At 46.2% G+C, this 72089-nt stretch overlaps 1 protein-coding gene and 1 long non-coding RNA gene across 4 annotated transcripts; both read left to right on the top strand.

The window, feature by feature from the left end:
- The first annotated feature begins 30539 nt into the window (after positions 1-30539).
- On the top strand, positions 30540-54008 carry LOC122554807 (uncharacterized). 3 transcript variants are annotated; one of them, XR_015755805.1, is made up of 5 exons: positions 33775-33922; positions 36353-36442; positions 36694-36872; positions 48907-49019; positions 53173-54008. It is a non-coding gene; the product is annotated as an uncharacterized LOC122554807 (long non-coding RNA). The 3 variants fall into 3 exon arrangements; XR_015755804.1 differs by lacking the exons at positions 33775-33922; positions 36694-36872 and adding an exon at positions 30540-30597; XR_015755806.1 differs by lacking the exon at positions 36694-36872.
- A 3030-nt stretch (positions 54009-57038) lies between these two features.
- Positions 57039-61145, top strand: LOC148134600 (uncharacterized). The gene is made up of 2 exons (XM_087985665.1): positions 57039-57755; positions 59375-61145. Exons 1-2 carry the CDS (start codon positions 57039-57041, stop codon positions 60722-60724), a joined length of 2067 nt encoding a protein of 688 aa, XP_087841791.1. The 3' UTR covers positions 60725-61145.
- Positions 61146-72089: the final 10944 nt, after the last annotated feature.

The following is a 72089-nucleotide window of genomic DNA, read 5'->3' as shown; positions in this document are numbered from 1 at the left end:
GAATACGCATCTCTCAGACACACTCTGGGATTCCCTATCTCTCACACACACTCTGGGATTGTCTAGGATTCTATCACACACAGTCTGGGATTCCCTATCTCTCTCACACACTCTGGGATTCCCTATGTCTCACACACACTCTGGGATTCCCTATCTCTCACACACATTCTGGGATTCCCACCCTCACACACACTCAGGATTCCCTATCTCTCACACACACTCTGGGATTGCCGATCGCTCACACACACTCTGGGATTCCGCATCTCTCACACACACTCTGGGATTCCCTATCTCTCACACACACTCTAGAATTCCCTCTCACACACACACTCTGGGATTCCCTATCTCTCACACTCACTCTGGGATTCCCTATCTCTCACACACACTCTGGAATTCCCTCTCACAAACACACTCTGGGATTCCCTCTCTCTCTCACACACTCTGTGATTCCGCATCTCTCACACACACTCTGGGATTCCCTATTTCTCACACACACTCTGGGATTCCTCATCTCTCACACACACTCTGGGATTCCCTAGCTCTCAAACACACTATGGAATTCCACATCTCTCGCACACAATCTGGGATTCCCTATCTGTCTCACACACACTCTGGATTGCCTCTCTCATACACACTCTGGGATTCCCTATCTCACACACACACTGGGATTCCCTATCTCTCACACACACTCTGGGATTCCCTCTCTCACACTCACTCTGGGATTCCCTATCTCTCACACACACTCTGGGATTCCCTATCTCTCACACTGGGATTCCCTATCTCTCACACACACTCTGGGATTCCCTATCTCTCACACACTCTGGTATTCCCTATCACTCACACACACTCTGGGACTCTCTGGGATTCTATCACACTCACTCTGAGATTCCCTCTCTCACACACTCTCTGGTATTCCCTATCTCTCGCACACACTCTGGGATTCCCTATCTCTCACACACTCTGGGATTCCCTATCTCTCTCACACACTCTGGGATTCCTCATCCCTTACACACACTCTGGGATTCCCTATCTCTCTCTCTCTCACTCGGGGATTCCCTATTTCTCTCACACACTCTGGGATTCCGCATCTCTCACACACACTCTGGGATTCCCTATCTGGCTCACACACACTCTGGGATTCCTCATCTCTCACACACACTCTGGGATTCCATATCTCTCTATCTCACTCTGGGATTCCCTATCACTCACACACACTCTGGGATTCCCTATCTCTCACACACACTCTGGGATACCCTCACTCTCACACACACTCTGGGATTCTGCATCTCTCACACGCACTCTAGAATTCCCTTCACACACACACTCTGGGATTCCCTATCTCTCAAACTCACTCTGGGATTCCCTATCGCTCACACACACTCTGGAATTCCCCCTCACAAACACATTCTGGGAATCCCTCTCTCTCACACACACTCTGGGGTTCCGCATCTCTCACACACACTCTGGGATTCCCTATCTCGCTCACACAATCTGGGATTCCTCATCTCTCACACACACTCTGGGATTCCCTGTCTCTCTCTCTCTCACTCTGGGATTCCTTATCTCTCACACACACTCTGGGATTCCATATCTCACACACACTATGGAATTCCACGTCTCTCACACACACTCTGGTATTCCCTATCACTCACACACACTCTGGGATTCCCTATCTCTCACACACACTCTGGGATTCTCTATCTCTCATACACTCTGGTATTCCCTATGTCTCACACACACTCTGGGTCTCTCTGGGATTCTATCACACACACTCTGGGATTCCCTCTCTCACACACACTCTGGTATTCCCTATCTCTCGCACACACTCTGGTATTCCCTATCTCTCGCACACACTCTGGGATTCCCTATCTCTCTCACACACACTGGGATTCTTCATCTCTCACACACACTGTGGGATTCCATGTCTCTCTCTCTTACTCTGGGATTCCTTATCTCTCACACACACTCTGGGATTCCCTCTCTCTCACACACACTCTGGGATTCCCTATCTCTCACACACTCTGGGATTCCCCATCTCTCACACACACTCTGTGATTCCATATCCCTCACACTCACTCTGGGATTGTCAGGTATTCTATCACACACACTATGGGATTCCCTATCTCTCACACACACTCTGGGATTCCCTATCACTGACACACTCCGGGATTCCCTATCTCTCACACACACTCTGGGATTCACTCTCGCTGACACACACTCTGGGATTTCCTATCTCTCACACACAAACTGGGATTCCCACTCTCACACACACTCTGGGAGTCCCTATCTCACACACACTCTGGGTTTCCCTATCTTTCTCACACACTCTGGGATTCCCTATCTCTCACACACACTCTGGGACTCTCTGGGATTCTATCACACACACTCTGGCATTCCCTCTCTCACACACACTCTGGTATTCCCTATCTCTCACCCACACTCTGGGATTCCCTATCTCTCTCACACACTCTGGGATTCCCTATCTCTCACACACACTCTGGGACTCTCTGGGATTCTATCACACACACTCTGGGATTCCCTCTCTCTCACACACACTATGGGATTCCCTATCTCTCACACACACTCTGAGATTCCCTATCTCTCACACTCACTCTGGGATTCCCTATCTCTCTCACACGCTCTGGGATTCCCTATGTGTCAGACACACTCTGGGATTCCCTATCTCTCACACACATTCTGGGATTCCCACCCTCACACACACTCAGGGATTCCCTATCTCTCACACACACTCTGGGTCTGCCGATCGCTCACACACACTCTGGGATTCCGCATCTCTCACACACACTCTGGGATTTCCTATCTCTCTCACACACACTAGAATTCCCTCTCACACACACACTCTGGGATTCCCTATCTCTCACACTCACTCTGGGATTCCCTATCTCTCACAAACACATTCTGGAAATCCCTCTCACAAACACACTCTGGGATTCCCTCTCTCTCTCACACACTCTGGGATTCCGCATCTCTCACACACACTCTGGGATTCCCTATCTCTCACACACACTCTGGGATTCCTCATCTCTCACACACACTCTGGGATTCCCTACCTCTCAAACACACTATGGAATTCCACATCTCTCGCACACACTCTGGGATTCCCTATCTGTCTCACACACACTCTGGATTCCCTCTCTCATACACACTCTGGGATTCCCTATCTCACACACACACTGGGATTCCATATCTCTCACACACACTCTGGGATTCCCTCTCTCACACACACTTTGGGATTCCCTATCTCACACACACACTTTGGGATTCCCTATCTCTCACACACACTCTAGAATTCCCTCTCACACACACACACTGGGATTCCTTATCTCTCACACTCACTCTGGGATTCCCTATCTCTCACACACATTCTGGAATTCCCTCTCACAAACACACTCTGGGATTCCCTATCTCTCACACACACTCTGGGATTCCTCATCTCTCACACACACTCTGGGATTCCCTACCTCTCAAACACACTATGGAATTCCACATCTCTCGCACACACTCTGGGATTCCCTATCTGGCTCACACACACTCTGGGATTCCCTATCTCTAACACACACTCTGGGATTCTCTATCTCTCATACACTCTGGTATTCCCTATCTCTCACACACACTCTGGGACTCTCTGGGATTCTATCACACACACTCTGGGATTCCCTCTCTCACACACACTCTGGTATTCCCTATCTCTCGCACACACTCTGGTATTCCCTATCTCTCGCACACACTCTGGGATTCCCTATCTCTCTCACACACACTGGGGTTCCTCATCTCTCACACACACTGTGGGATTCCATGTCTCTCTCTCTTACTCTGGGATTCCTTATCTCTCACACACACTCTGGGATTCCCTCTCTCTCACACACACTCTGGGAATCCCTATATCTCACACTCACTCTGGGATTCCCTATCGCTCACACACACTCTGGAATTCCCTCTCACAAACACATTCTGGAAATCCCTCTCTCTCACACACACTCTGGGGTTCCGCATCTCTCACACATACTCTGGGATTCCGCATCTCTCACACACACTCTGGGATTCCCTATCTCTCACACACACTCTGGGATTCCCTGTCTCTCTCTCACACACACTCTGGGATTCCCTACCTCTCAAACACACTATGGAATTCCACATCTCTCGCACACACTCTGGGATTCCCTATCTGTCTCACACACACTCTGGATTCCCTCTCTCATACACACTCTGGGATTCCCTATCTCACACACACACTGGGATTCCATATCTCTCACACACACTCTGGGATTCCCTCTCTCACACACACTTTGGGATTCCCTATCTCACACACACACTTTGGGATTCCCTATCTCTCACACACACTCTAGAATTCCCTCTCACACACACACTGGGATTCCTTATCTCTCACACTCACTCTGGGATTCCCTATCTCTCACACACATTCTGGAATTCCCTCTCACAAACACACGCTGGGATTCCCTCTGTCTCTCACACACTCTGGGATTCCGCATCTCTCACACACACTCTGGGATTCCCTATCTCTCACACACACTCTGGGATTCCTCATCTCTCACACACACTCTGGGATTCCCTACCTCTCAAACACACTATGGAATTCCACATCTCTCGCACACACTCTGGGATTCCCTATCTGGCTCACACACACTCTGGGATTCCCTATCTCTAACACACACTCTGGGATTCTCTATCTCTCATACACTCTGGTATTCCCTATGTCTCACACACACTCTGGGACTCTCTGGGATTCTATCACACACACTCTGGGATTCCCTCTCTCACACACACTCTGGTATTCCCTATCTCTCGCACACACTCTGGTATTCCCTATCTCTCGCACACACTCTGGGATTCCCTATCTCTCTCACACACTGGGATTCCTCATCTCTCACACACACTGTGGCATTCCATGTCTCTCTCTCCTACTCTGGGATTCCTTATCTCTCACACACACTCTGGGATTCCCTCTCTCTCACACACACTCTGGGATTCCCTATGTATCACACTCACTCTGGGATTCCCTATCGCTCACACACACTCTGGAATTCCCTCTCACAAACACACTCTGGGAATCCCTCTCTCTCACACACACTCTGGGGTTCCGCATCTCTCACACACACTCTGGGATTCCCTATCTCGCTCACACAATCTGGGATTCCTCATCTCTCACACACACTCTGGGATTCCCTGTCTCTCTCTCTCACTCTGGGATTCCTTATCTCTCACACACACTCTGGGATTCCATATCTCACACACACTATGGAATTCCACGTCTCTCACACACACTCTGGAATTCCCTATCTCTCTCACACACACTCTGGGATTTCCTATCTCTCACACACTCTGGTATTCCCTATCACTCACACACACTCTGGAATTCCCTATCTCTCACACACACTCTGGGATTCCCTATCTCTCACACACACTCTGGGATTCTCTATCTCTCATACACTCTGGTATTCCCTATGTCTCACACACACTCTGGGACTCTCTGGGATTCTATCACACACACTCTGGGATTCCCTCTCTCACACACACTCTGGTATTCCCTATCTCTCGCACACACTCTGGTATTCCCTATCTCTCGCACACACTCTGGGATTCCCTATCTCTCTCACACACACTGGGATTCCTCATCTCTCACACAGATTGTGGGATTCCATGTCTCTCTCTCTTAGTCTGGGATTCCTTATCTCTCACACACACTCTGGGATTCCCTCTCTCTCACACACACTCTGGGATTCCCTATCTCTCACACACACTCTGTGATTCCATATCCCTCACACTCACTCTGGGATTGTCAGGTATTCTATCACACACACTATGGGATTCCTCATCTCTCACACACACTCTGGGATTCCCACTCTCACACACACTCTGGGATTCCCTCTCTCACACATACTCTGGGATTCCCAATCTCTCACACACACTCTGGGATTCCCTATCACTGACACACTCCGGGATTCCCTATCTCTCACACACACTCTGGGATTCACTCTCGCTGACACACACTCTGGGATTTCCTATCTCTCACACACACACTGGGATTCCCACTCTCACACACACTCTGGGATTCCCTATCTCACACACACTCTGGGATTCCCAATCTCTCACACACACTTTGTGATTCGACCTCTCTCACACACACTCTGGAATTCCCTATCTCACACACACTCTGGGATTCGCTATCTCTCACACACACTCTGGGATTCCCTATCTCTCACACACACTCTGGGACTCTCTGGGATTCTATCACACACACTCTGGGATTCCCTCTCTCACACACACTCTGGTATTCCCTATCTCTCACACACACTCTGGGATTCCCTATCTCTCTCACACACTCTGGGTTTCCCTATCTCTCACGCACACTCTGGGACTCTCTGGGATTCTATCACACACACTCTGTCATTCCCTCCCTCACACACACTCTGGGATTCCCTATCTCTCACACACACTCTGTGATTCCCTATCTCTCACACACACTCTGGGATTGTCTAGGATTCTATCACACACACTCTGGGAATACGCATCTCTCAGACACACTCTGGGATTCCCTATCTCTCACACACACTCTGGGATTGTCTAGGATTCTATCACACACAGTCTGGGATTCCCTATCTCTCTCACACACTCTGGGATTCCCTATGTCTCACACACACTCTGGGATTCCCTATCTCTCACACACATTCTGGGATTCCCACCCTCACACACACTCAGGATTCCCTATCTCTCACACACACTCTGGGATTGCCGATCGCTCACACACACTCTGGGATTCCGCATCTCTCACACACACTCTGGGATTCCCTATCTCTCACACACACTCTAGAATTCCCTCTCACACACACACTCTGGGATTCCCTATCTCTCACACTCACTCTGGGATTCCCTATCTCTCACACACACTCTGGAATTCCCTCTCACAAACACACTCTGGGATTCCCTCTCTCTCTCACACACTCTGTGATTCCGCATCTCTCACACACACTCTGGGATTCCCTATTTCTCACACACACTCTGGGATTCCTCATCTCTCACACACACTCTGGGATTCCCTAGCTCTCAAACACACTATGGAATTCCACATCTCTCGCACACAATCTGGGATTCCCTATCTGTCTCACACACACTCTGGATTGCCTCTCTCATACACACTCTGGGATTCCCTATCTCACACACACACTGGGATTCCCTATCTCTCACACACACTCTGGGATTCCCTCTCTCACACTCACTCTGGGATTCCCTATCTCTCACACACACTCTGGGATTCCCTATCTCTCACACTGGGATTCCCTATCTCTCACACACACTCTGGGATTCCCTATCTCTCACACACTCTGGTATTCCCTATCACTCACACACACTCTGGGACTCTCTGGGATTCTATCACACTCACTCTGAGATTCCCTCTCTCACACACTCTCTGGTATTCCCTATCTCTCGCACACACTCTGGGATTCCCTATCTCTCACACACTCTGGGATTCCCTATCTCTCTCACACACTCTGGGATTCCTCATCCCTTACACACACTCTGGGATTCCCTATCTCTCTCTCTCTCACTCGGGGATTCCCTATTTCTCTCACACACTCTGGGATTCCGCATCTCTCACACACACTCTGGGATTCCCTATCTGGCTCACACACACTCTGGGATTCCTCATCTCTCACACACACTCTGGGATTCCATATCTCTCTATCTCACTCTGGGATTCCCTATCACTCACACACACTCTGGGATTCCCTATCTCTCACACACACTCTGGGATACCCTCACTCTCACACACACTCTGGGATTCTGCATCTCTCACACGCACTCTAGAATTCCCTTCACACACACACTCTGGGATTCCCTATCTCTCAAACTCACTCTGGGATTCCCTATCGCTCACACACACTCTGGAATTCCCCCTCACAAACACATTCTGGGAATCCCTCTCTCTCACACACACTCTGGGGTTCCGCATCTCTCACACACACTCTGGGATTCCCTATCTCGCTCACACAATCTGGGATTCCTCATCTCTCACACACACTCTGGGATTCCCTGTCTCTCTCTCTCTCACTCTGGGATTCCTTATCTCTCACACACACTCTGGGATTCCATATCTCACACACACTATGGAATTCCACGTCTCTCACACACACTCTGGTATTCCCTATCACTCACACACACTCTGGGATTCCCTATCTCTCACACACACTCTGGGATTCTCTATCTCTCATACACTCTGGTATTCCCTATGTCTCACACACACTCTGGGTCTCTCTGGGATTCTATCACACACACTCTGGGATTCCCTCTCTCACACACACTCTGGTATTCCCTATCTCTCGCACACACTCTGGTATTCCCTATCTCTCGCACACACTCTGGGATTCCCTATCTCTCTCACACACACTGGGATTCCTCATCTCTCACACACACTGTGGGATTCCATGTCTCTCTCTCTTACTCTGGGATTCCTTATCTCTCACACACACTCTGGGATTCCCTCTCTCTCACACACACTCTGGGATTCCCTATCTCTCACACACTCTGGGATTCCCCATCTCTCACACACACTCTGTGATTCCATATCCCTCACACTCACTCTGGGATTGTCAGGTATTCTATCACACACACTATGGGATTCCCTATCTCTCACACACACTCTGGGATTCCCACTCTCACACACACTCTGGGATTCCCTCTCTCACACACACTCTGGGATTCCCAATCTCTCACACACACTCTGGGATTCCCTATCACTGACACACTCCGGGATTCCCTATCTCTCACACACACTCTGGGATTCACTCTCGCTGACACACACTCTGTGATTTCCTATCTCTCACACACACACTGGGATTCCCACTCTCACACACACTCTGGGATTCCCTATCTCACACACACTCTGGGATTCCCAATCTCTCACACACACTTTGGGATTCGACCTCTCTCACACACACTCTGGAATTCCCTACCTCACACACACTCTGGGATTCGCTATCTCTCACACACACTCTGGGATTCCCTATATCTCTCACACACTCTGGGATTCCCTATCTCTCACACACACTCTGGGACTCTCTGGGATTCTATCACATACACTCTGGGATTCCCTCTCTCACACACACTCTGGTATTCCCTATCTCTCACACACACTCTGGGATTCCCTATCTCTCTCACTCACTCTGGGTTCCCTATCTCTCACACACACTCTGGGATTGTCTAGGATTCTATCACACACACTCTGGGAATCCGCATCTCTCACACACACTCTGGGATTCCCTATCTCTCACACACACTCTGAGATTCCCTATCTCTCACACACACTCTGGGATTGTCTAGGATTCTATCACACACAGTCTGGGATTCCCTATCTCTCTCACACACTCTTGGATTCCCTATGTCTCACACACACTCTGGGATTCCCTATCTCTCACACACATTCTGGGATTCCCACCCTCACACACACTCAGGATTCCCTATCTCTCACACACACTCTGGGATTGCCGATCGCTCACACACACTCTGGGATTCCGCATCTCTCACACACACTCTGGGATTCCCTATCTCTCACACACACTCTAGAATTCCCTCTCACACACACACTCTGGGATTCCCTATCTCTCACACTCACTCTGGGATTCCCTATCTCTCACACACACTATGGAATTCCCTCTCACAATCACACTCTGGGATTCCCTCTCTCTCTCACACACTCTGGGATTCCGCATCTCTCACACACACTCTGGGATTCCCTATTTCTCACACACACTCTGGGATTCCTCATCTCTCACACACACTCTGGGATTCCCTACCTCTCAAACACACTATGGAATTCCACATCTCTCGCACACACTCTGGGATTCCCTATCTGTCTCACACACACTCTGGATTCCCTCTCTCATACACACTCTGGGATTCCCTATCTCACACACACACTGGGATTCCCTATCTCTCACACACACTCTGGGATTCCCTCTCTCACACTCACTCTGGGATTCCCTATCTCTCACACACACTCTGGGATTCCCTATCTCTCACACACACTCTGGGATTCCCTGTGTCTCACACACACTCTGGGATTCCCGATCTCTCACACTCTCTGGTATTCCCTATCACTCACACATACTCTGGGATTCCCTATCTCTCAGACACACTCTGGGATTCCCTATCTCTCACACACACTCTGGGATTCCCTATCTCTCACACACACCCTGGGATTCCGTATCTCTCACACACATTCTGGGATTCCGTCTCTCTCACACACACTCTGGGATTCGCTTTCTCTCTCACTCGTGCTGGGATTCCCTATCACTCTCACACACTCTGGGATTGTCTAGGATTCCATCACACACACTCTGGGATTCCCTATCTCTCTCACACACACTCTGGGATTCCCACCCTCACACACACTCTGGGATTCCCTTTCTCTCACACACATTCTGGAATTACCTAACTCAGACACACTCTGGGATTCCCTCTCTCACACACTCTCTGGTATTCCCTATCTCTCGCACACACTCTGGGATTCCCTATCTCTCACACACTCTGGGATTCCCTATCTCTCTCACACACTCTGGGATTTCTCATCCCTCACACACACTCTGGGATTCCCTATCTCTCTCTCTCACTCGGGGATTCCCTATTTCTCTCACACACTCTGGGATTCCGCATCTCTCACACACACTCTGGGATTCTCTATCTCTCTCACACACTCTGGGATTCCTCATCTCTCACACACACTCTGGGATTCCATATCTCTCTATCTCACTCTGGGATTCCCTATCTCTCACACACACTCTGGGATTCCATCTCTCATACACACTATGGAATTCCGCATCTCTCACGCACACTGGGATTCCCTATCTCTCACACACACTCTGGGATTCCCTCTCTCACACACACTCTGGGATTCCCTATCTCTCACACACATTCTGGGATTCCCTCTCTCACACACACTCTGGGATTCCCTGTGTCTCACACACACTCTGGGATTGCCTATCTCTCACACACTCTGGGATTCCCTATCTCCCACACACACTCTGGGATTCCCTATCTCTCTCACACACTCTGGTATTCCCTATCTCTCACACACACTCTGGGACTCTCTGGGATTCTATCACACACACTCTGGGATTCCCTATCTCTCACACACACTCTGGTATTCCCTATCTCTCGCACACACTCTGGTATTCCCTATCTCTTGCACACACTCTGGGATTTCCTATCTATCTCACACACTCTGGGATTCCTCATCTCTCACAAACACTCTGGGATTCCCTATCTCTCACACACACTCTGGTATTCGCTATCTCTCAGACACACTCTGGTATTCCCTATCTCTTGCACACACTCTGGGATTCCCTATCTCTCACACACACTCTGGGATTCCCTCTCACTCACACACACTCTGGGATTCCCTCACTCTCACACACACTCTGGGATTCCCTCTCTCTCTGACTCTCTGGGATTCCCAATCTCTCACACACACTCTGGGATTCCATATCTCTCACACACACTCTGGGATTGTCTGGGATTCTATCACACACACTCTGGGATTCCCTATCTCTCCCACACACTCTGGGAATCCCTATCCCTCACACACACTTTGGGATTCCCTATCTCTCACACACACTCTGGGATTCCCTATCTCTCTCACGCACACTCTGGGATTTCCAATCTCTCACACACAATCTGGGATTCCCTCTCTCTCACACACTCTGGGATTCCCTATCTCTCACACACACTCTGGGATTCCCTATCTCTCACACACAGGGACGGGGTTGGGGGAAACGGGTTTGGGCGGGGACGGCGTTGCACGGGCTTGGGGGGACGGCGTTGGGGGGGGAGTGGCATTGCACAGGGTTGGGGAACGGGGTTGGGGGCGTTGCACGGGGCTTTGGGTGGCGATGGGGTTGGGGGATGGGTTTGGGCGGGAACAGCGTTGCACAGGGTTGGACGGTTACGGGGTTGGGGGGAACAGGGTTGGGGGGAATGGGGTTGCACAGGGTTGGGAGGATGGGTTTGGGCAGGGACAGCATTGCATGGTGTTGTGCGGGTACGGGGTTTTGGGATGAACGGGGGTTGTGGGGGAATAGTATTGCACAGGGTTGGGGGAACAGGTTTGGGCGGGGATGGCCTTGCACGGGGTTGGGGGAATGGGTTTGGGACGGCCTTGCACGGGGTTGGGGGGGTCAGAGTTGGGGGGACGGGGTTGGGGGGATGTGGTTGGGGGAATGGCGTTGCACGGGGTTGGGGGGAACGGCGATGCATGTGGTTGGGGGGGGAAACGGTGTTGCACGGGGTTGGGGGGAACGGCGTTGCACAGGGTTGGGTGGGAACGGCGTTGCACGGGGTTGGGGATGAACAGCGTTGCACGGGTTACGGCGTTGGGCGAGCGGCGTCAGGGGGACGGGGTTGGGGGGGACGGTGTCAGACGTGGTTGATGGGAGCAGCGTTGGACGCGGTTGGGGGTGGGTGGGGGGACAGGAGACCCCTGTACACACTGACACAATCCCCCCCACCCCTCTCGGAGCCCCCTGTAAACACTGACACATTCCTCTGGTGTATTAATCCATTCCTGAAAGTTTGTATAAACATCCCCACAACCACGCTAAATCAGCTTCTCTCAAGCTCCCACTCACAATGAAAGCAATAGCTCCCTCTACAAATGGGTGAAATGAACAATCCAAATGATACCCTTCCATTTCCTACACCAAAGCAGTGACTACTCTTCAAGCTGACAATCTGGGCCTCCAATGAATCTCTCTGTTCTAGGAATTCACTGAGTAAATATTAAAGAAATATCCATTATGAACCTGACAGACCACTTTTCAGGGATTCCCCCTGAGGGAGAATGTGTATATTGGGTATCTCCTGAATTGTCCCAACTGCTGGAAGTGTTTCTCCATCGAGATCCTCTGATTCAGAGTCCAGAAGCCGGGAGGTGTGGAAGGACAGGACTGTGAGAGCTACTGTATACCACATCTGATTGTGTCAGTCACAAAATAAATCTCTCGGTTTGAATCCTGTCATGGTCAGTGAGGATTAGTAATGGACGTCTGATTCCCTGTCTGGGAGAAAACCTTGCTATTTTGCAAGATCAGCATTTTAAATTGAATATTCCCATGTATCAGAACTGCCTCCAGAGTCAGCGATGAACAACGGACCCTAATTTACACCCAGACATCAATGAGACCCAGAAAGAGTCCTTGCTGTTTCAATAGCGCAATCACAGTGCCACAGCCAAGCAAATGATGGGATTGTTTCTCCCAAAAAAAAACTTTAGCAACACAGACAGAACAATACCATATAGCCCCAGGAGCCTGACTGCAGCTTAATAACATTCTTTGTTCAGATTAAAAGTTTGTAGGCAGCACGGTAGCACAGTGGCTAGAACTGCTGCCTCACAGCAGAGACCCGGGTTCATTTCCCGCATTAGGCGACTGACTGGGTGGAGTTTGCACATTTTCCCTGTGTCTGCGTGGGTTTCCTCCAGGTGCTCAGGTTTCTTCCCACAGTCACAAAGATGTGCAGGTTAGCTGAATTGGTCGTAGTGTTAGATGTAGGAGAATGGGTCTGGGTGGGTTGCGCTTCGACGGGTCGGTGTGGACTTGTTGGGCCGAAGGGCCTGTTTCCACACTGTAAGTAATCTAATCTAATCAAATGCAAAACATTAACTCTGCTTCTCTCTCTCTACATTAGCTGCTGGTCTGTTTCAAATTTCCAGCAGCCACAGCATTTGTGTTCATTTTAGTAACATCATCGTTAACTTTTCAGAACTCACCCAGTTTCTGCAACATCTTTTGATCCACTTAGTATTGCAAACATTGCAAATTATTCTCTGGAATGTAGTCAGTGATTCCGTTCTTGAGGTGGAAATGATCACAGATTCCCAGGTTTGAGTGAAGTCATTTCTCCTTATCTCAGTCACTCAGGCTGCTCTCCAGTCCTGAGTCTGTGACCCATTGTTCTAGATTCCTATCAGCAGAGACAACTGCCAACATCAATCCTGCCAATCTCTTTGGTCATAATATCCAATTCAATGAAAACACCTCTTATCACATGCAGTACAGGATATCTGAATCTCACGCACTTATTCAACAATCTCCAGAACCAGGAATAAGTTGGTGCCCCTCTGTTACAAACACTCTGATGGCAACGTGTGCTTCCTTCAGTGAGGAAAACAAATTTGCACCCAACTGGGTCTATCTGTCTGACTGAGGTTCCAATAAGTGCATTGATGGAAATCACATTGGAAAACCAAATCCCTTTCCAGGTGTTTAAATCACTTCATGCAGAATTTACAGACAAAGGAAATCTGCATTATCGGGAGCATAATCTTATTAGTGACAGTCTGTTGCACACAGTGACATGATTCTCTCACAAACACAAGCTATTGTTTTATGTTGAAATTGAAATATTATGCCAAAAAGATTATGTAAACAATCTGCTGCTTGTCACTTTAATAAATGAACTTGCTGATAAATGAACTTGCTCAAAGTGTTATAAAGTTGAAGGTGTGTACTCTATCTTTAAGAGGGAGAGAACACTCTTCTGAACTGAGAGCTTACAACTATCTGTGTACCGTATATGACTGGCCAGCAAGCCAAAGTGTACTGGGAAAGCAAACAAATGTAATATTTGGTTGTGAAATATAGACCTGAGTTGGTTGCTGTTTTGACAAAATTCAAATTTAACCTATCAGTTTAAAATATACCCCAAGATTCTAAAACCCAATCGAGTTTGAATTTATTGTTTTGCCAGCATCAAGCCAATGAAATGATCTGATGGGGGCGTATAAAATGTGGACATTTTAAAAATTGGTCAGAGAGTAACTGCTGTCTGGGAGAGTTAACATCTTGCTTGCCAAGAAATTAGGAAAGTCTCTCAATCAAAGGGTACCTTTTCATATCAAACAAACTCGGAGTAAAAGAAGACAACGACGACCCAGGGAGATCCTCAGCCAGAAGCAGAAAGACACAAAAGACACGAGTCACTATGTGGGTTAGAAATTAAATTGATGTAATTTTAATAAGTGTCTTATTGAAATAACGTATAGTTATAGAGCTGGAGGCAGATAATAAGCAGTGAAGAGAAAGGGAGAGCTTAGATTTATGAATAGTTGTTTAATATTCACATTTGGAGTTAAAAATAAATTGATGCTATTTTATTTAAATAGTGGAATTTGTGAGTTTTCTGTCACTCAGACTTTAACAGATTACGTGGGGAGGTGAACTTTTCTGGGTGTTTGGTTTAATTAACGGAGGGGGTCACCGTCATGTTGTAACAAAAGAAACACAACAAAGAACAGCACAGCACAGGAACGGGCCTTTCAGCCCAGAATGTTGTGCTGAATGTGACACCAAATTAAACCCATCCCTTCTGCCTATCTTTGTTCCATGTCCTTGCATATTCACATGCTTACCCAAAAACACCTTAAATACCTCTCTTATATCTGCCTCCTCCACCATCCCTGGCAGCATGTTCCAGATTCCTACCACTCTCTGTGGAAAACATATTACCCCTCACATCTCCTTTGAGCTCTCCCCCTCTCACCTTAAATGCACAGTCACCAGTAAAGATATTTCAACTCTGGGTAAAACATTTTTACCGTCAATCCTATGCATCTCATGACACTGCACTGACTGTCCCTAATTAGGTCATTCTTTTCTAATGCGCATAAATCCTATCCGTAAGAATTCTGTCCAAAGCTTCCCAACCACTGAGGTGAGACTCACCAGGCTATAATTTCCTGGATTGTCCCTATTCCCCTTCTTGAAGAGAGGAACACCATAAGCTAGTCACCAGTCCTCTGCAACTTTCCAGTGGCTAGCGAGGATTCAAAAATCATGGCCAAGACCCCAAAAATCTCCTGTCTTGCCTTTCTCAATAACCTGGGGTAGCTACCATCGGGCCCTCAAGATTAATCCACTTTAATGCTCTTCAAGAAATCTAACGCTTCTTTCTCGACCTCAATAATGCCCGAGCACATTAGCATGCTCCACACAAATCTCATTATCCTCTATATTCTTTTCCTGGGTGAATGCCGATGCAAAGTAATTATTTAGGATCTCGTCCACTTCCACTGACTTCAAGCACAAGTTCCTTCCTTTAGTCTTGACTGGCCCGACCTTCTTCCTAGTTATGTGGAAGCTGTGGAAAGGGTTCAGAGGAGATTTACTGGGATATTGCCTGGTATGAAAGGAAGGTCTTACAAGGAAAGGCTGAGGGAATGGAGGCTGTTTTAGTTGGAGAGAAGAAGGTCGAGAGGTGACTTAATTGCCTGCACCAGTAGTAGAATCGCCGACGCAAAGGGCATTTAAATGGGCATTGGACATACATATGGGTAATATTGGAAGGGTGTAAGTTAGATAGGCATCAGATTATTTTCACAGGTCGGTGCAACATTGAGGGGCCAAAAGGCCTGTACTGCGCTGTAACGATCCATGTTCATATCCTCTTGTGGGTAATTATCTCCAGAACGATTTGGGATTCACTTTAACCCTACTTGCAAAGGGCATGCCCCTCCTTGCTCTGCTCATTCCCTGTTCAGGTTCCTTCCAACTTTTGTTTTTTACATTCCTCACATGCCATGTCCAATTCTAGCTTCCCAAACCTTGTATAGGCTTGTTTTTTCCCCTTTTGACTAAATTCCCAGCCTCTCTTGTTATCCAAGGGGCCCTTACATTGCCAGCCTTATCCCTCCTCTTTACTGGAACATGCTGGTCATAAACCCCGATCAGCAAGCCTTTAACTAACTCCCACATGCCCAATGTGGCATTGTCTGATGACAGCTCCTCCCAATTAACACTCCCTAGCTCCTGCCTAATACTGAAATCATTTGCAATCCTACAATTTAGAAACATCACATTTATTCGAAACTTAAGTTGTGATCACTGTTTCCAAAATGGTCTCCCACTGAAAGGTCAGTCACCTGGCCAGGCTCATTCAGCAATATAAGGTCCACTATGGCCCCTCCCCCTCCTTTACATTACTATTTCAAGAAACCCTCTTGGATACACTTAAACTCTGCACCGTTTTAGCCTCTTGCTCTAAAGTAGTGCCAGCAAATGGTGGGGAAGATAAAGTCACTTTGAGAACTCTGTTGTTATTGTCTCCTTCCATAATCTGCCGAGATATTTGTACCTCGAGGTATCGTTGGCAGATTGGGGGTCCTATAGTATAATCCCATCAACTGCATTCTTCTTATCCACGTTGCCTCAGTGGGCGAGCCCCTCCAGTATGTCCTGAGTGCAGATGTAACATTCACCCGATTGGTAATGCAACTCCTCCACCTATTTTACCCTCCTCTCCATCTCAGCTGAAACAATGAAACCCTGGAATACTGAGCAGCTAGTCCTGTCCTTCTCCGAACCAAATCTCTGGAATGGCCACAATATCAGATCTCATCTTATCTACCTTAGCTATGTTGCGCCTTGTGTTGAAATTAACACAATCAGCCCATTCATACAATGCTGTTTATTTCTCTGTATTTCCTTTCTGATTGATTCATTTACATCTTCCGACCTTCCTTCCCCCCCACGTGCTGTCCTGCTGCTGTGATTCCCAGGACCTTGCCATTCTAGGTTAAACCCTTCCCTTGTAGCAGGAGTGAGTCTCCCTGTGAGGATATTGGTTCCCCTTTATTTCCCTTGCTCCACAAGAGGTTCCAATGATCCAAGAGCCTGAAACTCTCCCCCTGTACCAGCTGTTCAGCCATGCATTCATCTCTGCTATCTTTCAATTCCTTGTCTCACAAGCACATGGGACTGGTGGTAATGCATTGATTACTACCCTCAAGATCCTGCTTTTCAGTCGTTCCCTACTTTCTGTGCTTACTCCTCAGGATCTCATCCCTCTTTCTACGTTGGTAGCAATGTGTACTATGACCTCTGGCCTCCCATTCTCCCAATTCAGAATTTTAAGCAAATGCTCAGAGATGTCCTTGACCCAGGCACCAGGGATACAACACCCCATCCTGGAGTCTCGGACGCAGCCACAGTAACACCTGTCTATGCCCCCAACTAGTGCTTCTCCTCCCATTTTCGCTCCCTTGGATTTTGCCCGACCTTGTTCTACAGCAGTCAGTTATAGAGTCATAGAGTCCTATAGCACAGAGAGAGGCCCTAAGGGCCAGACTGATCCCTGGCAACCATAATGTCCATCCATGGCAACCCCATTTCCCTGCCCATTCCCCATATCCTTCTAATCCTTTCCTATCCATGTATTTGTCCAAATGCCTTTTAAATGTTGTTAATGTACCTGCCTCAGCCACTTCCACGGACAGCTCATTCCGTATGAGAATCAGCATCTGTGTAAAAAAGTTGCTGCTAACGTTCCCTTTTATTCTTTCCCCTCTAACCTTAAACTGATGCCCTCTAGTCCTCAATTCTTCAACTCTTGGAAAAAGACTGAATGCATTCACCCTATCCACGCCTCTCATGATCATATACATTTCTATAAGATCTCCCTTATGTCTCCAGCTTGTCCAACCTCTCCCGATAACTCAGGCCATTGAATTGTGGTGCTATAGACCTGGCTACCACTGTGCTACTCCCCTGAGAAGCTATCCCCAACAATACACCAGCTCTCTCTCCTTAAACATCCCGCATCCAACCCCATCTTTGTCTTCTGTATGATCCTCAGTGTCCTGCTCTTGCTCCAACCCAACCACGCGGACACCCACCTACCTGATGGAACCTGGATGCTTGGACAGGACAAGATCATGGGTGTTTTTAAACGCAATGAATGGAATTCTGAAATTATATTTGGACTGAATGTAATGTAGAGCAGCGTGAAATGGAGGTGGATGACTTACGTGACTTGCTGTAAGGATACTGACAGTAGAATCTGAGGCGATCGTGAGTATACGGAGGTAGAATGTGGGAAACGAGCTGGGACTGTATTGGAGTAGTCATGGTGAGAAGGAACAAATGCTGGATGGAGGGTTTCAGCAGCTGACGGCCTGACACTGAGGTGAACCATCGGAAACTGAGCAAGTGGCCACCATCTAATAGGACAGAGAAACTGACCCATCGGCCTGAAACTGACTGACCATGTGGCTGTCAATGAATCCAATACAAGTGAATGCAAACATTGCTCAGAGTCTGTTTCTGTAACATTCAACACAACCAGGAAATGGAAAGTGAATAATGAGCTGAAAACAAGGCCACTGCTCTGTTAGAGTCAAAATCATTCAATGTTCAGTCACTGAATATTCTCACCTGCAGAAAGGAATCTCCCAGAATCACAGCAGAAGGAGAAAACAAACTTGGCAGAGACAGAATGAAGCCACCGCCTGCATCACAACAGCTCAGAACAAAGAGACTGAATTCTCAACCAACTGACAAGCAAAACAGATACTTTCAGAGTAACAGATCGAGTTCAGAATTATCCAGGAAACAGACTTACCAGATACACTGGTCGGTGATGTGTGCCAGAAATCCATTAAATAGCTTTGTAATGTGCCGATTTTTCGTTGAGAAATGATTCTTTGTTTTCGCTAAGAACAGCAGATGTGTAGTTCACTGATCACTAGATTTACAGACAAAGGAAGCCTGATCAAGGACTCACAGGTCAATTACACTGTTAGTGACAGTCCATCACACACAACAACAGCCACAGAGAACAGAACAGATTCTAGTTTAACAGAGACACTCTCACAATGAACATCTGCTGCTTTAATAAAAATGTTACCTGTTTAAAGAAAAGGAACATATCACCAATACAGCGAGACTTTTAAACTGCCCAATGTAACTGCGGAGTTTTTAACCAATTCAGTGATCACTGTTTCTATATATTTTGAAGCTATTTTGAGCAGGGTATGTATCGTGGGTCTGTATGGGCCTGTTTCCACACTGGAGGGATACTATTCAATACAATTATCAACCTGTCCCACAGCAGGATGGGTAAGGCCCGAGTGGAGTCTCTACCGTGAGGGGTTGTGTCCCACAGAAGGATGGGTAAAGCCTGAGGGGAGTCTGTACCGAGAAGGATTGCGTCCCACAGCAGGATGGATAAGGCCTGAGGGGTATCTACCGGAAAATGGTCGTGTCCCACAGCAGGATGGGCAAGGCCTTGGACAAGTCTGGATCCGGGATGGCTAATGTCTGAGGGAAATCTGTACAGGGGAGGCATTGTGTCCCATGTTAGGGTGGGTGAGGCCGGACAGGAATCTGTACAGGAGAGAGTGTGTCCCACAGTAGGATGGGTAAGGCCCGAGGGGAGTCTGTCCTGAAGAGGGGTTGTGTCCCACAGCAAGATAGGTAAGGTCCGAGGGGAGACTACACCAGGGAGGGGTTGTGTCCCACAGCAAGTTGGTTAAGGCCAGTCAAGAGTCTATACCGGGGACGGGTTGTGTCCCACGGCAGGAAGGTTGAGGCCCAAGGGGAGTCTGCATCTCGGAGGGGATGTGTCCCACAGCTGGATGATTATGGCCAGAGAGTAATCTGTACCAGGGTGGGTATGCGCCCCAAAGTCGGATGGGTAAGGCTCAAGGGTAGACTGTACCAGGGAGGAGTTCGGTCCCACAGCAAGATGGGTAAGGCCTGAGGGAAAACTGTACCCAAGTGGGGTTGTGTCCAACAGCAGGGTGGGCAAGGCTCAAGATTAGACTTTACCAGGGAGGAGTTCAGTCCCACAGCAGGATGGGTAAAGCCTAAGGGGAGTATGTACCAGGGAGGTGTTGTGTCCCACAGCAGAATGGGTAAGGCCCGAAGGGAGTCTGTACCGGGGAGGGATTGTGTCCCACTTCAGGATGGTTAAGGCTTAAAGGGCAGTCTGCCCGGAGGGGTTGTGTCCCACAGCAGGATGGGTAATTAGATTAGATTATAGTAGATTACATTACAGTGTGGAAACAGGCCCTTCGGCCCAACAAATCCACACCAAACTGCCGAAGCGCAACCCACCCATTTACCCCTATACCTAACACTATCGGTAATTTAGCATGGCCAATTCACCTGACCTGCACATCTTTGGACTGTGGGAGGAAACCGGAGCACCCGGAGGAAACCCACGCAGAAACGGGGAGAACGTGCAAACTCCACACAGTCAGTCACCTGAGACGGGAATTGAACCCGGGTCTCTGGCGCTGTGAGACAGCAGTGCTAACCACTGTGCCACCGTGCCGCCCACAAATGTCCGAGGGGAGTCTGTACTGGGGAGGGTTTGTGTCCCACAGCAGAATGGGTAAGGCCTGAGGAGTGACCGAGAGCAAAGATTTACTTAGGGAGCTGAGGGGCAACATTTTCCACAGAGGACGGTTCATATACAGAATGGACTGCCAGTGGCACATGGGAGAAACATGAACAACTACAACATGGAAAAGACATTTGGGCAGGAACATGGAGGGGAGAAGGTTTGAGGGGCCATGGGCCAAACCCAGGGAAATGCAACTCATTCAGTGGTCAGCATTGATGACTTTGGCCAGAGAGTCATGCAGCACAGAAACAGAGCCTTGGGTTATTGGGGGAGTGGACTCTCGTGACAAGGCATGTTGTCGAGACTGAAGTAAGTTAGAGAGATATGGATGGTCGTCTGGACTGGAGCAGGTTCAAACGTATGAAGTGATTGGTGAGAGGGGAGGAAAGTACAGAGATAGGAACTGTTTTTGGCATTAGAATGATTGAAGACACTGATCCACAAGACAAGCCATAGATACAGTATGGGAGAGGAAACACAGAATGGAACATTCCCAGACAGCATTCCCACACTCTCTCAAGATTAGATTAGATTAGATTAGATTACTTACAGTGTGGAAACAGGCCCTTCGGCCCAACAAGTCCACACCGACCCGCCGAAGCGTAACCCACCCATACCCCTACATTTACCCCTTTACCTAAAACTACAGGCAATTTAGCATGGCCAATTCACCTGACTTGCACATCTTTGGAGTGTGGGAGGAAACCGGAGCACCTGGAGGAAACCCACGCAGACACGGGGAGAACGTGCAAACTCCACACAGTCAGTCGCCTGAGGCGGGAATTGAACCCGGGTCTCTGGCGCTGCGAGGCAGCAGTGCTAACCACTGTGCCACCGTGCCGCCCACTGTGCCACCGTGCCGCCCACTCTCGTGGAAGGCCTGCTTCCCCTCTTTTGTACTGATGCTCACTAAGACAGCCCAGGCTTGGATTGATAACTGTGACATTCCCGATGTTGTCTTAGTACAACAAAACTTGCAGTAAAGGTGGTGACCGAACCTGGGGTTTGTCTGTATTGTGCTCCCCCTCCAGCACTATAGCTATGTCATGTCCTTTTACCTGATGTTTGGAGCCCTCTTATTGATCTTACCTCACTGCAGGATTTATTGAAAGCTCCAGATCTCGCTGCCCTGTGTCTCTCTGGCTGACAAACCATCTTCAATGAGGGATGGATGAGAACCCAGTAGCTGGGAAGTCTATTAGTTAGGACCTTCCTGAGTACCTACAGACAGATAAATAGAATGGGAAATTAGACTGATGCAGTGAGGGCTACACATGTCAAATGGCACTGAGTCCGACAGAAATCTGGAACATCCCAGTCTCCATCGTCTATCTGGAGTGGAGAATTCTGTTTGCTCAGGATCTGGAGTAGCTCCAAGAGCGAGGGACACTGACAGAGGCAACAATTAGATCCACACTGTGAGGGATACCACATGGAGAGTTACTAAGTAATATCACCAGAGTGCAAGATCAAACAATTGAGCAGGAAGAAAGGGTTTTGATTCTTGTTGCAATGGGATGCGCAACCTGTGAGCAGGCGAAGTGATGGCCTAGTGGCATTATTGTGAGACAATTTATCCAGAAACTCAGCAAATATGCTCTGGACACAGGTTCAAATCCCACAATTGCAAATGATTGAATGTGAATTAAATGCTTCAAAAACGATGTAATTAAAAACCTGTGAGTGAGTATTAAACAATTGCTGATGTTAAGAAAAATCCACCGGGTGCATTCATGTCTTTAGTGAAGTAATCTAAGGTGGGTCTTTCCTCCAATTGTCCTCGACCCCAATAGCCCCGCCCACCTGCACATTGACCTTCTCAAGATGGCGGCTCTGAGGCCCGCGCTCCCTCTTCCCTCAAACAAATGGCGGCCGTCACCCTGGGCCGCTTTCCCGACAGAGACCACCATCTCCTTATCAGGGCCTGGAGGGTCTTTTTCGGGTTTTTTCACCTATCCGCGTCTTGTGAATTCTCTCCGCTCCTTTCTCCCAGTGAATATCCCACACGCCGCTCTCTGAAGCCGATCGTAGCCGCACCCGGAGAAAGCTGCTCCGTGGCTCGCCGTGTCCTGGTTAATGTGACACTGCGCATGCCCTTCATAGAAACCAAACTGCGCGTGCGTCGGACGTTATCATTATGTTTATAGAGAATATTCATACCTGCACAGACTCACGGGAGAAATATTAGACATTAACAATTGCTCTGTCGAGTTACAGTTATTGAGACAGTTCATATACAAATAGATTTTTCTGTCCAATTTAACCATACCGGCCAGGTATGTAAATTATCAATCGTTCTGGGAGTTTGAAAAGAAGTTTGTTACTCTAGTTGTGTAAATCGATTGGAAATATGTACATTGTCAGATTTACATCTTAACGATTTCTTTAAAACCTCACATTGTTTTATGAGAGGGGATAATGCTCCACGATGTCGTGACAATGATCAATCCTGCAAAACAGTTTAATTTCTGACCAATCCTGAAGCGTTCACTCCCGAGATGCATTGGTCCCGCTCCTCACTCACTCTGGTTGGAGGACCGGACGCTGCTCTGTCCTCCAGTTCCGCCGCTTCCTCCCAATTACAGTGTTGATTGAGGCGCGACTCAGCAGCTAAGCAACAGAAACGTTAAGGGAGAAGGGAAATTGGAGTCGATGCCTTGTGATGCGGTGAAAATATCCCCAATCTTGGATCGAGAGGCCTGGGTTCAATTCACAGATGGTGCATGTATGTGTAAAAACAACTTTGAATAGGTTCATGAGGGAAAACAAGGGAAGTCAGGAACCGAGTAAAAATAATAGCAAACGTATACAATGTGGTGGGGCTCTCAACACTCAGATGATTTTTAGTCTTTACCAAGTGTTTCAGGGACCCAATACGGTCTGTTCCACTCTTCCTTGTGCATAGCCATATACCACGATTGTGGGATAAAATGTTGCGGTGGGATATAAAGGTGCTTTTCTGGAACTCCCTCAGTTTTGGAGATGAAAATAGGTGAGAAGGAGTAGGGTTTTGTATGGAGCTACCTGTTCCCCTCCTGTTGCAGCATCTTATTATTGCCCTCACTCTACCTCGTACATGTTTGGTAGAGATCAGTGACATTTCATAAGCCCACAATACAAGATCCATCACTCTGTTTAAGACAGCAGAAATCTCTTTTAGCACTATAGTCATGACATGCATGGACCTGTTGCAGTGCTTCAAAGTCCATGAGGCAGCCATACTCTTTATGAAAGACAAACTGCGTTTGGAACCTCCTCTGTCCTTAAGACTTTATGCACTGCTTGCACTCTTCCATTTCCCCTTTGCACGTTCCCTTTCCAACCCACCCCACCTGCATCACTCCACAGTTGAAACTGTCAAGAGCAGAAGTCTGTGGAATAGCATCCCTAAACTTCTCTATCATCCTTTTAAGATGTATTTTAAAATCATTCTCTTTAATCAACGTTTTGATCATCCATGAAGCACCTTAGGAGATTTGCCATTGTGAAAGTTCCAAACAATGCAAGTAGTTGTTGTTATTGCCATACAGGAATGATGCAGTCAAAATTCTAACAAGAAAGTCACTGATAGGTGTAAGGTATAGGCCACCAAATAGGCATAGGTAATAAACAAATTCATAACTAATGCCTGTACAAATGGTACAGCTATTATCGTGGGTGATTTTAATCTACATGTAGATTGGTCAAACCAGGTCTGACCTGCTGCACTTTTCCAGCAACACATTTTCAGCTCTGATCTCCAGCATCTGCAGTCCTCACTTTTTCCTTGGATACTGCCTGACCTGCTGCGCTTTTCCAGCAACACATTTTCAGCTCAAACCAACTCAGTAAAGGTAGCCTTGAGGAGTTCATTAAGTGTATTCATGATAGTTTTCTTGAACAGTATGAAATGGAACTGACAAGGGAGCAAGCTATCCGAGACCTGGCCCTGTGCAATGAGGCAGGAATAATTAATGACTTCAGAATTAGCGATCACCGTATGGTTGAATTAGAATACATATGGAGAGTGTGAAGATAAAATCTAATAACTGGGTCCTGTGCTTGAACACTGGGAACTACAATAGAATGAGAGAGAATCTGGATAAAGTAGACTGGAAACAAAAATTTTATGGTGGGAAGTTGATGAGCAGTGAAAGATTTTCAAAGACATTTTACAAAAGTCTATTCCAGTGAAAAGGAAGGACTTATGAAAAGGCATACTCGGCAATGGGTATCTGAGGAAAGTGATCAAATTAAACCATAAGACCATTAGACATAGGAGTGGAAGTAAGGCCATTCGGCCCATTGAGTCCACTCCGCCATTTAATCATGGCTGATGGGCATTTCAACTTCACTTACCCACATTCTCCCCATAGCTCTTAATTCCTTGTGACATCAAGAATCTATCAATCTCTGCCTTGAAGACATTTAGCATCCCAGCCTCCACTGCACTCCATGGCAATGAATTCTACAGGCCCACCACTCTCTGGCTGAAGAAATGTTTCTGCATTTCTGTTCTGAATTGATCCCTTCTAATTCCATGGCTGTGCCCACCGGTCCTAGTCTCCTCGCCTAACGGAAACAATTTCCTAGAGTCCACCCTTTCCAAGCCATGTATTATCTTGTAAGTTTCTATTAGATCTCCTCTTAACCTTCTAAACGCCAATGAATACAATCCCAGGATCCTCAGCCATTCCTCGTATGTTAGACCTACTATTCCAGGGATCATCCATGTGAATCTCCGCTGGACACGCTCCAGTGCCAGCATGTCCTTCCTGAGGTGTGGGGACCAAAACTGGACACAGTATTCCAAATGGGCCTAATCAGAGCTTTTTAAAGTCTCAGTAGCACATCGCTGCTTTTATATTCCAACCCTCTTGAGATAAATGACAACATCACATTCACTTTCTTAATCATGGATTCAACCTGCATGTTTACCTTTAGAGAATCCTCAACTAGCACTCCCAGATCCCTTTGTGCTTTGGCTATATTAATTTTCTCACCGTTTAGAAAGTAGTCCATACTTGTATTCTTTTTTCCAAAGTGCAAGACCTCCCGTTTGCTCACATTGAATTCCATCAGCCATTTCCTGGACCACTCCTCCAAACTGTCTAGATCCTTCTGCAGACTCCCCACTTCCTCAGTACTACCTGCCTGTCCACCTAACTTCGTATCATCAGCAAACTTCATTAGAATGCCCCCAGTCCCTTCATCAAGATCATTAATATATAATGTGACTATGCAGGTAACCATGCCTGGGATCCAATCAACAACAAGTCCAGCAGTAACTTTAGTGCAATTGCTGAATGGGCAGACTGTTTAAGTCCAAGGAGTTATCCAAGCAGCTCAGTCCTCAGTCATACAGTCCCCTCAATTTCAGACTGTTCAGATTTCTACTATACTTGAAAATGAGGACTCCCAGGAATCTGTGGATAGCATGACTGACTCTCAGAAACATAGAGAAATTCTACCGAAACGGCCTTCATACAGGAAAATCCTGAATGAACTTTCTTCTGATCCCCCCGTGTGCCAAGAAATCGATGAGGAGAAATCAGAAGAAGAATCTGTCTCAACCATTACTACAATGACAATGCAATCACCCATCTATCAGACTAGCAGCGGACAATACATTGCTATTACACAGTGGGGAGCAATTCAGTTGGCCAACAATAGTACGGATGGAGTGCAAGGACTCCAGACACTAACAATGACCAATGTAGCTACAGCCAAGGTTGGAGCAGCCATTATACAGTGTGCACAGAGCCCTGATGGACAGCAAATCTTTGTGCCGGGCAGAATTTTGATAGAAATTGTCCCATTGTACAGACACAGCATGGGTTCATGAAGGGCAGGTCATGCTTGACCAATCTTTTGGAATTCTATGAAGACATTTCAAGCAAGGTGAACAACAGGGACCCAGTGGATATGGTGTAGATGGATTTTCAAAAGAACCATCAACAAAGTGCTGTGCAAGAGGCTGTTGCATAATATAAGGGTGCATGGTGTAAGGGGTAGAAGATTGGTTGACTAATAGGAAGCAAAGTGTGGGGATAAGTAAGTATTATTCTGGCTGGCAATCATTGACAAGTAGTGTGCCTCAGGGATCGGTGTTGGGACTGCAATTATTTAAAATTGATACAAATGATTTGGAGTTGGAACCAAATGTAGGGTGTCAAAGTTTGCATGTGACACTAAGATAATTAGCGGAACAAAGTGAGTGGAGGACTGTGAAACTTTGCAGTGGAACATAGATACATTGAGTGAGTGGGTATTGGTCTGTCAAATGAAATAGAATGTTTGTAAATATAAAGTTTATACTCTTTGGTTGTAGTAACATTTAAAAAAAATACTTGAATGTTATAAAGTTGCATCATTTGCTCTTCATAGGGATCTGAGCATCCTTCTGCATGAAGGTTGGCGGGTACAACAATCAATTCAGAAAACAAATGGAATTTTGTCCTTCATTCCTGAAGGGATTGTGTTTAAAAGCAGAGGTTATTTTCCAGCTGTATTTGGGTGCTGGTGAGGCCACACCTGGAGTACTCCATGTAGTTTTTATCTCCTTCGTTGAGAAAGGATGTACTGGCACGAGAGGGGGGTGCCGAGGATGTTGACTCTGGAGTTGAGGGGGTTGGCTTAAGAGAGACTGATTAGATTGGGATTATATTCATTGGAATTCAGAAGAATGGAAACATATAAAATAATGAATGGAATGGATAAAATAGAAGTAGAGAGATGTTTCCATTGGCAGGTGAAGCTAGGAAAAGAGGGGCATCACCACAAGACTAGATGCAGCAAATTTAAGACTGAATTGAGAAGGAACTTCTTGACCTCTATGGAATTCATTGCCCAGGGAAGTAGTTGATACTAGTTCAGTAAACTTTTTCAAGCTAGGTTAGATTTTTTTTTAAGTTATTAATTAATGGACATGGTGAGAACGTGGGTAAATGGTTCTGTGTCCACGAAATGATCAGCCATGATCTTATTGAATGGCAGAGCAGGCTCGAATGGCAGGACGGCCTTCTCCTGTTCCGAGTTCTTCTTCTGTTATACATCCCTCCCTCATTCGTGACTTGGAGGTGTTGGTGTTGGATTGGGATGGACAAAAGTAAAATTCACAGAACACCAGGCTATTGGTCAACAGGATTATTTGGAAGCACTAGGTTTGCTGCTTCTTCATCAGGGGGTTTTGAGATGCTGTTGTCATTTTTGTAACTCATGAACAGCAACAAAAGACACGAAGCAATCCGCATGCTCTAGCCAACAATGGGCTCCGGGTGATTGATGTCAGCGGCGGACCAATGGAAAGGCAGGGACAGAGCTGAAGGACCTGGCGGGGCAGTTGGTCCTCCGACCAATCAGGGTGATTTCGGGGCGGGACTAGACTATACCACGTGATCATCTTCGTGGTCGTTTCGGGATGTGTGGACGGAGAGCCGTTGGTAAAAATAGAGATAAACAGCAGGAAGCGTGAGGGAAATATTGTTGGTATGGGTTGAGAAGGTTTATAGACATTTGGTGCACATCGGAAAATACAAATTTGAAACTTAGTCTGGTTTTTGCAGTAAACGGGAAAATGCCTCATCCAGCGATTGACTCGAGCAAGCGCCGCCATCTTTATTCGGGGCAACGATTCACTGGACACGTGCAGCCGCCAGCTTTGTTGGGGGCAAAGTTCAGCGGGACGCATGTGCAGCCCTCTCTGGTAGAGAGTCAGAGGGCAGGATTTACACAAAGCATATTCACACCAAGAGAAATGGATTTTTTTTTCTGGATTTATTTTGTCATTGATTTAAATGATTTGGATGTGAATAGAGGCGGTACAATTAGTAAGTTTGCAGGTGACACCAAAATTGGAGGTATTGTGGACAGTGACAAAGGGTATCTCAAAGTACAATGGGATATTGATCGGATGGAACAATGGGCTGGGGAGTGGCAGATAGGGTTTAATTTAGATAAATGTGAGGTGCTGCATTTTAGACAAGCGGCACTGTGGCACAGTGGTTAGCACTGCTGCCTCACAGTGCCTGAGACCCAGGTTCAATTCCCACCTCAGGCGACTGACTGTGTGGAGTTTGCACATTCTCCCCGTGTCTGCGTGGGTTTCCTCCAGGTGCTCCAGTTTCCTCCCACAGTACAAAGATGTGCAGGCCAGGTGAATTGGCAACGCTAAATTGCCCATAGTGTTAGGTAAGGGGTAAATGTAGGGGTATGGGTGGGTTGCGCTTCGGCGGGTCGGTGTGGATTTGTTGGGCCGAGGGGCCTGTTTCCAAGCTGTAATCTAATCTAATCTAAATCAGAGCAGGACTCACACACTGAATTGTAAGGTCTTGGAGAGTCTTGCTGAACAAAGAGACCTTGGAATGCAGGTTAATAGTTCCTTGAAAGTAGAGTCGCAGGTAGATAGGACAGTGAAGGAGGCATTTGGTATGCTTCCCTTTATTGTTCAGAGCATTGGTTAAAAGAGTTGGATAGGTCATTGGTTAGCTCACTTTTGGAATATTGTGTGCAGTTCTGGTCTCTCTCCTATCAGAAGGAGGCACTGAAACTTGAAAGGTTTGAGAATTGATTTTCAAGGAGTTGGAGGATTTGAGTTGCAGGGAGAGGCATAATAGGCTGAGGTCATTTTCCCTGGAGTATCATAGGCTGAGGTGTGATGTTATAGAGGTTTATAAAATCGTGAGGGATATAGATAGCGTAAATAGACATGGGCTAGTGAATCCCAGAACTAGAGGATATAGGTTTAGAGTTGGGGGGGGGCGGGTGGGAAATTCAAAAGGAGTCTAAAGGGCAACTAAAATTGTAATATTTAAAAGCATCTGAGTAGGAAGGGTTCAGAGGGATGTTGGCCATGTGCTGGCAAATGGGAATGGATTAGGTTAGAATATCTGGTTGGCATAGATGGGTTGGACCGAAGATCTGTTTCTGTGCTAGACATCTCTGACTGTGGGATCATAAAAGTGAACATTGCTCTGATTCATCTCTGGGCTCATTAATGTCCACTTGTTTGTTATCTAGCTTCCTCAGTCTCTTGTGTGTATTTTTGCTCTGTGTAGTATTTTACTATTATAATCACAGACCTTTTTGTAAATGAATTGTGCACTGCTGCCCAGCTCCTGACCATATGCTCCATTATCAGGTTATTTTTTCCACAATATCTTTGATAGCCAAGAGTTCTTTTTTCCAGTAAGTGAGTGGATTTTCCTTCCATTTCTGACAGTCAAATTCTACACCATTTTCATTCCCTATAATTCATACTGCACTCTCTGAAACATGTGTATTTCTCCTTCCACAGATACCAGTGATCAAGGCCCCAAAGCTCTGTTGCCTGTTGAGAAGGTGATGTTTGACTTCCTTGTACTGCTGCAGTTGTATGGTGAAGGTGCTCACACAACGTGTTGGGTAGGAGACATTACAGATTATTCACTCAGCGATAGTGAAGAGTAGAAGATATCTGTACAAATCAACACGTTTTAATTTCACAAATATATTGAGAACTTTTAACTTAAGGCCACAGACGGAGAATATTATGTCCGGTGACCAAATTCTTTGTGAAATAAGCAATTATTCAGGAATGACTTAAAGGAAGAAAGCAGATCTTAGAGGGTGGGAATTCCAGATCGTGTTGCCTTGGAATCTATAGAAATAGTCACACAGCTGAACTCAAAAATAAACATATCATTGGGAGTCTAAACTAAAATGAGTTATTGACATGTGAAAGGGTGTCTGGTGCATGGAGATAGGAATGATTACAGCCAGGAATTAAGTCAATGGTGTGAAAGTAAATTGCTGTTGCTTTTAAATGGGAGCCTTTTGACGGCTCAGCAAGTTCTGGTACAAGTGAACAATTGTGCGGTAGAGTTTTCAATATAGTGGGCGGTATATTGAAGGGCTTCCTGAAGAAGGGCTTATGCCCGAAATGTCGATTCTCCTGTTGCCTGGATGCTGTCTGACCTGCTGCGCTGTTCCAGCAACACATTTTCAGCAAGGATGATATTAGGTCAGGTGACCAAAAGCATTGCCAAATAAGCAGGTTTTGAGGAATGTCTTAAAGGAGGAAAGCAGACCTGAGAGGTTTTGGCTGCGAATTTCAGACCTTGTTGCTTTGGCAACTGTAAAAGCAGCCACACAGGTGAATTAACAGATCATTGGGAGTCTCAAACAGAATGGGTTGTCAAGGTCTCAAAGGGTGTGTTTTGCAGCGAGCTCGGGATGATCACAACCAGGAATTGAATCCTGGGTGAGAATTTTAAATTGAGGGATGTGGGACTGATGCTGGCAGGTGAGACTAGATTGGGTTGGGATATCTGGTCGGCATGGACGGGTTGGATTGAAGGGTCTGTTTCCATGCTGTACATCTCTGTGGCTCTATGTTGTTGATTATGAATAGGAGCCTTGGTACGAGGGAGTACTTGGGTAGCAGAGATTTAGATTTTCTTGAGATTACAGGGAGGTTGAATGTGGTAAGCTGGCCAGGAGTGTGTTTGAATAATGAAGTCTGGAGAAAACACAAGGTGGATGAGAGTATATGAGCTGAGACAAGGGTAGACACAGCTAGAAATAGAGGTTTTGGAGTAGGACTGGGCTGTCACCCTCAACTCACCTCTGGGATTCAGCTGGTTGTCAGGTTGTGAATCAGGGCAGTAACACAATCGGAAGCTGAGTGGTCCTGGTGGAACCTAAAATGAATGTCGCTCAGCTGACTGTTGCTGAGCAGCTGCTGCTTGATAGCCCTGTTGATGACATCTTCCATCACATTACAGCTGATCGAGTGTGGACTGACAGAGGGAAATTGCCTGGGTTGGATTGCCCTGTGCTTTTGTGTTGAACATCCCTGGGCAATGTTCCACATTGTCGGTAGATGCCAGTGCTGGAGCGGTACGTGTCTTGGTTGGTGGCAAGTTCTGGAGCACAAGCCATCAGTATTATTGCCAGAATATTGGCCGTGCCCATAGCCTTTGCACTACTTAACCATTTCTTGATGTTATTCAAACTGAATCAAACTGGCTTAAAACTCACATCTGTGATGTTGGAAACTGTCTGTGTGGAGTTTGCACATTCTCCCCATGTCTGCGTGGGTTTCCTCCAGGTGCTCCGGTTTCCTCCCACAGTTCAAGAGTGTGCGGGTTAGGTGAATTGGCCATGCTAAATTGCCGTAGTGTTAGATGTAGGGGAATGGGTCTGGGTGTTGCTCTTTAGACGGTTTGCCTAAGTAATCTAATCTAAAAAAGTCCTCTTAAATATCATTCCTAACCCCCTCTGTACTCCTCAAAGATGTATCTTAAAGTTGTTCTCTTTAGTCAACGTTTCCAGCATTCATAAAGCACTTTAGGAGAATTGTCAGTGTGAAAGGCTCCATACAATGCAGGAAGTTGTTGTTAATGTCTGACATTAGGAGAAACAGGAATTAACCCTCTGTCTTATACCTGATGAACAGCAGCAAAAGCAGGAAGCACTGAGCATGCCCCAGCCCACAATGGGCCTCTGGTGATTGATCTCAGCGCAGGACCAATAAGACGATGGGGATGGGACTGGAGGACCAGGCAATGCCGGTTGGTCCTCCAACCAATCTGAGTGAATGAGGGGCGTGGCTATACTCAACCACGTGATAAGCTTCACTGGCAGCACAGTGTTGTTGCGACCAACGCATTGGAAATGTGTGAAGGTGCAGGGCACGGTTAAGGAAAGACCTATTGACCAGGAAGGGGAGGAAATTTTAATGGAATGGGCTGAGACATATTCCAGAACTTAGTGCACATCGGAAAACACAAATTTGAAAATCCCAGGCCCGTGTTTGTGGCAAACGGGAAAATGCTTCAAATGGTGAATGGCATGAGTGAGTGCCGCCATGTTCATTGGGGGCAGGATCCGCGGGACATGTGTGTGGCCGCCAACTTTGTGAGGGACAAGCTGCAGGGGGACGCATGCGCAGCGTTCCCTGGCAGGGAGTGATAAGGCAGGATTTACACAGAGTGTCAGAGTCAGGATGTTTTCAATGTCAAAGAGTGTGATGCTGGAAAAGCACAGCAGGTCAGGCAGCAGCCAATCGGTGGGAAGGAAGATGGACGTGTAGGACAGGTCAAGAGGGCGGTGCCGAGTTGGAATGTTGGATCTGGGATAAGGTGGGGAAGTGGAAATGAGGAAACTGGTGAAATCCGCATTGATCCCATGTGGTTGGAGGATCCGAACACAGAAGATGAGGCGTTCTTCCTCCAGGCATCAGATGCCAGGGATTTGGCGGTGAAGGCGGCCCAGGACCTGTATGTCCTTGGCGGAGTGGGAAGGGGAGTTAAAGTCTTGGGATACAGGGTGGTTGTGTTGTTCAGTGTTTTAATGTTACTTTCACAGACCTTTTGTAAGTTAATTTTCCTCTGCTGCCCAACCCCTGACAATGTGCTGCTCTCTAAAAGGACTGAATTTTCCACAATCACTTTGCCAGTGAATAATTCCTTTTTACAACAAAGGAGTGCATTTTCCTTCCATTTCTGACCATCAAATTCTGCAACATTTTCATTCCGTGTAATGCATTTTGCACTCCCTGACATATCAACTGTGTTTCTCCCTCCACAGATACCAGTGATCAATGCCAAAGCCCTGTTGCCTGTGGAGAAGGTGATATTTGACTTTCTTGTACAGCTGCAGTTTGTGTGGTGAAGGTGCTCCCACAATGTGGTTGGCTAAGAGATGTTATAGATTATTCACTCAGCGACAGTGAAAAGTTGACAATGTGTGTGCAAATCAACAACAGTTTGTATTTTTATCATTTTTATAATTTCACAGAAATACTATTGATAATTTCTGACATTAGGCAACAGATGGGAATATTAGGTCAGGTAATCAAAAGAATTGCCAAATAAGCAGGTTTTTGGGAATACCTTAAATGAGGAAAACAGATATGAAAGTGTTAGGATAGGAATTCTAGACCTTGTTGCCCTGGCAACGGTAGAAACAGCCAGTCCGGTGAAGCACTGAATAAATGCATCGTTGAGAGTCTGAAAGCAAATGAGTTGTCGAGATCTCACAGGTTGTGTGGTGCAGGGAGACAAGGATCTTCATCGCCAGGAATTACATCAAGAGTGAGAATTTTATGTACCTTGTAAATGGGAGCCTTTTGATGGATCAACAAGTTTTAGAACAAGTGAGCACTTGGGCAGTAGAGTTTTAGATATTCTTGAGATTACATGTAAGTTGAATGTGGGAGGCTGGCCAGGAGTGTTTGGATAATGAAGTCTGGAGATAACACCTGGATGGACAAGTATGTCAGTAAATTAGCTGAGACTAGGTTGGGGTTGGGTGATCTCACTAATGTAGAAATAGCAATTTTGGAGTCAGGCTCCTCCTCCTCATCATCATCATCATCATCACTCCCCCTCACCAATTCACAGATATTGTTCCTTGTTCTGTCTGTCTTTTCTGGTTATGTCCAGCTCACCCATTCTACTAATAACTAATATTTGATTTCAAGATTGTTGGAAAATCCTGCTCCATCTCCACTCTCCCTTTCCTTTCTGAATTCCTTGTATTTGGTGTCCGTCAAGGATCTAACCTTGGCCCCTCCTGTATCTCACCTACACACTGCCAGGAGGTGACATCGTCCAAAAGCACTGTGTTAGGTTTCACATGTACACTTACAATGCCCAGCTCTCCCTCCCCATCATCCCTCTCCATTGCTCCACTGTTATTCTGTTATCAAACTGCTTACCACACTCCCACTACTCGATTGGCTGCATTTTCCTCCAATGAAACATTGCAATGGTTAAACCCATTGCCTTCAGTTGCTGTTACAAATTCATTTCCCTTACTGCTAAGCCCCTTCCTCTCATTGGGAACTGAGGCAGAACTACACTCTTCACAATATTGCTCTCATATTCTGACCCCAAGGTGACCTTCTGATCAGACATCTACACAATCACAAACACCAGGAATTCCAATCTATAAAATGTTGCTTGTCTCCCCCTCGCCCCAGCTCCATTGCTACTAAAACCCCTTGCCCATCTCAGTGTTGCATTAAAGTTGACAAAACTAAAACAGAACCCTTGATTCCATGACTGACCCAGAGTCTAGTTCTAGGTTCCGTCATGATGGGACACATCCCCTCGGTATTTACCTTGTCAAACCCCTTAGGAAGCCTATATGTTTGAAAGAGTTCACTTCTCATTCTTCCCAAATCGAGTGAGTAGAGTCATGACTTCTTCAGCCTTTTCTTAAAAGAGAATCCCTTCAAACCAAGGATCATCCCAGTCAATCCTCTCTGAATCCCTCCGATGAAGTGATGTATTACCTTAAATAAAGGGACCAAAACCCCTCTCATTACTCCAGATGTGGTCTCACTCGCACTATATAAAGTTGTCCTCAGGTATATACTTCAAACTCTTATACTGCAAATCTCTTGAAATCAGGAACAATATTCCATTTCCCTTCCTGATGACCTGTTGTAACTTTGTGCTAGCTTGCTTTGTTTCCTGCACATTTACCTCGTGGTCCCTTTGTGTGCAGCTTTCTACAGTTTCCACCAATTAAATAGCACTCTGTTCTTTTATTATCTCCTCCAAAATGAACTACTTCACATTATCCCAAGTTATACTCCATTTGCCAACTTGTTGTCCACTTCTCCAATGAATCCCTCTGTGTAAACTGTTTATAATCCTTTTGGAACTCGACTGTTCTGCCTTTTTGGGGAGATTTCCCCCATCATTCTTCTAAACTTTTCCTGGGAACACTGGGCAGTGGGAAGCATGCAGAGTTGCTGTCTTTTACGGGATACTCTATGGAATGACTGGGAGGAGCTTGCTGCCCATTTGGTCAGAATGGAGACAATTTGCCCATCAAGCTTCATGAGCCTTTCACACCCCATGTCTTATTGATGAGGCACAGCAGCAGCATGGAAGGAAAGAAGAAGAAGCAAATCCTGCTCTCCACATCTCACTAACACTGTCCCATGTGTCAAAATTCTGTCCCATGTGTCAAAGATCTGCCCTCTTTAGTCACTTGAAGTCCCAAGGTGGAAACTCATAGAAACCCAGATAGATTTCCCCCTGAATTGACTGCTGGTCTCCACAAGGGGTAATGTGTACAGTCATCCTGGGACAAGAGGAGGGGATGGTGTGAGTTTCTAACCTGATCTGACAGTGGTGGACTTTATAAACTTATATTACAGGTGGATATTCAGATGGTAACCTCAGTATTTGTAACACCAAACTCTGACGAATTACTCAATTCATCGGGACCTGGATATTTGCATTTAGTTGTGAGTATTGTGTTCCTTCTTATTCCTATATAAAAGTTCTCCTTTGTATCAGACCATCCTGTCAATAGATCTCCCCCAAGTCTGCCATATATGTCTTGTCAACAGTTTATGATGATCTGATGAGTGTAAGGTTGATTATTATAATGTATAACTTCTGTAAACCCCTCTGTCACAGTGCAGCCATAATTTCCTCTGCTACAAGGAGAACAATCTGTTTCTCCAAACCTCTGATTCTGATTGCTCTCTATAAGGTACACATGAAGATTGTGTTGGAACAGTGTCCACTTGCCTGCATCAGTGCAGCCCCCAACAACATTAAAGAAAGTGAACATCCTCCAGGGCAAAGTACTGTGCCTGAGTGGTTTCCCATCCACCACCTTCAGCATTCCCTCTCTCCACCCCGAGGCACAGTGGCATCACTGGGTAAAAGGTAAAGTCAGCATTGTCCTACCAGACCCTAGGGCTGCTCTCTCATTAGGGAGAAATGACTGGTGGTGGGTTTAACCTGAAGGTTCCCCCAGCCCAGGCAAGGGGAGAGGTTGGAAAGGAGAGTCCATCTATTGTAGATGGATATTATTGATATGTATCATTAACACCCATGTCCCTGCAACTAAAATCCCCCATTCCTTGTACCATCCTAGTAAATCTCCTGTGCCCCCTCTCAGAGAACCTGACATCCGTCCCAATGTATGGGCGACCTCTGGCTTGCACAGATCCAGCTGCTCTGTGTTCCTGTGGATGATGTCATCATAGAGCAACAGTTGCACTAAACCTCACTGTCTATAAGGGTGGGAGACACAGAAATCGCGGTAGCATTTAAGATGTATTTAGTGTGCACTTGCGATGCCATGATTGATGGCACTTTTCCACAAGTACTGGAAAATAGATCAGGATAGTTCGGTGGTAGTTTTCTTTCTCACAGATGGATCACCAGAGTCTTTTTCTGTTCTGTAGACCGCTGAGATGTTTATTATAGGAATATGACAGGCTCCATTGGACATCAGGTCAGAAAAGGTGATACTAGAATAGATGACACTTGGTTGGTCGATGTTTTGGGGAGGAAAATGAGACGGAGAGTTTTAAGAGGAAATTCAGAAGCTCAGCTCAGGAATCAGAAAGGGCCATCATCAAGTGAGAAATAAAATTTGGGCGTCCTGAAGGCAGGAAATAAAGAAAGGCACATATAGCAAAGTTTTGACAGTGGGGAGGGGATAGAGATAGGGAGGATAATGAAGCTGAAGGACATGAAAGTTGGAAAGGATTGTGAGGATGGAGGATGTTACAGAGATAGATATTTGTAATAGAGGTTTTTGGGTTTTGAGGCTGGAGAGGAATTATTGAGATATGGAAGAGTTGTAAGGCTGGATGAGGTGGCATCGACAGGGATAGTTCCGAGCATAGAGGAATTTACAGAGATAGCGAGGGTTAGAGTCATAAAGTTATACAGCATTGACACAGACCCTGTGGTCCAACCAGTTCATGTTGACCATAATTTTGAACTGAACTAATCGCATCTGCCTCCACTTGGTCCAAATCCATCCTAGCATTCCCTATTGATATATGGGTCCAAATGTTTTTTCCTCTTTAGAATTCCATTCCCCCTCCTACCCTTTTACTCTACATTTACTCCTGACTATTTCACTAAACCTAATCATCCCTGAACACTATGGACAATTTAGCACGGCCAGTTCACCTACCCTGTATATCTGTGGTTTGTGGGAAGAAACGGGAGCACCTGGAGGAACACGCGCTAACATGGGGAGGAATATCCAAACTCCACATGGACAGCCATCCAATGCAGGAATTGAACCTGAATCCCTGGTGCTGTGAGGCAGCCATTGAGCCACTGTGCCACCCTGAAATTGTAATTGCATTCACAGCTACTACGTCCTCTGCAAGTTTATTCCACACGTGAACCACTCTCTATGCAAAAACAAAAAATAAAATCCCAAACTTCGTTTTAAAGCCTTCCTTCTCTCACTTTAAAATATGTACCCACTCTTGAATCGCGACCCCTCCTGGAAAGAGCACTTGCTGTTCACATTACTGATAGTCTTCAGGACTTTATAAATCTCTAATAAGGTCACCCCTCAGCCTCCTACGCTCCAGTGAAAGAAGACCCAGCCTATCCAGACTCTGCTTAAAATTCAAACCATCCATTCCCATCAACCTCCTGGTAAAACTCTTCTGAATCCGCTCCAATTTAATAATATCCTTCCCATGATAGCACAACCAGAACTGGGCACAGTATTCCAGAAGAGACCTCCCCAACATTCTGTACAACCTCAACATAACATCCCAACTCCTATACTCTGAGGTCTGAGCACTGAAGATAAATGTGCTAAACACCTTTTTAACCACCCTGTCTACATGTGACACATACTTCAAAAATCTGAACACCGAGGTCTCTTTGTTCTATATCACTTCTCATGGCCTAACATTTAATGAGTGTAAATCCTGCCTTTTTTTTATCAAGATGTAATATTTTGCATTTATTCCAATCCAAAACATCCTTCAAGTATAAAAGCAGTAGGAGAATACTGAAGAGGGAAATCAGGAGGGCAAAAAGGGGACAGGACACAGCTTTGGTGAATATGGTAAAGGATAATCCAAAGGATTTTTATAAATACATTAAGAACAAAAGGGTTACTAGAAAGAGAATAGGGCTCCTCAAAGATCAGCAAGGCGGCCTATGTGTGGAGTTGCAGGTGATGCGGTTGGGGGTGTTGGAGGGCGAGAGACTAAACAAGTATTTGGCATCAGTGTTTACTGTGGAGAAGGACATGGGAGTTATAGAATGTCAGGAAATAGATGGTGATATCTTGAAAAATGTCCATATTACACAGAAGGTGGTACTGGATGTCTTGAAACGCATAAAGGTGGATAAATCCCCGGGATCTATTAGGTGTACCCTAAAATTCTGTATGAAGCTAGGGAAGTGATTGCTGGGCCCCTTGCTGAGATTTTTGTATTATTGATAGTCACAGCTGAGGTGCCAGAAGACTGGGGGTTGGTTAATATGGTGCTACTGTTTAAGGAATGCGGTTTGGACGAGCCCGGGAACTGCAGGTGCGTGACCCTGACGTCGGTGCTAGACAAGTTGTTGGAGGGAACCCTGAGGGACAGGATTTACATGTTTTTGGAAAAGCAAGGACAGATCAAGATTGATGAAATTGATGTGCTGGAAATTTTGGAAAACACTAAGATTGATAAGTCCCCATGGCCAGACCAGATTTATCCTAGGCTGCTCCAGGAAGCGAGAAAAGAGGTTGCTATGCCGATGGCGAGGATATTTGCCTCTTCACTCTCTACAGGAGTCGTACCAGGAATAGAAGGAGGCGAATGGTGTTCCTCTTTTCAAGAAGGGAAATAGGGAAATCGGTGGCAATTACAGACCAGTCAGTCTTACATCTGTTGTCAGCAAAGTTGTGGAAATAATTCTGAGGGATAGGATTTATGACAATTTGTCAAAGCATAGTGTGATTATTGAGTTCTTTGAGGAGGTGTCAAGATAGGTCGATGACTGTAGAACCGTGGATCTGGTATAAATGGATTTCATCAAGGGTTCCCCATGGTAGGCTCATCCATAAAGTCAGGAAGTATGGGTTACAGGGAGATTTGGCTATCTGGATTCAGAATTGGCTGGCTGACAGAAGGCAGACAGTGGTTGTAGATGAAAGCCTGGAGGACAGTTTTGAGTGGGGTCCCACAGAGCTCTGTTCTTGGGCCTCTGTAGTTTTTATAAATGACTTGGATGAGGAGGTTTATGGCTGGGTTAGTAAATTTGCCGATGAGACAAAGATTGGAAGTGTTGTCAATAATATAGAGGGCTACTCCAGGCTGCAACGTGACATAGACAGGATGCAGAGCTGGGCTGAGAAATGACAGATGGAATTCAACCTGAATAAATGCGAACTTGAATGCTGAATATAGGATTAAAGACAGGATTCTTGGCAGTGTGGAGGAACAGAGGGATCTGGGTGTGCAAGTACATAAATCCCTCAAAGTTGCCAACCAAGTGGATAGGGTTGTCAACAAAGCAAGTGGTTGTTTGGCTTTCATTAACATGGGGATAGAGTTTAAGAGCCGTGAGGTTTTTCCACAGCTCTACAAGTCCCAGGTGAGACCACACCTGGAATTTTGTGTCCAGTCTTGGAAATGTACAGAGCCTTTGGAGAGGGTGCAAACAAGGTTTACTAGCATACTTCCTGGACTGGAGGGCTTCCTGTATGAAGAACGTTTGAATAAGCTCGGACATTTCTCTCTGGAGAGAAAGAGGAAGAGAGGAGACCTGATAGAGATGTACAAAATAATGACAGGAATAGATATAGTCAATAGCCAGAGACTTTTCCCCACGGCAGGATTGACTTGTATGAGAAGTCATACTATGATGATATTAGGAGGAAGGTATAAAGGACGCGTCTGAGGTAGGTTTTTTACACAGAGTTGTGAATGCATGGAATGCGTTACCAGCGGTTGTAGTGGAAGCAGAGTCATTGGGGACATTTATGCAACTGCAGGACATGCACATGGATAGCAGTGAGTTGAGGGGTGCGTAGGTTAAGTTACTATGTTTTACATTAGAATTAAATCTCGGTACAATATCGTGGACGTAAGGGCCTGATCTGTGCTGTACTTGTCTATGTTGTATGATTAGGGATAGTCGGCATGGCTTTGTGCGTGGAAAATCATGTGTAACGTACTTGATTGAGCTGTTTTTGAATAAGTAACTTGAGGATTGATGAGGGCAGAGCGGTAAATGTGATCTGTGTGGACTTCAGTAAGGCGTTCAACAAGGTTCCCCATGGGAAACTGATTAGCAAGGTTAGATCTCTCAGAATACAGGGAGAACTAGCCATTTGGATACAGAACTGGCTCAAAGTTAGAAGACAGAGGGTGGTGGTGGAAGATTGTTTTTTCGACTGGAGGCCTGTGATCAGTGGAGTGCCACATGGATCGGTGCTGTGACCTCTGCTTTTTGTCATTTCTATAAATGATTTGGATGTGAACATAGGAGGTATAGTTAGTAGGTTGGCAGATGAAACCAAAATTGAAGGTGTAGCGGACAATGGAGAATGTTACCTCAGATTACAATGGGATCTTGATCAGATGGGCAAATGGGCTGAGGAGTGGCAGCTGGAGTTTAATTTAGATAAATGTAAGGTGCTGCATTTTCGAAAAGCAAAGCTTAGCAGGACTGATACACATAATGGTCAGGTCCTGGGGAGTGTTGCTGAACAAAGAGACCTTGCAGTGCAGATTCATAATTCCTCGAAAGTAGAGGCGCTGGTAGATAGTGCACTTGAAGAAGTGTTTAGATGGTCACACCAAGCACTACTGATGCTGCCTGACCTGAACACAATGACCAGTATGGATAAGATGGGGCATTGCTGGAATTCAGAATCTATACTATGTGGACCTGGGGAAATGCAGCAGGTCAGGCAGTATCAGAGGAGCAGGAAAGTTGATGTTTTGGATCAGGACCCTTTGTCAGTCCTGATGAATAGTCCTGACCCAGAACGTCAGCTTTCCAGCCCCATCGTATTCATGCTGGTCATCAAGCACCTATTTATTCTCGTCCCACATTCTGGCACTCAGCGTGTAATCGATATTGTAGTGCTTGGTGTGATCATCTTAACACTTCTTCAAGGCTGCAATGTTTCCTGCATCTGTCACCATTTCCGGTGCTGCCAGACCTGCTGAGGATCTCCAGCACTTTTTGTTTTTATTGTGGATTTCCACCATTTTGCTGAGGCACTTAGAGTCAGAGAGTCATCCAGCACGGAAATAGACCCTTCAGTCCAACTCTCCATGTCGACCAGATAACCTAAACTGATCCAGCTCCATTTGGGAGAGTTGGCCTATATCACTCTGAACACTTTCTATTCATGTGCCCCTCCAGACGCCTTTTAAATTTAATTTGACCTGCGTTCATCATTCCTATAGCATCTCATTCCATACGCTCACCAACATCTGAGTGAACCGTTTGGCCCTCAGGTCCATTTGAAACCTTTTCCCTCTCACCTAAAATCCAATGCCCTGTAGTTTTGAACTCCCCGACACTGGGTGGAAACAAAGACCTTGGCTATTCATCCAGTCTGTGCGTCTCTGTACGGTAACCCCTCAGTCTCTGACGCTCTCGGGAAAAAACGCCAGCTTATTCAGCCTTTGCCTTTAACTCTACAGTCCTAACAATAGCCTTGCAGATATTTTCTGAAACCCTCCTCAAGTTTGTAAAACAGAGTCATAGAGATTTACAGAATGGAAACAGACCCTCTGTCCTAATCATCCATGCCAACCAGCTCATTTATACATGTACCAAGCAAGTTGTTCCAGGGTTCCCTTGAAGTCTTTCCCCTCTCACGTTAAACCTATGCCCTCTGCTTTTGGACTCCCCTATCCTGGGAATAAAGAAACTGACTAGTCACCCTGTTGTTGCTCCTCACAACTTTAGAAAGTTGTATAATGCCATCCCACAGCATCTCCTGCTCCAGGGAAAATAGCCTCACCCCCTCCCTATGTTTCAAATGTTCCAATACTGGCAACACCCTTGTAAATCTTTGCTGAACTTTTTCAGGTTTCCCAACATCTTTCCTGTAGCAGGGAGACCAGAATTGAAAGCAGTCTGGGAATTCCAAAAGTGGCTGAGCTAATAAACTGTACAACCGAACCATGATCTCCTAACTCCTATGCTCAATGCACTGCCCAATAACAGCTAGCATACCAAACACCACCTTCACCGACCTGTCTACCTTCAACCCCACTTTCAAGGAACTATCAACCCACACTGCACAGTGTATTTATTCATGCACACTTCCCAGGAACTTGTCATTATGAGGTTGAGTCTATTGTGGTAATATTTTTTCCGAAATCAGGGAGAATAGAAGTGAAGGTAGTATTCTAAAACTGGCCTCACCAATTCCCAGTACAGCCACAACTGTAACTAACTCCTCTACTCAGTGACCAAATCCCTACAGTGTGGAAGCAGGCCATTCGGCCCATGAGACTATGCCAACTATCTGAACTTGTGTATTTCCCCTATCCATGCCCCTCATGATTTTATAAACCTCTACAAGGTCACCCATCAGCCTCTGACGCTCCAGGGAACACAGCCTATTCAACTTCTCCAAGTAGCTCAAATCCTCCAGTCCTGGCAACATCCTTGAAATTCTTTTCTGACCCCTTTCAAGTTTCACAATATTGTTTTGATAGGAAGGAAACCGGAATTGTATGGATTATTCCAACAGTGGCCTAAGCAATGTCCCGTGCAGCCGCAATATGATCTCCTAACACTTGTACTCAGTGCTCTGACCAATAAGAGAAATCATACCAAACGCCACCTTCACTATTCTATCTACCTGTGACTTCACTTTCACTCCGAGGTGTCTTTGTTCAGCAATGCTCTCGAGGACCTTATCATTAAGTATATAAGTCCCAACTGCAGTACCTTACATTTTTCTAAATTAAACTCCATCTGCCACTCCTCAGCCCATTCGCCCATCTGATCAAGTTCCCATTGTACTCTGAGATAATCTTTTTCACTATCCACTACACCTCCAATGTTGGTGTGATCTGCAAACTTGCTAACCATATCTCCTATGTTCGCATCCCAGTCATTTATATAAATGATGAAAAGTTTGCAGCGATCATTGTGACACTCCACTGGTCACAGGCCTCAAGTCTGCAAAGCAGCCCTCCACCACTCTGTCTTCTACCTTTGAGTCAGTTCTGTATCCAAATAGCTGGTTTCCTCTGTATTCCATGAGATCTAACCTTGCTAACCAGTCTCCCATGAAGAGCCTTGCGGAACGCCTTACTGAAGTCCACGTAGATCATGTCCACCACTCTGCCTTCATCAATCCTTTGTTACTTCTTCAAAAGACATTCTTCCCTTTGGAAAACCTAACAGTTACAGCACCAGAATAATCGGCCCACCATGTCTGTGCGGATTATGATGCCATTCCAAACTAATTCCATCTGCCTGTATATGATCCATATCCCTGCCAACCCATACCTGCTTATGTGTCAGCCCAAATGCCTCAAAAACGTTGTGATTGTTTCTGCTTTTATCATCTCCCAGGAGAGTACATTCTAGTCAACTATCACCTTCTGCTTAAGAAACTTGCCTGACATATCTCCCTTTAAACTTGCACAGATATTGTTGGAAATGACCAGCAGGTCATGCAGCATCTGTGAAGAAAAATCAGTTAATGTTTCGGGACCAGTCACCCTTCCTCAGAAACGTTAACTCTAATTTCTCTTCACAGATGCTGCTGGACCTGCTGAGCTGTTTCAGAAATTTCTGTTTCTCTTTCTTGTTTACAGCATCTGTGGTTGTTTTGGTTTTCATTTCCTTTAAACTGCCCCCCTCTGCTCTTAAATGTGTGGCTCTAGAATTTGTCACTTCCACCTTAGAAAAAAGATTCACATTATTCACTATGTGCCCCTTGGGTTACCCCGCAGCTACTGACTTGCCAAAGACAAAAATCCATGTTTTTCCAACTTCTCCCAATCCAGACAACATCCTGGAAAACCTGTTTTCACCCTCTCCAAAGCCTTCAAATCTCCTTGAAGTCTTTCCCCTCTCATGTTAAACCTATGCTCTCTACTCTTAGTCTCCCCTACCTGGGGAAAAAAAGAAACTATGACTAGTCGCCCTATCGTTGCTCCTCATAATTTTATAAAGTTCTACAATGCCGCTTCAAGCGTCCAGTGCTCCAGAGAAAATAGCCTCAGCCTGTTCAGCCTCTCCTTATGGTTCAAATGTTCCAATACTGGCAACACCATTGTAAATCTTTTCTGAACTCTTTCAAGTCTCCAAACATCCATCCTATAGCAGGGAGACTGGAATTGAAAGCAGTATGGAAATTCCAAAAGTGGCCGAGCCAATAAATTGTACAACCGAAACGTGATCTCCCAACACCTATCCTCAATGCACTATCCAATAATAGCTAGCATACCAAACACCACCTTCACTGACCTGTCTACCTTCAACCACACATTCAAGGAACTACCAACCCACACTGCACGGTCTGTTTGTTCGTGCACACTTCCCAGGAACTTGTCATTGAGGTTGAGTCCTATTGTGGTATCATCTTTCTGAAATCAGGTAGACTAGAATTGAATGTAGTATTCTAAAACTGGCCTCACCAATGCCCTGTACAGCCACAACGTGACCTCCTAACTCCTATACTCAGTGATAGAATCCCTACAGTGTGAAAACAGGCCATTCGGCCCATGAGACCATACCAGTCAACGGAATAGCATCCCACCCTACCCATGTAACCTCTCATTTCCCACAGTGAATCCACCTTACCTGCAAGTCTTTGGATTGAGGGAGGAAACCAGAGCACCCAGAGGAAGCCCACGCAGACGCACACTGGGAGAACGTGCAAACACCACACAGACAGTGGAATTGAACGATGTCCATTTATTAATCAGTGCCCTAACCAATAATGGTCACCATCCCAAACGTCAACAAATGATCTCCCTGAAACTCTACTTTGCAGGAACTATGCAGTTGTTCTGAGCCCTTCAGAGGGATTGAAGGGGATGGAGAGAAAACAGCAACAGGGTTGAATTTTGATCTGTAAAAATTCTCTCCATCTTCCCCCTCTGTCTGTCTCCCCTGTCTGTTTGTTCCCTCCATCTCCCCCTCTCTATCTATCCCCCATCTGTCTGTCTGTGCCCCGGCGCCTGTCCCCGTCGCTTCCTCTATCCCCACTGTCTGTTCCACATCTCTCTCTTCCCCCTTCTTTGTCCCCACCTGTCTCTGTGCCACCCCTCTCTATCCCGCCAGCCTCTCTGTCTCCCCACCCTCTGCCACCCCATCCCTGCTTATCCTCGTCTCCCTATTCCCTAGGTCTGTACTCCCCCACCACTGGGAAAAGACCTTGTCTGTTTAACCTATCCATGCCCGGCCTGATTTTATAAATCTCTATAAGGTCACCCCTCAGCCTCCGACACTCCAGGTAAAACAGCCTAACCAACCCTGGCAACATGCTTGTAATTCTTTTCTGACCCCTTTCAAGTTTGAGAACATCCTTCTGATCGGAAGGAGACCAGAATTGCATGGAATATTCTAAAGGTTGCCTAATCAATGTCCTGTACAGCCACAATATGACCTCCCAACCCCTATACTAAACACTCTGACCAATAAAGGCCGCCTTCACTACCTGCGACTTTACTTCCAAGGAACTATGAACCTGCACTCCAAGTTCTCTTTGATCAGCAGCACTCCCCAGGAATTTACTATTAACTGTATACATTCTGCTAATGTTTGCTTTTCCAAAATGCATTTTTCTAAACTGAACTCCTCGGCCCATTTGCTCATGTGATCCAGATGCCTTGTACTCTGAAGTAATCTTTTTCACTGTCCACTCCAACTCCAATTTTGGGGTCATCTGCAAACTTACTAACAATACCTCTTATGTTCACATCCAAGTCAATGATATAAATGACAGAAAATAGTCGATCCAGCACCGATCCTTGTGACACTCCACTGGTCACAGGCCTCCAGCCTGAAAAGCACCCCTCAACCACCACCCTCTGTCTTCGACCTTTGAGCCAGTTCTGTATCCAAATGGCTAGTTCTCCCTGTATTCCATGAGATCTAACCTTGCTAATCAGTCTCCCATGGGGAACCTAGTCAAACGCCTGACTGAAGGCCATGCAGATCATGACCACTGCTCTGCCCTCATCAATCCTTTTTGTTACTTCTTCAAAAAAACTGACTCAAGTTCATGAGATGTGATGTCTCACACACAAAGCTGTTAATAATATCCAGGATTTAACTCAGTAACTCTGCGTTGCCCAGTTATAGATGTTAATATTCTGGATAAAGTTCATGTACACCAGCTTTGTGTTAGTGACTGTGTGTTGAATCTTGTTAATCTCGCCAACACAGGTGAGTTCCTTTTGAAAGGCAGTCCCTATATCCCTAACCCCCTCCCACCTGCTCTGTCTCCTCCATCCCCACTGTAGACAGTAAGTGGGAGGAGCTCATGGGGTTTCCATGCGAGTGAAATTGAGAACATCATCCCTTCTTTCCACAAGCCCACCAAGAAATGGTGGTAGTGTCCTTACCTCTGGACCAGGAGGATCAGGTTCAGAGTTGAGTAACAGCATCTTTGAAGAGGCTGATTGGAAAACGTGCCCAAGTTGCCAGGCCATACTGTCTCCCAGCTGTCTCTACCTGAGCCTCAACAGAACCTTCTGGTATTTCTCTCCTGTCAGACTCTCCCATTGGTCAGTTTGTCCAGGATCCCCTCCTGCTGCTGCACTGCTCCTGTCCCTCACTGACCTGTCCATTCCCCAGTGTCCTCCACATTCATTCATTGGTTACACTCCCATTTTCCCAATCCTCCAGCCCCGCCCCCTCCACCCTATTGGGCAGCAGCTGCTGTCAATCACCCAGGCTCCTGTGTGATCTGGTGCATGTGCTGTAGGAGGGGAGACTAATGCACGGGCGCAGTGCTGGCCAATTGTTGGCATATGTGCAGTATGGGTCAGTGCCAGGGAGGCTGTGGGTGTGTAGGATTAATCTGTCATTGGCAGTTCCTCCCTCTCAAAGCAGGACCCAGGGGAATGGCCCCTCCCCTGGTGTCCTGACAAATGGTCAAAGTATCAATGGGGAAGCATTTTGCAGAAAGTTATCAGAACTCTTGTGAAGATTCAGGAATGTTATGGAGAGGGACAGGGGTGGGCCTGTGATTAGAGTTCTAATCTGTTTCATTTTAGTGCAGATATGATTTGGCCAGTGTGTGCAGGATGGTTCTCATCAGAGGTCGGAGCGGGGAAATAAATAAGAGCTTCCAGATTGGGGAAAAAAAAAATGTGGGTCTGACCAGGAAGGAAAGCTTGGGAGGTGGGGAGAGGATTCATCAACACCCCGGAGGCTCCGAGTCAGACTCATTGATTAGATTAGATTTCCTACAATGTGGAAACAGGCCCTTCGGCCCAACCAGTCCACACCAACCCTCCGAAGAGCAACCCACCCAGACTCATTTCCCTCTGACTAAAGTACCTAACACTATGGGCAATTTAGCATGGCCAATTCACCTGACCTGCACGGTCAGTCTTTGGACTGTGGGAGGAAACCGGAGCACCCGGAGGAAACCCACGCAGACACGGTGAGAATGAGCCCGAGGCTAGAATCGAATCTGGGACCCTAGTGCTGTGAGGCAGCAATGTTAACTACTGTGCCATCGGCCGCCCCTTTTTTTGGTTCTTAGTCTGGAGACAGGCGTGAGGAAACTGAATTCAAAGAGAGGAGAGAGTGTTAGAACTGGGTGTGGAGGGAAGGAGTGAGGAGATTGGTTTGGATTTCAGTTCACAGAAGAAAGAAATTGTGAAACTGAGATTTAAAGCTTTGGGGGAAACAAAGAAACTACAATTTAATACTCTCACTGTCTTATGAATTTCTATCCTGTGTTAACAGTGATGACCTGTTTTCTCTGTTGTAGGGTTCTGAAAGGGCGGATTTGTGGATGAGAAATTCAAATTGAACTTCCTGTTCAGTTTTGATGGTTACTTGATCCGTGCCAATCTGAATATCATTGGCCTTTTCATATGGAAGGTAAGGTGTGTATTCTGTCCATGGGCGAATATTTCAAATGTCAGTATGCCTGGAAAAAGTACTGAGACGCGGCCAAGTCCATGTTAGCATGGTGACTGTGAAGAGAGATTTCATTTGCTTTTAAAAGTCTGAAAAAACATGGCACATTTCCCAGGAACAATTAAGCTACAGATTTATTTTGTATGAATCATGCAACCAGAAAGACACAAGGATACCTGCAGTATGGAAAATGCTATGAAAACAGGATTGTTGAAAAGGAGTTAATTCTCGATCATGGTTTGTAATCCATTGGCGTTGTCACGTCGGTTCCAGTGCCGTGGGGAAACACTGGAAATGTGATGGATGCAGTGTAGGTTTCAGTTATTAAACTGGAAAAAGGGCAGAAGAAATTTACAAGGATGATGCCAGGGCTCAGGGGTCTGAGTTATAGGGAGAGGTTGGACAAGCGAGGATTTCTTTTTGTTTAGAGCAGAGGAAACAGAGGGGGGATGTTCTCTGGAAGTCTATAAGACCATGAGAGGCTTGGGTAAGGTGAAAGTCTTTTTCCCAGGGAATCAAGGAGTAGAGGGCATCAGTTTAAGGTTAGAGGAGAATTTATGAAAGGGAACCTGAGGGGCACCTGTTTTACACAGAGGGTGGTATGTATATGGACTGAGCTGCCAGTGGAAGTGGTTGGGGTGGGTACATTAACAACATGTAAAAGACAAATACATGGATAGGAAAGGGTCAGAAGCAGATGGGCCAAGTGCAGGGAAATGGGATTCGCATGGATGGACATTCTGGTCAGCATGGGCCAGTTTGGGCCAAAGGACCTGTCTCTGCTGTAGGACTCTGACTCCAAGTATATTTAGTATTTCTCCCACTATCTCTGGTAGCACCCTGGGATGTAATCCATCAGGGCAAGAGACTTGTCTACCTTTAGCTCCATTAGCTCTAACTCTCTTGTGATAATGGTTGTTTCTTGGTCCTTACCTTCCTCAGTCTCCTTATCAATTACTGGCATGTTCTTCATATCCTCCACTGTGAAGACTGACTGCTGTGTACTCATATTCCTGAACCCTGCTGGTTAGGAATAACTGGGCACAGAACTCTGACAGGTCTTTATTGATGAGACATGGCAGTTACCTGGATAGTGCACATGCAAAACACCTCCAGGCAGCATCAGGTAACTCCCCGCCTGTCCGATGTGCCGCTCCCATTCTTATACCTTTGTGGTTTGTGATTTTGAATGGAGGCTGTCTCTCAGTATTATCTCCATGGCAACGGCAGTTAAAAAGTTGAGTTCAGCTCAACACTTTGTGGTTAAACCACATACTCCTCCCCCACACCCCTGTGGCTCAGTCAGGTATCTAGTTCAGTTTCAGTGGGGCTGTCTGTCAGGATTCTGATGTGGAGGAGCAGGTGTTGGAGCGGGGTAGGCAAAGGTAAAAACCACACATCACCAGGTTATAGTCCAACAGGTTTAGATTAGATTACTTGCAGTATGGAAACAGGCCCTTCGGCCCAACAAGTCCACACTGACCCGCCGAAGCGCAACCCACCCATACCCCTACATTTACCCCTTCTTACTTAACACTACAGGCAATTTAGCATGGCCAATTCACCTGACCTGCACATCTTTTGTGACTGTAAGAGGAAACCGGAAGTATAATTTATTTGGAAGTATAGGCTTTTGGAGTGTGCTGTGATTTGTAACTTGGTCAGGATTATCTCTATGGTAACGGTTAAGTGCTTCAACAATTACAGAGGCCATATGTTCCCCACATAATAGGTTCCCCTCTAGCAGTGTTAACTGCTATTCTGGCCCTGGGGATAGCTGCTCATCACTTTTCTCCCCCAATCCCATCTAGCTTTCTGTTGATCTTTAAAGTTTTTCTCATCTCCTAGTTTCTCCTTGGTCTTTGCCAATTTGTATGCTTTCAATTTCAATTTGATAGACTCCCTTATTTCCTTAGCCACCCATGGCAGATTACTCCTTTTCCTACAGTCCTTCCTTTTCACTGATATATACTTTTGCTGAGCAGTATGAAAAAATTCTTTGATAGTCCTCCACTGTCTGTCAACTCTCCCACCCTCAAAGTCTTTGCTTCCAGTCTACATTAGCCAACTCCTGCCTCATCCTATTGTAATCTCCTTTGTTTAAGCACAGGACCTTGGGATTGGATTTAATCTTCCCACTTTCCAACTGTATTCTAAATTCAACCATACTTAACACAAGTCTTTTATCAGATTACGAGGTGAGGCGATGTTACCTGGGTGTTTTGGTTTTCATAGTCAGAGACCTTGGCTTTGTAACAAAGTACAGGATAGATATTCTCAACAGAGTATTCTAAACAATGTGAATGTACTACACAGTCTAAAACCATAAATATCTGTCTCCCCTCAGTTTACATGATTTGGAGATGCCGGTGTTGGACTGGGGTGTATAAAGTTAAAAATCTCACAACACCAGGTTATAGTCCAACAGGTTTAAATGGAAGCACACTAGATTTCGGAGCGTTGTTCCTTAATCATGATCCAATTAAATCTGTTTGACTATAACCTGTTTAACTCACCTCAGTTTAAAATTGAAAAATCATTATCTCCCACATGCTTCCTCACTATCTAAGATTGGAACGCTAATCCACCTGACTATCCTGCTTTTTCCAAAAATCTCCTTTGGTGAAGGTGGTGGGTTTTGGATTCAGCTTCCCAGTTATTACCGTAAGAAGATAAGCACTGGGCCCAGGAGAGGCAATGCAGCCCTTCGAACCAGCTCCACCATTTAATATGATGATGATTGAGTTCACCTCAGTTTCAGCTGGATTTTCTTGCCTGCTCTCTCTCACCCTTCAATTCATTGCAAATTCAACATCTGTATCTCTTCAGTAAATTTGCTCATTGTCCTGGCATCCACCACATTTTGAATAGGGAATTCCACAGATTCACAGCACATTGAGATAGGTACATTCTTCTTCATGAGAATGGAATAGAATCAGTACAGTGCAGAAACAGGGTACTCGTCCATGGAGTCCACACCAACCCTAATGAGCATCCCATTCAGACTCACCCATTCCCTGTATGTCCCATGGTTAATGGCTTAACCTGCACAGGCATGGACACTGGGAATTTCGCATAACCAATCCACTTAATCTGCACATCTTTGGACTGTAGGATGAAACTGGAGCACCCAGAGGAAACCCGCACAGACACGGGGAGAATGTGTAAACTCCACACAGTCACCTAAGGCTGGAATCAAATCCAGGTCCCTGATGCTGTGAATCAGCAATGTTAACCATTGAGCCACCTCTGCTTAAAATCTGCTCCTCCTATTAACCACCCCACATCCCAGTTGGCTGAATCTATATTCCTTATATCAGAAAATCAGGTTGTGGAAGCAGATGTCTCAGTACAACTCAGTGACAGTCCATATATTCTGTGTGTCTGAATGGGGATCCTATACACAACACCCTCCAGTCCACACTTTTCAATCACTTTCCAGAGACAGGGCTCCAGTGGCTTCATGGGGACTACAACTCCCACAATACCTGAAGCAGGGCCCATATGTGTGTGGGGAAACCCGGCACTGTACATGTACAGAATGTGAGCGGGTTTTCGAGCATGTGCTTTGGGTAAGTATACTTTGCAGAAAGTATTTCACACTGTGATTAGCTGGAGGAGGAATGTATCTACTCATAGTATTGATCTGTTGGGGGAGGGGGTCAAAGTGTCACTACACCCATGTAGGACCACTCTCCATCCCCAATTCATTGAAATGGTGGGAATCAACTAATGGGGAACTAAGAAGGATGTGACCCATTCTCCCAGACTGAAGGTTCCTCTTCTGTCCAGGATCTGCCACCTCCCTGTCTGTTCCCTTTTGTTTCATTCTGCTGTTACATTATTGACTTGCAGCAACTGAAGGGAAAGGAAGTGAACCCAGAAAGGGTGCAGAGTCTAACCAGGGACGGGAAGTGGTGGCATGGATCTGTTTATCAGCAACTCCATGAGAATGCGGAGGATGTACATTAGGGGATAGTAGAGTTAGAATGGAGGGAGAGCGGAAGTGGGCTGGAGGGTTACAGCTTCGGGGGAAGAAAGGGGAAAAAGATATTCCAGAGAAACTAGAATTGTCTGCTCTGAATTTCTAATCTGTACATATTCCTTTATACAGGGTGCTAGATGGTGAAGATTTGCAACTGAAATCTCAGAATCATGTGCAGATCGTGATCAAGTTAACCAGCATTTGAAGAACCAAAGATGGAGAATAACTCGGCCAAAATCCTGCAACACTCTCCCTCCCAGCATTATCGGTCTATCTGCACCAAATAGACTGTGGATGGTACAAGACAGCAGTAGTTACCATCTTCTGAAGGGTAACTAGAGATGGGGAATAAATGCTGGCTGAGCCAGTGATGCCCATATCCTAGAAATGGTTTCTATCTCTAGTTGCTGAAACCCAGTTGGTGTTACTGCAGGATGATGAGGGACGCTGAGTGCATCCTCCAGGAGGCAGCACCATCACATTACCCCTGCCTTCACCCACACAATAACACAGCAACGTCACTGGAACAAAAGGCAGTGAAGCCCAAGGAGGACTTAGATATAGTTCTTCGAGGTAAAGTCATCAAAGGGGATTGGAGCACAGCAGGAACAGGAGCCTGAGCTGGATGGTCAGCTGTTTCCCATTGAATGGTGGAGCAGGATTGAAAGGCTGAATGGTCTCCTCCTGCTGCTATCTCCCAGGTATGTATATAGTCATGGAGCCCGGGTAGGAAGGAGTAGGCAGGGATTATCCAGGAGATTGCACTTCCACAACAGTTTTTAGTGAGGGTTGGTTTGATGGATTTTATTCAACTATTGTCTTTTACATTAAAAAAAAACAAATTTGCAAACCTTGTGTTAAAGATTATTCCACAATAAATAAAAGTAAAAGAATTGAAACTGTCTGAACATAACAGTTTTTAAAATTTCAAGTGCCCTTTAGAACAAAATCCTGTCTATTCCCGGACACCATCACTTTCCAGCTACTCGAACTCCAGGGAAATATTCCCTCCCTGTCTGAACCTTAGGTTTGATTTAACAGCTTTTCAGTTCTCATTCTGTGAGCTGTGAAGTGTTCTTTTTCCCCCATTTCTCCGACCCAAACATGTTATCACACACAGCTGAGCAACCTTCCCACCATCAACATCATCATTACACCATTTTGCTTTTGGTTAATCACCCACAGTAAACCACCCGTGTAACCAATTGAATATTTATAAACAAGGCCCATGACTGGCAAAGCAAACCATTACAAGTAACAGAGTGAGAAGGGACTAAATCAAAGTAGAGTTGTGGGGAGGGGGGCAGCAGTGGAGATAAAGCACTGTATCCCCTGCGGTGCCCACCTCTAAAGGCATCGAGAGCATTGACACACACCACATGCTCCTTCTCCAAGGACACCCTGCTGTGTAGCCTTTATCCTCAATCATAGAATAGAATCCCGACAGTGTGGAAGGAGAGCATTGGCTCATCAAACCCCACCGACCATCTGAAGAACATCACGCCCAGAGCAGTCCATCCCTGTAACACTGCATTTCCCATGGCTGATCCCCCTAGTCTGCACAATCCTGGATCCTGTGGTCAATTTAGCACGACTGGTCTGCCTAACCTGCACATCTTTGGGCGGTGGGAGGAAACCAGAGCACCTGGAGGGGACCACATTATCATGGGGAGAATGTGGGAACTCCACATTGACCAAGGCTGGTCTCCAACCTTGTACGTGGTGCTGTGAAACAGCAGTGCTACGATCACAATTTAAATCAAAACAGATGATCCTTGTTTATTGTCACATTGCTTTTTGTGGAGACTTACTGCCCAGAGAGACACCCTGAGGTTCAGAAAGTGGCAACGTAAGTTCAGTCACTTCCAGTCCAAATGTGGTTAACAACAACATCAATACTCCAGCAGTGTCATCATGTACAAGGTCCACTCCTGACTCTGATGAACAGTAACATCAGAATCAGAGTCCTGCAGTGATGTGTGAACTCTATCCCACACGGAGCAGGTGGATGACCACTTACTGGACACCCAGTTGTCTTGAAGACTCAACAAATCCCTTGTCACACAAAGAGGTGAATCCTTCATACCCAGTGTGAACCCGCTGGGGTCTCAGGGGACAGGATGAATCACTGAATCCCTTCCCACACACTGACCATCTGAATGGCCTCTCCCCCTGTGTGGGCTTGCTGGGGTCTCAGGGGGCAGGATGAATCACTGAGTCCCTTCTCATACACTGAGCATCTGAATGGCCTCTCCCCCTGTGTGGGCTCACCAGGCACTCAGCAGGTGATACATTTGAGTGAATCTCTCCCCACGCTGGGAGCAAGTGAATGGCCTTTCTCCAGAATGAGCTCGCTGGTGTTTCAGCAGATCACTGAGTGAATCCTTTCCCACACACTGAGCAGGTGAATGACCTCTCCCTGATGGGAATGCACTGATGCCTCCGCAGATGGGAGATTTGAATACTTTCTCACACATTGAGCAGGTGTAGGGTCTAAATCCACTATGCTATCTCTGGTGCCTCAGCAGATTGTAAGATCGAGTAACCCTTTCCCGTACATGAGGCAGGTGAGCGGCCTCTCCACAGTGTAAGTGTGTCGGTGTGGTGAAAGGGTTAAAATTATGTCCCAATACATGTGTGAATCTTATTATGAATATGTTACCGGAATGGAAGGTGTTGCTTAGTCTTGCCCTGTTGTTCGCATGAATGTTTAGATCTCGAAAGAGTATATAAGCTGGGAAAGTCTCCAGTTCGGTAGAGTCTGCTCCGGGTTACGTTTAACCGCCGAGCGTGGGTTGTTGGCAACCGCTCTACGAGAACTGACGGCTCCCAGTTCCGGTAACATGTAGAGTGAGTATAAACCAGACCCGTTGTAAGTACGAGACCTGGTTGAGGCAACACTGCGGGGAATAAAATACTCATATTCTAGCAAACTCGTCTCTCAGTTCTTTTCTCCTGGTCTGTGTCAGACTACTCTCCTGCGAACCCGATCCTTGAGAATTTATAAAACATTTTGGCATAGTCGGCAGGATCAATCGCAATTGGGGAGAGATTTTGATACAGAACAATGTTTGGGAAAAGGACTAAGAAACCAGAAGAACAAACTGTGGAGGTCCTAACCGTCCCGGGATGGCAGGGACCGTGGCATGACGTGGCAGTTTGTTTGAGGAATGGTGGGGGGCGACCAGAAAACTGGGAAGCCGAGGGCGTAGGAACCCCAGTGTCACTGCTGTCTACCCTTGAGAGGATCCCAGTCCTGCCGAAGAACCCCTTGCCTGGAGTACAGCGGAGGATGTGGGCAAATGGTGGGGGGCGACCGGAAAACTGGGAAGCCGAGGGCGTAGGAACCCCAGTGTCGCTGCTGTCCACCCTTGAGAAGATCTCAGTCCTGCCGAAGAACCCCTTGCCTGGGGTACAGCGGAGGATGTGGGCCTGTGCGGCGGCTTGTAGACAACAGTCAGACAAGCGCCAAAAAGCTGAAGCAGAATTAGCCCTCCTGAAACATGAGCAGGGACTCAGTTCGGGAGATGCCTCTATGTTGCGGCAGGAAATTATGAAGTTAAAGGCTGAATTGACAGCATTAACTGAACTAGCAGGACGAACTATTATGTATCTGTCTGCTAAGAAACGGAAAGAGAAAAGGAAGGTCCCTCGAACCCCGGACCCAGTACAAGTACGGGCGTTTGTAGCCCAGTTAAATAACGGGGATCGGTGGGATATCGATCATTGGGATGGAAACATTTGGGGAGATTCAGATGATCAGTATGAAGATGACCCACCCGTACTCCAGCCTAAACCAGTAGTTAGGAGAAAACAAGTCCAGAGACGCCTCCCGGTGCAGCGGGAAGTAATGTTAGATGGGGAAGGGAATCCCATACGGAATGAACAGGGGGAGGCAATTATGCATGAATTACCACGGGCTCAGCCTCCTGCGGAATTGGGATTTTGGTCCCGGCAGGGGAACGATACACCCCCTTTGAGAAACAATTGTTATCATGTTACTGGAGCTTGGTCATGAAGTGATCATGAGAACAGCTATTCCTATCCTCCCGTGGGTACTCAGTGACCCCACTACCCACAGGATAGGAACCGCCCAAGAGGGCAGCATTATCAAATGGAAATGGTACGTGTCAGAAAGAGTGCGGACTGGACAAAAGGGAGTGTCAGTCCTGCATGAGCAAGTGGCGGAGGCCCCTGAGGAAGGGGAAAAGCAGTTTGAGGTGATTGAGTATAAAGAATCACCCGTCGAGATGGGCAAACGGTATGATGAACTGACCCTGGATGAACAAACCACGGCTTGGTTTGTAGATGGGTCAGCCCAATGGAAGGCAGGACAACGTAGATGGAAAGCTGCCGCTTTTAATCCGAAACAAGGTATAACCCTAGAAGAACTAGGCGAGGGGAAAAGTAGTCAGTGGGCAGAATTAAAAGCAGTACATATGGTGGTCATGCAAGCGGGGGTCATGGGAGTTTATTTGTTTTCTGACTCCTGGTCAGTGGTTAATGGCATGACCCAATGGATGCCAACTTGGCAGGCCAATCAGTGGATGATTCAGAATAGGGAGGTATGGGGTAAACAATTATGGGAAGATATATGGGAGAAGGCTCGACATCTAGATATATATATTACCCATGTAGACGCTCATACATCCCAAAATGATGCGGAAGCTTTACATAACCGATATGTAGACGGCATTGTCCGAGCCATGAGTGTACAAAGGGACACCTCAGTGGACTTGGCTAGATGGGCACACCTTAAGGCCGGACACTGGGGAGTGCAAGGAACCTTGCAGTGGGCTCGAGATCGGGGAATAGATCTTATGGTAGATGATGTCAAGACTGCAGTAAATCAATGCGAGCACTGTCAGCATCAACGGCAGGGAGTGCCCCAACATATGATGGGACATATACACCGAGGAGAGGGACTGGGACAGAGCTGGCAAATGGACTTTGTGGGTCCATTACCTTCCTCACAAGGATGTAACCATATATGTACAGCTGTGGACACTATGTCTGGGGTTTTGGTAGCCCATCCCTGTCGACATAACAACCAACAGGCTACCTTACGGTGTTTAGATTTGATCGAACAATTTTATGGATTGCCCATACAGGTCCAGAGTGACAATGGCTCCCATTTCACAGGAGGGATGGTGAAGCAGTGGTGTCATGATAACCATGTGGAGTGGATTTATCACGTGCCCTACCATCCGCAAGCTGCGGGACTTATTGAACGAATGAACGGGCTTCTAAAATCCTCCCTGCGAAAGGCAGGAGGATGTAATAATTTAACAGGTTGGAAGAAACAATTGATTCAGGTAGTAAAGCAAATTAATAACCGCCCATTGGGAAACGGGGTGACGCCCTTGAATCGGATGATACGGGTGTGTGATACCCCAAAGGCACAGCCTATTAAAATGTGAAAATTTGCTAAGGAAGCTAATATTCCCGTAAGGGCCACACCGGCTTCGGCTGGACTGGACTTACGAGCGTTAACTACACAGACTTTGGTCCAACAAAAACCTACGGTGATTAAGACCGGATTAGGATTGATTTGTCCCCCTGGAACCTATGGACATATCCTCCCGCGATCGGGATTGTCACTAAAGGGGATTGATGTAATGGCAGGAGTAATTGACGCGGACTACCAAGGAGAATTGGGAGTAGTCCTGGTCAACATCACATCTGAACCTTATGTGATACAGAAGGGAGACAGAATAGCACAATTAGTTATTAAACCATGTAACCTTACAACGGTGGAAGAGACGGGAGCTCCCGTTAAGGTTACTGAGCGTGGGACGGGGGGATTTGGGTCTACTGACACTAAGGGTGCCAAGGTATGGGTACGCCAGACAACTGGTCCCCCCAAACCGGCAGAGATCCTAGCCCAAGGAAAAGACAGTCTGGTCACCATTATGTATCCTGGGGAATCAGTCTGGAGGAGTGTGCCAGCTCAGTCGTTGGTACCCTTATCGAAACAAAATGTAGGTTGGAAAATTAGTAGTGAGGAACGACAGCAAGATGATTTTAAGTGCGCGGCAAATCAATGGTGTACAATTTTAGATCTCACGAGTGATTGTCAAATGTATACTTGTGTACGATGTTATAAGGAGAGAAATGTAACTTTGATAACCCCTAACTGTACATTGATGTTGAATGCAACGGTGAATATGTGTCATTGGAATATAACCGCTCGTGAATGTGAAAGCTCAAACGGGACACGATGGAATATCACGACTGGAGATGAGGACATCTGGATCAGCAATGGAACAGTTATTCAAAACCGGACTCGAATGTTATGGCTGATCTTGGTGCGCCCTAACGTCTCTGACAGTTGGCTCCCATTATGTCAACTTGTCAGCAGATGGCCCAGGCAGTACTGCACACTGATGTTCACTGGCAGGTGCGGCTGCCGGCTATCCCAGAATGCCAACATAAGAGGAGGCGGCGTGCATGGTATGACACTCTACTGGGAGGTGCAGGAACTGTCATGGGTATCTCAAATGCTATTGACTCTGAGGTAACCTGTACTAAATTATCTAACACGGGACAGGCCACCTCACAAGGACTACATACTATTGGAAGGTGGATGCCATCCGTAATGATGACTCAAGGAGAAACAACTAAAATATTGATACAATCCCTACAATGGGAACTAGATGTCTGGGGTGCCACCCAGGAACTGTTTGAGAACATTACAGCTCAGTTAAATTGGACTGCCTGTCATATTCAAATGTTGCACGCACAAATACAGAAAGAACGATTTTTGCGTGTGGTAACATCCCCCAATGTACAAGCGTGGAGGGGAATATGGAATGTATCTGAGAAATTGTGGATGATAACCCATCCAGAAAGAACATGGTGTAACGCAACTATGTGTAGAGGATACTTTGTTACCATGAATGTGACCCACACTGTTACGGTCTGTCGATATTATGTATTACCAGTGATTACATCTTCTGGATATTATTTTCTGAAGACAAGGGGGCAGTGGTTTAGCCCAGATACCAATATTACCTATGATCTGTCCGCTTGTGAACAGACTGATCAGGGAAAAACTTGCCTACTGATGGACAGATATCGGGACCCTTGCTTGACTAAGGGAACGGCCCTGTGCGAATGGACTGTTGAAACTCCAAGGGACATGATGTGGCAGATTGGGCTACACACGCTCTGTGTGGCTACCAATAACCCACATCCTACGCTTCCCACAGTACCGTTCTCGGGATGCCTCTCAAATGTCTATCAGTGGCAATGGCAGAATCAGACCTATCTGTTAACCAATTATAGCAGTGCTCACCACTTTACCAAGGTGCAGTGGAAAGTGCTGATGAATCCTTGGAACATTTCCCTGGATCGGTTTAAGCAAGCATTGGACCGATCCGAGGAGCTTAAGCAGATATTACGAAAGCATCAAACCAATGTCACCAAGGTTACAGTGTCTACCTTTATACATGGACAGGAGGTAGTACACGCTGCCCATGTAGTGGAAGTAGAGTCAGCTCATCATTGGTGGGATATGTTGAGTGGTATGTCCTCCACTGCGGGGAAGTTCCTATTCCCACCCTTATCGATCCTGGTAGGAGTCCTGGTGATCTTAACATGCTGTAATATCCTGACTTGCTTGTATATTTGGCGTGTACGTAGATGCTTGTTGGAAAAAATATATATGGGCATGATGTAACACATGTATTGGGCCAATCAGTGGAATGTGGTGAAAGGGTTAAAATTATGTCCCAATACATGTGTGAATCTTATTATGAATATGTTACCGGAATGGAAGGTGTTGCTTAGTCTTGCCCTGTTGTTCGCATGAATGTTTAGATCTCGAAAGAGTATATAAGCTGGGAAAGTCCCCAGTTCGGTAGAGTCTGCTCCGGGTTACGTTTAACCGCCGAGCGTGGGTTGTTGGCAACCGCTCTACGAGAACTGACGGCTCCCAGTTCCGGTAACATGTAGAGTGAGTATAAACCAGACCCGTTGTAAGTACGAGACCTGGTTGAGGCGACACTGCGGGGAATAAAATACTCATATTCTAGCAAACTCGTCTCTCAGTTCTTTTCTCCTGGTCTGTGTCAGACTACTCTCCTGCGAACCCGATCCTTGAGAATTTATAAAATAGTCGGTGAGTGTCCACTGGGAGGAGTAGGTAATTTCCTTCCCACAATCCTCATGTTTGCATACCCTCGCCCTGGTCCCGTCATAATGGTGTCTTCCCAGATCACGTGACCAGTTAAATATTCGATCACATGCGAAACATGGGAATGATTTCTCTGGGCTGGGAATGCCGCTTTCCCCTTCCTTATTAACAATAAGGATCAGGACCTGCGGAATTGGATGACTCTGCAGTTGATGTGATGTTAAAGCTGAGTTTCCCATCTGGGAACTCTCTCTGTAAAACAATTTTTCTCTATCATTATTACACCTCCCAACACCAGCTCTCCCTTCAGTTCTCCTGAACTTCTAAATTTGGACTAATGCAATGACCTCAGTAATGTGACTTTCTCTCATTTGTTTCTGAAAGTAAATTAGGACCATTTTGAATAACTTTGCACACTTTACCAGAAGAACCCACACCTATTCTATCATTTAAACGTTTTAACCCATGAGAAAATTATTACCTGCTCCAATGACTGTTATAATGCTCTGACCACTTCTACATAGCCAGTGCAGGTCAATTCTAACAGTTATCAATAAATTGTACCTGAACAGGATGTTCCACAACAGGAAGTGCTCTGACACTCAATGCCCTTAAGTTGTGTTTTTTTCTTAAAGCCCCTCATGCATCTGGCAATCTGGCAATACAATTGAAGATATTTTATACAGTAACCTTACAGTATCAATTGCCATTTCCAGTTCATGAAGCAACCACATTATTCAGGGTCTGGAATCACATGTTGGCTGGTCAGGGTTAGAATTAATAGTTTCCCAGGCCCAATGACATGAAGAGTTGATTTCTGGTCTATTATCCTATTTCTGAAATAATAATGAATAATGTTTGCAGTTGAATTAAAAGTGCAAGACCAAAATGGGTTTTATTCTGATTGAGCATGTCCTCCTGTTTTGTCAGTTGCTATTGACAATCTCATTCCCCTCGCACCAGAACCTGTTCCACTCTCCACAGATGCTGCCAGATCTGCTGAATTTTTCCAGCAATGTCTGTTTTTGTTTCTGATTTCCCAGCATTTGCAGATGGTTAGTTTTTCATATTCATCTTGCCTGTTGCAGAGGAGTTTATTGATGAGTTTGGAGGGGACAAATCAGCCATGATCCATTGAATGGCAGAGCAGGGTTGAAGGGCTGAATGGCCTCCTCCTGTTCCAGTGAAAGTTGTCCATCTGCAGCTTTTGGCAACATTTCCCCTCACTGCTCACTTCACCTCCATGTCTAACACTCTGTTACTGATTGAACAAACTTCCTGTGTTTGAGCTAAACCTGCTAATGTTCAGTGGCTCCCTGTCTTGCCACCCGGGTTTAACTCTCATCATGGAATGCTGTCTCGTATTACTGCGGGAATGCCCACAAAGGACTCAACCTGGAGTCTGTATCCCCTGGGATCCACAAACCCAGTTTATTTCCTTCTTCCTCTTTCATTCTGGCTATTGAACTCTCAGTTTCAATCCATTCTCCTGTCATGCTCTTCAACATGTCCAAGTGGGTGGACTAGAGGCAGCTGGGATTTAATGAAGGGAAGTTGGGATTAGGCGGAAGCATGAGGAGAGGTGACAGCAAAGACCATTCTCATTGTAACGGCAGAGGTTCTCCCTGACCCAGTGAGTGGTGAGGCACCTGAGATTGTTGAGGAGGCCAATTCAATCAGGAATTTGGGAAAACACAGACACTTAGACAGAAATATAAAAGAAAGATACACATTTAGATAGCAACTTTGACCTGTGGCAATGAACCATGCTTCAGACCCAACCTCAAATTTCTGAACCCACAAAAACAAAGCTTCCTACTTATGCCAGGTTGTCCCTCAGCCTCCTCTTGAGAAAAACATTTTGAGCTGTTAAGCCTTTCCTCGTGATTATAACCGCTATGTTCCTGTAAGACTTGTGATGAATCCTTTATTATTTTTCTGTTCCTTGTGAGTGATGCCAGCAGCAGAGGCAGTTCCTGACCTATGCGGGTTTCGGTTGGTGTATTTGTATTTAAAAATTCATTCTCACCCTCATGTACAGTGTGAAATTGCTGTAAAACAGAAGGAAAGGATTGAGTGAGAACCAAAAGAAACACAAAGGCAGCATGTCTACCTGAGCTGAATAAACCTGCCGTTAGGAAAACGTGACGACAATCACAACTAGTTAGGATTCCAGAATCCCATAGGTGCAGAAAGAGGCTATTCGGTCCATCAAGCCTGCAATGACCTGCTTTCCCACCCTACCTCCATAACCCACATTTACCATGGCTAACCCAACCCGCTGAATCTGCACACTACAGGCCATGTTAGCACGGCCAATAGAGCAAACCTGCACATCTGTGGGAGGGTCACAGATTACATCCAAATGGGCGGAATTGTGGATGAAGGTTCACGAATACTTCAATCTGACATAAATGCTCTTTCTAAAAATAAAATCTGGGGGAATCTGCAACCAGAAAGAGTTCCAATTATCTCTGGAGGAAGAGAATTCAAAACTCATGCCATTGATCCAAGGGGACACAGTGAAAGTTACAGCGGTCTGGGAACCATCAGAAATGTAACAGGTTGTGAGTAATGTGGGGATGAGACAAGGACAAAAAGACAGTCTGTCACATGGGGGAAGGCAGGAGAGATTAAATTGCAGAAATGGTAGTCCCTCAAGGCCACGGGGAATGGAGTTAGAGCTGGGAAAGAAACCAGGAAACAAGGTGAGCAGCTGTCAAAGAAATACATTGAAAAAACAGACTATAACAACATAGACGGCAGAGTACACAGTCTGAAGTTATTGTTCTGAATGGTGAGTACAGATCGCTGTAAAGCCTGGGTAATTCTATTACAGCCAACACATACAGGATGGGCCAAGTGGCCTATATCTGTGCTGCAAATTTCTGATAAATTTATTCCGACATTTAGAGTTCAAATCTGATGATATTCATAAATTCTGAAATTTGACTGGAGTTTAATATTCTAGGGAAATGTCAAATAAATCACAATGATCCCATTCTGCAGACCTTAGTCCATTGCCCTGCATGTTCCAGCATTTCAGTTACATCCATGTCCTTTTATTCTAATGTGATGCTGGTTACTGCCTCTGCCACCTGTCTCCCACCATCTCCGAGTGAAATGAATTCTTCCCCCGATCTTTCTGAGAATTAGTTTCAATCTAAAACCTCCAATTACCGACCTCTCTGTTATAAATAGCTCCTTCCTATCCACTCGATCTGGATTCCTCAGCATTTTATCACTTCAATTATATCTCAGCTCATCTTCCTCAGAAAACATCCCCAGCCTATCCAACCTTTCCTCAGAGCAGAAATTTTCCAATTGTAGAAACATTCTGATCAAAAATCTTCTGTACCCTCTTTGATGTGATCACATCAATCCTGGAATGTGGAGATCAGAAATGTGTACTGTACTTTAGCCGTGGTCAAACTAGTGTTCCTGACATTTCCCATGTCACCTCCATGTTCTTGTGGTTGTCGCTGATACAAGAAGTGTCCTGGCTTTCCTATGGAACTGGATGTGCACTCCATGGGGCTGGAATTCCCTACCATGTGTTTATTTGTTAACTAACCCTAAATTAACTTCAGATTAAAACAACATTATCAGCTACCCACCAATCAACTTCTTCCATTGTACTCAAGCCACCTTACTTTTCAAAATCTCTTTAAAATTATTACTATCTAAACACAACAGACTTTAATTTGCTGATCAAGTATTCAGATGTCTCCACTGTTACAATCACTTGAAGATCATCTTGACCTTCAGCTACATTTGGTGAATTGAACACTTATTGTAAATATATGAATATCAAACGGACTTGAGTTTTATGATAATTAATCCAGTCTGACATTCTAGTTGGTTAATATCTTGAAGAGAACAGTTCTCTGAGCTCCAGCTGTGCTCTGACTTCATTCACAACTGGATTTGGTTGGACTGCAGATCTTAGATCTGTTCTGTTGTTTCCCGGATTGCTTCACTCTGTCTATCACTTGCTGTTTGGCACACAAGTAGTCCTCTTTGAGAACTTCATCAGGTTAACACCTCATTTTTGGGTATTCATGCTGCTTTTACTGACATGCCCTCCTGAATTCTCTCAGTTGAATGAGGATTGATTCTCTGGTTTGATGGTAAGAGGCAAGTTGGGGAATATGCTGGGTAGTGACTCTGTAAGTTTTGTTGGAGTACAATTCTACTGCTGTACTGTAAGCCGCATATACAAGAAGCTACATGCAGTATCATGATTCGGAGATGCCGGTGTTGGACTGGGGTGTACAAAGTTAAAAATCACACAACACCAGGTTATAGTCCAACAGGTTTAATTGGAAGCACACTAGCTTACACACACAGCAGGTGAACAGCTTCTCCCTAGTCTGACTGGTTTGGCCTCCTCCACACACACACACATAGCAGGTGAACAGCTTCTCCCTAGTCTGACTGGTTTGGCCAGTTTCCAGGTGGGATGGGTAAAGAATTCCCTTCTGGTATTCCCCACATTTCCAGAGTCTGTCCATAGTCTGGCTGCACTGGTGTTTTGCCATTTCAGATAAATGCTAGCAAACTGTTACACACACCGTTACACCACCCCCCTCCCCCCTCCCCCTACACATACACACACCCCACCACACCCAGAACCCAATATAAAGCAGTAAACATTATCTCCTGCTGTGGAGGGACAGCCTGTAGTGGTCTGAGTAGGAACACTGAGCAGATTTACCGAAATGACAATTTAATCGGTGACCAGAGCAAGTTAAGCAAGTCCAAATAAAATGCATTATTGCACAGAGAGAGAGGCCCATCAAATCCAAGCTGGCTCTCTGTAGCAGAATCCAACATTCTCATTCCCCATCCGTCCCCCAAACTCTGCAATTTTATTTCCCTCAGATCTGATATAATTGTTTTTATCAATCATTCATCTTCTCTGCTTGCACCACTGTAATAGACAGCATGTTCTGCATATTTCCAGCCAATACAGTCAGCAGAAACACTTACTCATCTCCCACTGTCTTAATTCTTGTGCCATCACCTATCAAATACAGATATTTTTGTCTGCTATATCTAGGTCTGTTATAATCTTATACAGCTTTATCAAAAATATATTTAACTTGTTTATTTCGCAGCAGAGAGCGGAGGGAGCTGGACGGAAGTTCAGACGGAGCGCAAAGCCGGTCGAGAAGGTAAGTGATTACTATTAGAGTGGGTGTGTTCTAAACCCCAGGTCCTACAAAGTAGGGCCTCCCTCCCTCCCTCCTCCTCTAACCTTAATTAAGAGTCCACAGACGTGCCACAAAAAGAGGGTCTAAGGAAGTTTAGGTCGAAGAGTGAGGCGTCAGCACAGGAATCTTTGACAAGGAGTTTGAGTGAAGTGATTACACCACAGTTGAAGAGGGAGAAGACATGACTGCCCAGCTGGTTCAGTGCACTACGTGCTTGATGTGGGAGGTCAATGACTCTGGTGTGTCTGGCTAGTATATGTGTGGAAAATGTGTGCACATTCAGCAATTGACCGAGCATATTGCAGCGCTGACGAAAGAACTCGAAGACCTTAAGCTCATCCGAGAGAACGAGATCTTTCTGGACAAGACCTTCAGCGATGTTATTACACCAATCATGCCAGAAGAGAGCAGACGATGAGGAAGGCGGAGAGGAGACAGGTGCAAGAGACCCTGGGAGAAGTACCTGTCAGGAACAAGTTGAAGCTTTTGGAAGCAGAGACTGATGACACTGCCAGTTCGCAAGGCGGCCAAGTTTGTCAATCAAAAGCTGCCGCAGAGGCAGAGCGGAAGAGTTGGACATCGCACAGAGCCGTGGTAATAGGGGACTCCATCGTGAGAGGAACTGACTGGGGTTTTTGTGGCAGCAGACGGGATTTAAGGATGGTGTGTTGCCTTTCTGGTGCTAGAGTGAAAGACATGGCGGACAGAGTGCAGGAAATCCTCAAGGATGAGGGTGAAGAGCCAGAGGTGGTGGTACATGTCGGCACAAATGATGTCGGGAAGAAGAGGAGGAACATACTACAGCGAGACTTCGGAGAACTAGGAAGAAGGCTGAAAAGCAGGACATCCAAGGTGCTTCCAGTTCCTCGTGCTACTGTGGCCAGAAACAGGGAGATAATGGACTTGAATGTGTAGTTGGGGAACTGGTGCAGGAAGCAAGGATTTAAGTTCTTGGATCACTGGGGTATATTTTGTGGTAAACATAAATTCTACTAGAGAGACGGCTTGCACCTTAATAGGTTAGGGACCAGCATTCTGGCAGGCAGGTTTTCTACTGCAACACCGCTACATTTAAACTAAGTAGTGGGGGGGAGGGGACAAGCTGGATGTTTAAAAAGGAAATTGAAGGGAAAGTTAGAACAAGAGAAGTCAAGAAAGACAACTGTATTAATGAGGCAGAAAACTCGGAAAGGCATCATTCTGTAAGGTTGAGTGAAATACGGGTTGATGGGAAGGGTGAGAGCAGTAACAAATTAAAAATACTATACATGAATGCACGAAGCATTAGACATAAGATGGATGAGCTTGAGGCTCTTTTGGAAATTGGCAGATACGATATTGTGGGGATAACTGAGACGTGGCTTCAAGTGGACAGGGCCTGGGAAATGAATATTCAAGGATACACGTACTATCGTAAGGACAGACTGACGGGCAGAGGGGGTGGGGTGGCCTTGTTGGTAAGGGGCGATATTCAGTCCCTTGCGCGGGGGGTCCTGGAGTCAGGAGATGTAGAGTCAGTGTGGATAGAGCTTCGAAATACTAAGGGTAAAAAGACCCTCTTGGGAGTCATCTACAGGCCCCCAAACAGTAGTCTGGATGTCGGATGTAAGTTAAATCAGGAGCTGAAATTGGCCTGTCGCAAAGATGTCACTACAGTTGTTATGGGGGATTTTAACATGCAGGTAGATTGGGAGAATCAGGATATTATTGGGCCTCAAGAAAGAGACTTTGTGGAGTGCCTCAGAGATGGATTCTTAGAGCAGCTGGTGCTGGAGCCGACCAGGGAGAAGGCAATTCTGGATCTGGTATTGTGTAACGAACCAGAATTGGTCAGAGACCTTGAAGTGAAGGAGCCATTGGGAAGTAGTGACCATAATACAATAAGCTTCAATCTGCAATTTGAGAGGGAGAGGGTACAGTCGGAAGTGACAGTACTTCTGTTGAATAAAGGGAATTATGGAGCTATGAGGGAGGAGCTGGCCAAAGTTCAATGGTGCAATACCTTAGCAGGGATGACCGTGGAGGAACAATGGCGGATATTTCTGTGTATAATGCAGAAGTTGCAGGATCAGTTCATTCCTAAAAGGAAGAAAGATCCCACGAGGAGGCATGGGTGGCCGTGGCTGACGAGGGAAGTAAAGAAACATATAAAGTTAAAAGAGAAAAAGTATAATATAGCTAAGATAAGTGGGAAAACTGAGGACTGGGAAGCTTTTAAAGAGCAACAGAGGATTACTAAGAAGGAAATACGCAGAGGAAAAATGAGGTACAAAGGTAAACTGGCCAAGAATATTAAGGAGGATAGTAAAAGCTTTTTTAGGTATGTGTAAGGCAAAAAAATGGTTAGGACAAAAATGGGGCCCTTAAAGACAGAAACAGGGGAATATATTACTAGGAACAAAGAAATGGCAGAGGAATTAAATGGGTACTTCAGATCTGTGTTCACTTGGGAAGACACAAGCAATCTCCCTGAGGTAACAGTGGCTGAAGTACCTGAACTTAACGGAATTTATATTTGCCAGGATTTGGTGTTGGAGAGACTGTTAGGTCTGAAGGTTGATAAGTCTGCAGGGCCTGATGGTCTGCATCCCAGGGTACTGAAGGAGGTGGCTCGGGAAATCGTGGATGCGTTGGTGATTACTTTCCAGAGTTCAATAGATTCGGGGTCGGTTCCTGAGGATTGGAGGGTGGCTAATGTTATACCACTTTTTAAGAAAGGTGGGCGAGAGAAAGCGGGAAATTATAGACCAGTTAGTCTGACCTCAGTGGTGGGAAAGATGCTGGAGTCTATTATAAAGGATGAAATTACTGCACATCTGGATATTAGTAACAGGATAGGACAGAGTCAGCATGGATTTATGAAGGGGAAATCATGCTTGACTAATCTTCTTGAATTTTTTGAGGATGTAACTATGAAGTTGGACGAGGGAAATCCAGTAGATGTAGTGTACCTGGACTTTCAGAACGCTTTTGCTAAAGTCCCACACAGGAGGTTAGTAAAATTAGGGTGCATGGTATTGGGGGCAAAGTACTAGATTGGATTGAAAATTGGTTGGCTAATAGGAAACAAAGGGTAGTGATAAACGGCTCCATTTCGGAATGGCAGGCAGTGATCAGTGGGGTACCGCAGGGATCTGTGCTGGGACCACAACTTTTTACAATATATGTTAATGATATAGAAGATGGTATCAGCAATAACATTAGCAAATTTGCTGATGATACAAAGCTGGGTGGCAGGGTGAAAAGTGATGAGGATGTTAGGAGATTACAGGGTGACCTGGACAAGTTAGGTGAGTGGGCAGATGCATGGCAGATGCAGTTTAATGTGGATAAATGTATGGTTATCCACTTTGGTAGCAAGAACAGGAAGGCAAACTACTACCTCAATGGAATCAATTTATGTAAAGGGGCAGTACAGAGAGATCTGGGTGTTCTTGTACACCAGTCAATGAAGGCAAGCATGCAGGTACAGCAGATAGTGAACAAGGCTAATACCATGCTGGCCTTCATAACAAGAAGAATAGAGTATAGAAGCAAAGAGGTGCTTCTGCAGCTGTACAGGGCCCTGGTGAGACCACATCTGGAGTACTGTGTGCAGTTCTGGTCTCCAAATTTGAGAAAAGACATTCTGGCTTTTGAGGGAGTGCAGCGTAGGTTCACGAGGTCAATTCCTGGAATGGCAGGATTACCTTACACTGAAAGACTGAAGCAACTGGGCTTGTATACCCTTGAGTTTCGAAGATTAAGAGGGGATCTGATTGAGACGTATAAGATTATGAAAGGATTGGACACTTTGGCAGTAGGAAACATATTTCCACTGATGGGTGAGTGCCGAACCAGAGGACACAGCTTAAAAATACGGGGTAGACCATTTAGGACAGAGCTGAGGAGAAACTTCTTCACCCAGAGAGTGGTGGCTGCGTGGAATGCTCTGCCCCAGAGGGCAGTGGAGGCCCACTCTCTGGATTCATTTAAGCAGGAGTTGGATAGAGCTCTCAAAGATAGTGGAATTAAGGGTTATGGAGATAAGTTGAAACTTTATTGCTGGAACAGCACAGCAGGTCAGGCAGCATCCAGGGAACAGGAGATTCGACGTTTCGGGCACAGGCCCTTCTTCAGGAATGAGCAGAGAGTGTTCAGCAGGAGAAGATAAAAGGTAGGGAGGAGGGACTTGGAGGAGGGGCGTTGGAAATGTGATAGGTGGAAAGAGGTCAAGGTGAGGGTGATAGGTCAGAGTAGGATGGAGGCGGAGAGGTCAAGAAGAAGACTGCAGGTCAGGAAGGCGGTGCCGGGCTGGAGGGATTCGGCTGAGACAAGGTGGGGGGAGGGGGGATGAAGACACTGGTGAAGTCCAAGTTCATCCCCTGTGGTTGGAGGGTTCCCAGTCGGAAGATAAGACGCTCCTCCTCCAACCGTCGCGTTGTTGTGGTTTGGCGGTGGATGAGTCCAATGACCTGCATATCCTCGGTGGAGTGGGAGGGGGAGTTGAAATGCTGTGCTACAGGGTGGTTGGGTTGGTTCGTCCGGGTGGCCCAGAGGTGCTCTCTGAATCGCTCAGCAAGTAGGCGGCCTGTCTCCCAATATAGAGGAGGCCACACCGGCTGCAGCGGATGCAGTAGATGATGTGGGTGGAGGTGCAGGTGAATCTGTGGCGGATATGGAAGTTTCCTTTGGGGCCTTGGAGAGAAGTGAGGGGGGAGGTGTGGGCGCAAGTGTTGCACCTCCTGCGGTTGCAAGGGAAGGTGCCGGGAGTGGAGGTTGGGTCGGTGGGGGGTGTGGATCTGACAAGGGAGTCGCGGAGGGAGTGGTCTCTACGGAAAGCTGATAGGGGAGGGGAGGGAAATATATCCTTGGTGCTGGGGTCTGTTTGGAGGTGGCGGAAGTGACGGCGGATGATGCGCTGTACATGGAGATTGGTGGGGTGGTAGGTGAGGACCAGTGGGGTCCTGTCCTGGTGGCGGCTGGATGGGCGGGGTGGGGCTCAAGGGCGGAGGAGCGGGAAGTGGAGGAGATGTGGTGGAGGGCACTGTCGACCACGTCGGGGGGGGAAATTGCGGTCCTTGAAGAAGGAGGCCATCTGTGTTGTACGTATTTTGAACTGGTCCTCCTGGGAGCAGATGCGGCGGAGACGAAGGAATTGGGAGAATGGGATGGCGTTTTTACAGGGGGCAGGATGGGAGGAGGTGTAGTCCAGGTAGCTGTGGGAGTCGGTCGGTTTGTAGTAGATTTCCGTGTTGATTTGGTCGCCTGAGATAGAAACAGAAAGGTCCAGGAAGGGGAGGGAGGAGTCCGAGACGGTCCAGGTGAATTTGAGGTCGGGGTGGAAGGTGTTAGTGTAGTGGATGAACTGTTCAACCTCCTCGTGGGAGCACGAGGTAGCGCCGATACAGTCATCAATGTAGCGAAGGAAAAGATGGGGGGGTGGGGCCAGTGTAGTTGCGGAAGATGGATTGTTCCACATACCCTATGAAGAGGCAGGCATAGCTGGGGCCCATGCGGGTGCCCATGGCTACTCCTTTTGTTTGGAGAAAGTGGGAGGATTGGAAAGAAAAATTGTTCAGGGTGAGGACCAGTTCGGTCAGTCGAAGGAGGGTGTCGGTGGAAGGGTACTGGGTGGTACGGCGGGAAAGGAAGAAGCGGAGTGCTTTGAATCCTTCGTGATGGGGGATGGAGGTGTACTTCGACTGACCGAA

This window comes from Chiloscyllium plagiosum, unplaced genomic scaffold (assembly GCF_037043375.1).
Source record: "Chiloscyllium plagiosum isolate Xiang-an unplaced genomic scaffold, Cpla_swu_hap1 HiC_scaffold_53Y, whole genome shotgun sequence".
In the NCBI taxonomy this organism is placed as follows: Eukaryota; Metazoa; Chordata; class Chondrichthyes; order Orectolobiformes; family Hemiscylliidae; genus Chiloscyllium; species Chiloscyllium plagiosum.
This window is presented reverse-complemented; position numbering and strand designations above follow the sequence as displayed.

Bases quoted from the DNA above. Each gene is read 5' to 3' on its own strand.
- LOC148134600 (XM_087985665.1), top strand. From the start codon at position 57,039: ATGTTACTGGAGCTTGGTCATGAAGTGATCATGAGAACAGCTATTCCT. The intron at 57,756-59,374 runs GTACAAAGGGAC...CGTCTCTGACAG, and splicing joins GCATTGTCCGAGCCATGAGT to TTGGCTCCCATTATGTCAAC.